Genomic DNA, 60,229 nt, shown 5'->3' with positions numbered 1-60,229 from the left:
ACTGTCCAATAATATACAATGAAACTACCATAATTATGTTAACACAAATGGGCCATCCTATTTTTTCCATACAAAGCAATGATTTTCTTCTTCTCTTGCCCTCTCATGAGATTTAAGTTTTAAGATGCCATTAACGAATGCTTCAAATTGATATATGGAGCCTTCATTCCAATTAACAACAATCAAATCAGCAAACCATGAAAGAATAAGATTATTTAGAAAAAGAAAGGATAAAAGATTCCATGCATTGAAAAATGTGAGGGACAACATAGTAGTCACACAATTCAGTTATGCTACATATGCCACTATTATTTATACATTTACGTTAATTTACTTTAACTTAACTAGCATACTTATTGAATGCTTAATCTTGGGATTGTACCTTATATTCTTCAAAGTCATGGCCTTCAACAATAACAACATTAGAGGCAAAATTAAGAGCAGGGCGGAGTAGAACTTGAGCCTCCTCCCATGTTAATTTCAGCTCTATTGATTCCGCACTTTCAATCCTCAAGCGCTTACTCTTTGAAATAAGAAAGCTCCCCTTCCTTCTACAAAGAGCAATGTCAAACTTGGGGGCGCAAACATCCTTCAGTATAAATTCAGACTTGTCATTCTTTGACCAGCTTGCTTTGTCTGCTGCATTTGTTTGGTTTCTTGACTCTTTGTTTCCTTTGTGAGGTAGAAGAGGAGGGATTGCAATGTAATCCACAGTATTGGGTTTAACATCTGAAGGTGTTGAACCACCATTTCCATCTTTAGCTGATTGAATGTCCTGTCAACAGAAGGAAAAACATGTCAATTTTGCACTGGACAAATGATGAATTCATCAATTCAACACGCATTTTCCTTCTCATAAATAGATAAGACAAACTTCAGCCATGCATAAAAATCCATTGAAATGCACTCAACAATAGATAAAAGAAATAAACAAAAAAATCATGTATCCTTTTCTTGACCTAATTCCTCAACAAACTATTGATGCAAATAATGGAATCATTCATTCAAAAAAGCCAAAAGAGAATTATATATAAAGAAATTTTTTTCTGTAAATAGAAGACTTCTTCAATGAAATACTAAATTAATTCTACCAAGAATTATTAACTTTGAGGTTCCACTCAACTGGCCAAATAATTCAGTAGAACTCGGCTACTGAATAATTTTGCATGTGCCTCCTTACATTGAAACCTTAATAAAGTAGAATCCAATAGTGTACTAAGAAAACAAGCCTAAAACTTATATAAACAAGATGTGCTATCATTTATAGTCATTATACATAGAGGGAATAGATGTCTTAAACTTATTTATACATATTCTTGCTGCTTGATTATCACAAACCTGCTCATTATTAGATACGTTTGCAGCCTTTCTGAAGCCCATGACCAATTTTCCTTCTGGATCAATCCGGCTAAATGTTACTGCAGAAACACATCCATCATAAGTTTCTAGATAACTGAAGAGAAAATCTACTATCTTTTAAAAAATGCATCTCATCTAACTTTATTTATTGAAGATTAATACAATCTTCAGGTAATGTTGTTTTGGAAGTGATCGCACAACATAGATCCTAACATGATAAAGAAAAAGACACCCGGGCAGCTTCACAAGGTAGGGAAAAACTTGATGGCAAAGTCGGGCTAACATTAAGACGGTTAGGCTTGGACAATGGGACCATAACATTTGCAGGATACCTGCCCAAACATTCGTTAATAATCTAATTATATATCCTTCGCAATAAGAACAATTCATGTACGGCCCTTATACAAAAGCACCTGAGAAATAGCGAACTTGAAACCAGGCCTAGCAATTCAGCATAATTCAAACTGCATCCATATTTTGAAAAATCCCATCTATTGTCAAAACCTTCCACATATGATGAATTCAATCAAATGCATGGCAAATAGAAAAGACTAGGAAAAGAAAGGCCAACAAAATATTATCCTTATAATATCTTGATTATTGAGAAGGGGATAATCAAGCATGCAGGACGAACATAGGAAGTTAAGAGAAAGAATAGAATGAGAAGATGAGATGAATGAATTCTGTAAGAGGAAAAAGGTAAGGGTAGAGACAAGAGGGAAGAAGAAACCCATACTTAAAACAGGAGTGAAAACAATTCCGAAAGGGGCCCCAAAATAAAGTCCTAGCTTTATTCCAAGATCAATCATCCTAATAACGATCCTCAGCTTACTATATATTATAGAAGATATAATCTTATGACAATCAAATTTATTAGCAATTGAGAGAAATTGAAGAGCAAAAGCAAGCATGAAAAAAAAAATATATATATTGCAAAAAATTTAACAAATAAGATAATAAATTACGAGGTTCAATGAAATTGTCTCACCTACATCCATGACAACAAAAGGAAATATTTCCATTATATTTGCAACAGAGAGTAAATAATAATTTTCACTTACAATCCTATAAATTTTGAGCCTAAGTAAATAGAAGCCCTATTTGCAATATAAGATACTTGGAGCTAAAATAATAAAAACTTAATTTATACTTTTGTGCATAGGATATTTTTGGCAATTACTGAGGTTATTTGATTATATGAAGTGAATGGGCTTACTTATGATACTATCGAGATTGCCTAAGACACCAACATGCTTGTACCATCACCGAACTTGCACCATGGTCATCTCTGATGTCATCATAGTTACAAAAGTTATTGTTCTTAATATATCATCAAAAATTTATCTTGATCGGGCACAAATCTCGAAGAAAAATCAGGTTGGAAATTTCAAAAATTAAATTGGAGACCATCTAAACTCCGATTTCAGCAAACTTATAGTCGAACTGAACGTTACAGAAATACGAACTCAACGACACCAAATTCGACTCAGTCCGAGCCCAAATCGGTCCAAATCAAGGGTCTAAAGCGCTATTGGAGGGTTTGAACCACAATTTGGATTACCAAACGGTTTCTAAACATGACATGTTTATAGTCGAATCGAGCGTCTCGACAAGACGAATCGAACGAGCCCAAGATCACTAAATTCGAACATCACTAAGACATTCAAATGTCCATCAAATGGTCCATGATCAAGGGATTCAACATCGGCCGTCCATCCAAGCCACTCCCCATATGTCCTTGATCTCCCACCTATTTACAGGCCATGTTATTCTAGGAATCTATAAATAAACCCCTCCTCCCTATTGAAGGGTTTAAAGTCCTAGCTTTATTCCAAGATCAATCATCCTAATAACGATCCTCAGCCTACTATATATTATAGAAGATATAATCTTATGACAATCAAATTTATTAGCCATTGAGAGAAATTGAAGAGCAAAAGCAAGCATGAAAAAAAAAATATTGCAAAAAATTCAACAAATAAGATAATAAATTACGAGGTTCAATGAAATTGTCTCACCTACATCTATGATAACAAAAGGAAATATTTCCATTATATTTGCAACAGAGAGTAAATAACAATTTTCACTTACAATCCTATAAATTTTGAGCCTAAGTAAAAAAGAAGCCCTATTTGCAATATAAGATACTTGGAGCTAAAAAAATAAAAACTTAATTTATACTTTTGTGCATAGGATATTTTTCGCAATTACTGAGGTTATTTGATTATATGAAGTGAATGGGCTTACTTATGATACTATCAAGATTGCCTAAGACACCAACATGCTTGTACCATCATCGAACTTGCACCATGCTCATCTCTGATGTCATCATAGTTACAAAAGTTATTGTTCTTAATATATCATCAAAAATTTATCTTGATCGGGCACAAATCTCGAAGAAAAATCAGGTTGGAAATTTCAAAAATTAAATTGGAGGCCATCTAAACTCCGATTCCAGCAAACTTATAGTCGAACTGAACGTTACAGAAATACGAACTCAAGGACACCAAATTCGACTCAGTCCGAGCCCAAATCGGTCTAAATCAAGGGTCTAAAGCGCTATTGGAGGGTTTGAACCACAATTTGGATTACCAAACGATTTCTAAACATGACGTGTTTATAGTCGAATCGAGCGTCTCGACGAGACGAATCGAACGAGCCCAAGATCACTGAATTCGAACATCACTAAGACATTCAAATGTCCATCAAATGGTCCATGATCAAGGGATTCAACATCGGCCGTCCATCCAAGCCACTCCCCATATGTCCTTGATCTCTCACCTATTTACAGGCCATGTCATTCTAGGAATCTATAAATAAACCCCTCCTCCCTCTTGAAAGGGAGGCTCCAAGCAAGAGAGCAAGAGAGAGATCAGATATCACTCTTGCCTCCTCGCTCCTCGACCACCACCTGAAGTTCCGTCGGACCACCACTGGAGGCCCTGAGTTTCGTCGGACAACCATCTGATGTCCTAAGCTTCTCCGGACCACAGCTTGAAGCCCGGAGTTCGGCTGGATCACCTCCTAAGGTCCGGACTTCTGCCGGACCACCACCTGATGTACGGAGTTCTGCCAGACCACCACCTGAGGCCCGGACTTTTGCTAAGCCACCACCTGACGCCTACAGTTCTATCGGAGTACCGCCCTACAACTACGATCTTTTGGACCCCTGTCTCTTGCCGACTTGGGTCCTTTTCGACCTCCGTCGCCTGCCATGGTCCTGCCGACCTCCATCACCAGGGAACGGTCTTTCTAACCCCGGTCTCTTGCCAACTACAGTCTTTCGGACCCCTGTCTCCTACCGACTACGGTCCTTCCGACCTCCGTCGCCTACTATAGTCATTCCTACCTCGATCACTAGACAACGGTCTTTCTGACCCCGGTCTTCTGCCAACTACGGTCTTTCGGACCCCTGTCTCCTACCGATTATAGTCCTTCCGACCTTTGTCGGGTACTACGGTCCATCTGACCTACATCGCAAGACAACGATCTTTCTGACCCCTATCTCCTGCCTACTACGATCTTTTCGACCTCTATCTTATAAATTATGATCCTGCCGACAAAACAAACATGTTTATGTTGATTATTGTAACTCCCACCATATAATGCGCTCTATACAATGTACGTTTGTGACATCAAGCCAAGGCCTTCTCCCAAGGAAGGGCCTTATTTGTAATTGACAGCAAATACTAGTGGATTCATTCAAACTGGGCCAGGCCCTATTGTTTTTCCCCCTTTTTAGGGGTTTCCACATAAAAACTCTAGTGTCTCTTATGAACGCTACACCCTCTCTTTTATCTGCTTGTGTGTTGAATCTTCGTACAAAGCTAAGACGTTAAATTTTATATTTTTCTACCATCATGAATACTCCAAGACCCAACACTTTGACGCCGTCTGTGGGAAACTGGTTCCCGACTAGGGGACAATTTTTACTCTAACCTCAAAAGGTCATTCATGTCAAATTCCTAATAACTGCTATTGATGCATCAATTTCATGGGAATCAGATCCGAATCGGGGGGCAACCTTGACTCCAATTATGGTCAAGAAGATCCCTCAAATACTTTCAAAACCAAGACAATATATCATGAAACTTCCGACAAATGTAAGAATGCTTCCGATAAATTTCAAGCCACATATAGTCCCTTGATGGACTTCTACTCCTTGAGCAAGGTCTTGATCTCGACCTTAAAAAGGCAATAAAAGTTTAAAGATAAATTATTTTTTCACCTTTGATTTGGGATATACGCGGCGTTCACCCCCTCCCAATTAAGGCAAAATCAATCACAGGGGATTCGATTCGACCTCTTCCACACAGGTTAGCATCATTTAGCAGGGCTCTGATATACAATCTCGAATAGGTCAAATATCTTAGGAGGATGTCAATAAAATCTCAAATCCTTGATTCGAGAAATACATAATATTTATTGTGTCTCAATCACTGGATGATCGATCCCAAGGGATTCGATCCATCCTCTTCCATGCAGGTTAACATCATCGAGCAGTACTCTATCATACAACCTCGGATAGGTCATACATCCTTTATGAATTCTCTTGACCACTTCCACACAGGTTAACGTCATCAAGCAGGGAGGATTTGTTGAAAGATAATAGTAGCCATTTGGGGTACAATCTTGAGGGGGAGAGGTTATTGCATCAGGGGAGGTTTGTGAAGCCACGAACTTCCGTACACATTCCTTACTTATTATAGGAGTTCCACGGCAGTGTAGTTGGGGATCATTCAAGAGTATAGAGAACATATAGGAGGCTGGCATTAGAGCTTTACTGGAAAGGGATGTATAAAGATGTTGATGAGATGGAGGCAAAGTGTGAGGTGTGCCAGAGAAATAAATATATGGCAATGGCTCCAATAGGATTACTATAACCCTTAGCACTTCCAAACAGAGTATGGGAGGAAGTGTCCATTGATTTCATCGACGGCTTACCACGCTCAGAGGGGCTCACAATCATTTTGGTCATGGTGGATTGACTTAGTAAATATGCACATTTTATCCTCCTACGACATCCCTACATCGCAGTATTAGTGGCAGCAACATTTATATAGGAAGTGGTTAGATAACATGGGATTTCTGAATCGATTGTGTCTGATCGAGACAAAGTGTTCCTCAACCAATTTTGGAGGGAGCTTTTCAGGTTGCAGGGCACTATTCTCAAGAGAAGCACTGTCAACCATCCATAGACAAACGGGCAAACAGAGGTGGTGAACCGGAGTTTGGAAACATATTTGAAGTGTTTTGCTTCTGAAACACCACGGATGTGGGCAAAATGGTTACCATGGGCTGAGTATTGGTACAACACTTCGTACCATTCTGCATCCCAAATGACTCCTTTAAAGTGCTCTATGACCCCCCACACTTAGTACATTTTGGGAGAGGAAATACACCAATCTCTTCAGTTGAACAGCACTTAGAGGAGAGGGATCAGGTGTTTGAGGAGTTAAAGAAACATCTGTGGATGACACAACAAATTATGAAGAAGCGGATAGATACACATAAGAGAGACATGCAGAATGAAGTAGGGGAGAAAATGTTCTTGAAAACAGAAATCAGTAGCTAAGAGGAGGAATGAGAAATTGGCTCCTAGGTACTTTGGTCCTTACGAGGTGATGGACAAGATTGGAGCAGTGACATATCGATTGAAATTACCCCCAATGACCACCATACACCCAGTTTTCCATGTATCGTAGCTGAGGAGAGCTCTAGAGCAGCATGTAGTTAGTGCGGAGTTACCAGATACACTGACAGAGGAGCTGGAACTGATCTTAGAACCACTGGAGTTAGAATGGGTCAGAGTGGATAAAAAGAGGAACAAGGAAGTGCTTATCAGATGGAAAGACATTCCCGAGTTCGAAGCCACTTGGGAACCATACGACAGAGTGAGACTTCAGTTTCCTTCTTTTCACCTTGAGGACAATGTGAGTTTTTGGGAGGGGAGTTGTCACACCCCAGTTTGGCTCACCCTCTACCACAAACTGAAGTATAACAGAGAAGGATTTCAACATATCAAACTCCACTCTTAACAACAGGAAGCATGTAATATTACTTACTGAACATCAACATAATTAAAGTTTATGAATATTTACCCTTTTATGCTTACGAAATCATTAATATCGCTGAAGATTACCCTTTACATAACAATTTCATATATATACAATCATATTCATACAAAATAACCAAAATAAACTAGAATACATGTGATCATAAACATAATCAAGAAGAAGTGCAATAAGAAAACATTTACTAATTCTTATAATCTGTAGGTATCTCACCTCGTTCTCTAGGGAAGTCGGGTCAATTCGTTCTCCTAAAGTACCCTTGCCTCCTTTCCTTTTATATACAATCTAAATCATAATTGTTGATCATTCAAATTTACATTAAAATAACATATAATAATTTATATGAAAATCTTACAAGTTTACCTCAAAGAAGTTTTTCTTCATTCACCCCAATGTGACCTCTCTTCTCCTAAGTCTCCTTTCTTCACTTTCCCTCCCAGTTACACCAACTTAGCCTGCATCAGTTTCCACCACTCTTCTGCACAATCAGCTTCAGCATTTTATTGAATTCCAACAACTAGATTCCAGAAATTTATTATCTAAAATCCTCCTTCAAAGCATCTCACAGCAGCAGCCTCAACAAGTGGCTCCCGCTACTCAGCTTGAAGCTGGCTTCCGATGTCCAAGGAGGGACAGGTGGGGAAAAGAAGCTAATGTCTCCACATAATAAATCACATTATAATAACCCTTCTAATTCCACTAAACCTTCTCAGTCATTCTCAGCCCTAGGATTTCCATCAGCTTCATGCATGTCAGTTTAAGTGGAATTGCTACAGTAATTGAGTGGAATTGCTACAGTAATTGAAGTACATGCTATTAAATAATTCCCTAATACTTAGCCTTTAATCTAGCTGTCATTTAAACCATAAACTATAACTAAAGACAATCAATTAAACAATTAATTTCATAATTTAAAAAAAATGCTTGGAATTCAAGTAAACTGTATATAAAATTAAGCTTGCATTTAGAGGAAGTTGATGCTTACATTATTTTAAATATATTTGAGAGCCTTATAGGAGTAATGTTAAGCGGCCGACCCAGGAGGAGCCGGCTAAACCGGTCCAACATGGACCAGTTTAGGTTTACAGCCGGCGGCCCAAGGCTTTGGGCGGAACCTAGGGGGTGGAATCCCTAGTGGGGCCCACTTGCTTAATTAAAAAGTGTTTAAGAGGGAAAATTTGAATTAGGGGCTGTTTAGGGATTTTGTAAGTTTCCTTTGGCTTTAATTAGTCTTTTGGAGGCTAGGGTTTGAGGTTTCTTGAGATTTGCTGAATTTTGAGATCTAGGGTTTGTTTTGTTTGGGCTCTAGACTTTGCTAGAGATTTGGAGAATATTTCTTCCTCTCGAATTGAAGAAATTTGTATCTTGCCTTTTTTTTTTTTTTGTTCATTGATTGAATCAAAGTATTTCTCTTGTGTTTCTTCTCGAATCTACTAAATTTCCCGCATTATTCTTGTTGATTTCTCCTTGAAATCAGCACTATTTCACATTGTTTTTGTCAATTCTTACTAGGTTTGCTTGCAAACTCAAGTATTACCCTTAGGGTTACTTGCGAACTCAAAGTACTTCCTATCACAATCTTATGCAGAAATAAAGACTATTCAAACACATTGTATTAAATGTTTCAGTTTATTGATAGTTGGTTAGTTTTTCTAAAGAAAAAGGCTTAAGCCTTAAAAGTGTCTAAATGTTTTTTTTATTTATAATGAACAGTTAAAAATTTGTAGCAAAAGCAATTTCAATAGCTTCAAATTCATTGTTCCATAATTCACGCTAAAACATGAAAATGTAGCTTTATGGAAATACCCTATAAAATACCATTTAGGCTTTCTTTTCTAAGGTTTTTGGTGTGATTCAGGAAATTCATCCACAACCTAAAATATGAATTTGGGAGACCACAAATTTCGAGATCACAAAACTCCCAGAAAATTAAAACAAGTAATGCACCTGTGTCACCGGCTTGCAATTGCATGGATTGAATGCAAGGCGTAACCCCTTCTAGGACATACATCCTGCTGTTGTTATTAGGCCAGAAACGAAATTGAAATACCCATTCCTTGCCACTTGCATCTTGCATTTTTAGAGGAAGGCCTTCTGGCTGAGAAATCAGCGGAAAGTATGCCTGTTTGTAACAATTTCCATGTTAAATTTAAGTAGCTTTCGCAAAAATCTGATGCATTATACATTTCTTGGAAATAAATTATGATTCTCCTACATAAATATGAAATTTTATATAAATAATGTGTTGTAATAAAATAGGAAAAAGAAAAACACATATTTTATATTTGAAAATATAGACATGGCATTATTCCAGTTGAGAAAACATAAATACAAAATAAAATAAATATGAGTTTAGAGGTGTCCTTAGAAGGAGGCATATCTCTGAACACTTCCCTCTGGAAAGGTAGACAAATATGCACCAAGTTCACTTGCTCTCTTGTTATCCTCAAGATGCAACATATCCTCCACCAATGTTTGATCTGGTTGTGCACACCACAAATCAAGGCACTTCGAGCTAATATTGCAGCGAACCTAACAGAAGTAAAACAAAACATGGAACCTCAAGACCCGCCGATGTAAAAGCCCGCATGCATCTGACCCTCTTCTTAAAATGTGCAATACTCATCTTAGCATCATCACCCCACGATCTTCGCAAGGGAAACCCACTCCTATTGCTGACTCTTCTTGCTATTTAAGTGGACCAGCAACAACGGCACCATACACACTCATTCCTTCTTTCGTAACTGCCAAACCTCTCCCTCATCTTCCTCCTTTCTATTGAGAAAGGAGCCACAAGCCCTCTCCTTCCCCTACTTAATCCCAAACAACTACTCCTCTCTCTCTTTCTAAAATCCCCGTCTTTCTCCTTCACAAAGACCCTTCGCATCAGCGAATCTCTCCCTTTATCATCACCACAAGAGAAAATGCAGCTTTTTATTGCCTTCTCCATTTTATTTAAAATTTTAACCAAAGTGGCAACACATTTCCAGTAAAAGTTGTCAACCTTTTCACTTCTTCAAAATCTTTCTTTTCCTTGCAATCTCATTATAATCAATTTATTGCCCTTAGTCACTGTGTCCCTCCTTGGTTATTTGCTACCCAAGTCATTGCTCCTCGATATTTTGGGTAGGTATGTTAGGCATTTTGTATTTTAAGCACAATCTTATAGCAATATAATGATATCTGTATGATAAGAGAAATGACCTAAAATTGTCAAAGTACAAAAGAAATACAAAAAAAACTGCACCTTCTCAACAATGACCATTCCACTATGCTTCGCAAAGATTATGAGATCACAGCCGCAAAATCATGTTAGCATCCACTCATGGAGACCTTTAAGCAAAACATTTGCTCGACCATAAAAGGCTTTCCATCTTCTCTTCAGAAGTATTGTGCAATTTGTATGTAATCCTCGATAAATAATTAATGTTGCTCCCTCGCTACAATGGACATAGGGACTAATAGTAGAATGAATATAAATCTCGTATTTATTGTATATCATGATCTTTTCTTCTCGCCTACATCGACATAAGCATTACTCACAATTAGTTATGAAATAAATCGATTCTAGAGTAATTTTTTTCATTTCTTCTCAAACTTAAATGGCCGCTTCTATTCCTCTCATGCTTCCCTCCTCATCAAGAGGAGCAAAAAATGTCACTTCTAGATAGTATAACAAGACAATAGAATGTGCAAGAACACTCTAGATCTTATAGATTTTCATTACAAACGCATGACATTCGAAGCTACAAAGCTCTAGTAAACAAATTCATTAGTCTTTAAGTGCAAGACTCACAAAAAATCATTTAAGATTAATCAAGAAACTAGTAACACTAACCTCAGCACATTTTTTAGGCAGCACAAGACGTCCAATACGGCCGGCATCACTAGCACTCAGCATTTTTTCAAACAGAGGAGTTATGGCAGAGTTTGAACTTCCAAAAATGTTAAGTAAATATTGAATTGAATAAAAAAGAAGAATGCATATTGTAAAGAATAATAACTAGTTCACCTATGAAAACATTACATGCAATGTTTAAATCAAGTTGAATGATTGCAATGGCAAAAATGTAATGGATACTCTCCAGATATTTGTTGGAGTTCTTGATCTGTTATCCTAGGCCAATATCGAGGAAGTAAATGAGACCGTGCTCCAGGATCGAATCGACCTTTTCCATTGCGCATATGAGCTGGTGATTCACTAGTGGAGTCAATACTGCTGAGAGAATTGGGATAACATTGTTTGGACAAAGTGGAAGAAGCAACTTGTCGTTGTGGTTGTGTTGTTGAAACCTGGGATGGATCATTTGTTCCATTAATAGGCGAGAAAGGAGCAGACAATCCCATCAATAACGACCTTGAGTCCCCCTTTGAATTCACTGATGAACTTCCATGTGAAATTTGATGCGCCTCAAATTTAATACCTGAGAAGCAAGAAGTACTAGGATCTGAAGCCATCACTTTTCTCATAGTAATCAAATTGTTTTCCCCTAAAATTTGTTGAGAACAATAAAATCAATCGGTACTTCTCATTTGATAAAAGCAAAAAATTAGTCAGTAAATGCATGTTTTCTCACCATTCATATCTTGAGCAACATGATTTGGACCACTAGATGCAATCTTTTCATGAATGTCTTCAGATTTCTTTTCCTGTGAAGAAAAAGAAGAACGTGCTCCGGCCATCAATCTCTCAGCATTAGGTCTATCAAACTCATATGATAGTCGTTGGTGCAAGTCAGATTGGATACTTGATGAATTCCATATGTTAGTCGGATGTCGCCATTGTCCTGGAAATGAACCAGACACTTGGTTCCAGCTTTTAACAGGGAATGCTTTTGATCTCTCAGGCAGTTTAGTAGAAAGAGCCACTGGAGGTGAGCTAATCTGATTTGATACCTGAAAATATTGCATTCTTTACTTCAACATTATCAGATGGGTAAGAAAACAACCACTATGAGCAACTACCTAGCAATGCAACGGAAATACCCTCATCAGTAAGGAAGGTGGTGGAGACAAACATAAAGATAGACATGAGAATTCTTTCCGCAAAAAAAAAAAAGTAAAATAAAACATGAAACAAAACTAAGAACATAAAAGTACTTAAGGCATCCCAACAAATTTCCTATATATATTAAGGAACATGGTTCAAGGCTAATATTCCATGATCAACTATGCCCAAAATACATTTCATGCATATTAACTAATTCAATTAAACATGATATTGCAACTCAGAATAAAGCTAATAAAATGTCATACATGACAAAGTTACAGATTCCATTACTAAACAAGAAAGGTGATGCAGAGCATCTTAACTAAATGGTTCCTTAGGCGTACTTTATCTATTTTGTGTTATTTCCTTCTAGAATGCTCTTTTGGTCTTATAAGTATGAGTTTTTGTAGAAGAAAAAGGCATTGAATGAAATTATCCCCTTTTTAAAAGCTTTGAAAGCTTCTTCTTCTTCCCTGGATTGGGAAAACCCAAATTCTTCTTGCAGGTCGCATCTTCCGACGATCCACTACATCAAAAGGGTAGGGCGAACGGAAGGTGGTAGTGGTGACAGTGTTGACTTACCTACTGGCGGGCAAATAGAACAGTAAAAAGGAAAAGATTGCAGCCGAATAAAAAATACTGTCACAAAATAGCAGGTAATGGCGAATGGTGAGGAGCACACTCAGTTGCAGATATCGGATTATATACCACAAAATATGACAGAGAGCAAAAACTGTTACAATACATACTTGATGCCCAAGTGAAGTGATCATATGACATTGAATGATTAAATTCTGATACCTGACTAAAACAATTGATAATAGATAACCTGTTATTCCTTTTTCCAGTACAATCAAAGTCATATATTTATACATGAAGTGATGTAAATATTTGAAAAGCAAATCTATATTACATGAAACTTGGCATCAACTTCTCTCCCATATTATTTTATATCCTTTAAAAAAATAAAGAAAAAATTTATCAAATCTCAGCAAAACTAGTGTGCATCCAAAATAGAATTTGGGAGAAAAAAATGAAAAGAGCAATAACCAAAACTACAATTGCCTGCTAGCTAGTGCAAGAAAAACTCCCAGTTGGAAAAAAGACCATGATAACAATGAAAAGTTACAGAGCTATATCTACTTAAATATTTCAACAGAGGAAGATGAAGAAAATGCGTATTTTTCCCATGTGGTATCTTTCAAAAGTATAGCAAGGGTTCAAATAGCCCAAAAACAGGAGTATTAAAGAAAAAAACTAAAAATCAATAATCAAATGTGCAACCTCCAACCAAAAACGGCACAGAGCTACCAAGGAAAAAAAATGGGGCTTACTGCCGAAAAAGAATTCCTTACGCAGGCCATGCACTCAACTCCTCCCACATCTAGAAGCATATAGACAGGAATTGAAACTATGCAGCCACAATGAATCCTCTGCAGAGAGACCAAAATAAATATGAAGGGCAATGCAGCAGTAAGAATAACCAATCCAAGCAAACATTTTTCTTATCGTAAATATGGGTAGCAATTCTATTTAACAATGAAATCCAACAGATAAGTTTGAAGCCCACTCCAAAATTCACCTTACCTTGCCACATGACTCGCATTTCCTCCACCCAGCAGCATTCGAGTGGAATGTCTCACAGAAGTTCCCATGGTCAAAACTAGAGCTGTTCAACGGCACAACAACAAAATTAATTAAATAAATATCCAAAAATAGTAATGTTAATAGCCTAATGCTCACTTTACAATGCACAAGAATCCAATAAATGTAATGCTAAAAAAACTATAACCAATTTCAAATTCACAATTTCGCTGAAGCAATCCAATCTCGCAAATGCACTATTACTTCAGCAACGGATGAGGAAGAAATAACGTTCAATCAAACGGCATGGGTTCAAAGTTACCCATTTGAACAACAACGGACACGAGAAACGATTTAGAAGGCAAAAATGCCAACAGGATTCACTCAACTACTAAACCACCTTATGTTCAAACCCCAAATAGATACCTCTCTCCCTAAAAATAAAATTAATGCATAAATTTGTCGCCTAATTAAACATTCCACGACAACTTGTCTGCCAAAACAATATTTCAAAGACCACAAAGAAAAGGTGGGAAGGACGTTGAAGAAGAGAGGAAGAGGTGGGCTTGCGTACAAGCAACGCTCACAGAGTTCGGAATAATCGCCGGACCGCAGCTTCCATCCTTTCCGTCGAGTTTGCTCCGTTATCACCTTCTTGCACTGAGTGTTGAAGCAGATCTTACGCCCCGATGTCGCCATCGCAGATGACGACGACATGACTGCAGCAGGAGGCGATCCGACCCGCGATGTAGGGGCGAAACGCTTCAGATAATCCCGACTTGGTTCTTCCAAATCATGAGGAGAGCGAAATAGGAGCAAGGTGTTTCAGGTTTCTGGTTTAGGATAAGAAAACAAGGAGAGAGAAAGACGAAACGAGGAGGGAGAAAGCCTTACAGGCTTTTAAAGGGGGAGATGAGACCTTTTTTGCACTTATTCCCCTCCGAAACTATTTTACAGAATACCACCTGGAAAAGAAAAAATTTCACTCCTTAGCTGAAAGCATGAAGAATTGACGCATTATTTTTTGGGTGCTTCATAATTCAAATAAATGCATATTAAAATATATTTTTTGTTAAAAATAATATCAATATAAATTTAATTTTTTTTATTCATATAAATTTAGAGCATTGAATTAAAAATTATAATAAATATGAAATTATGTATTGTGCCTATATTTTATCTAAAATAATAATATAGATATTGTTACATATTAATCTATATAATATTTATATAAAATAATAATCTATTTATTGTTACCTACTTACCTGATAATTTTAGTAACGCACAACTAGAAAGCACACAGCATTATCCACGCACAATAAATTTTCTTGGTAAAGATGTCAATTCAAGCCTTTTCTGGTAAGAATGGTATTGCAAAATAAGATTTGTATAGGTACATATTTGCAAAATTCCCATCAAAGCTGCGTCCACCGTGCCTTTTCTCGTCTCTGCGAATCGTGAATTCGGGATGTGGTCACCGCTTTTTACGGTCACTCGATAGAGGCCGTACTTGCAACGAGGCCAACAAATCTTTGGCGTGCATATTTCGGGCACCCACAGGCACCCATTCGTCCACACAGATGGGTGCACGAATGTGTGTGATCAAGTCTTGGTTGTAATTTAATTTGCACGTCGTAAGGATTTTGGAGCTGCATGAAAAAGACGTGGAAACGGCAGAACGTAGCTGCACGACGCAGGCAAAACGCAATTGACGTTGAAATCTTATTTATATAAATATTTTGAGAATTTTGCAAATATTGATAAAACAAAGAGAAAAAATCAAAAAAGTTTCTCGACTTTTAAAATAATTCTTAATTAGATTAAATGATCATTTTATCTCTCAACTTTTTAAATATATTAGACTATTTTGATTTCTCTTTAAAGAATTAAGAGAATAAAATAATTATTTAATGCATTTGATAATCATTAAAAATTGATATTTCTTTATTAGATTTAAATGGAAATTGACACTTAACAGGGAACAATTATTAGGTCCGGTGATCGGATGTAGCTCTACGTTCGGTCACCACTGAGATCGCGCCACGTGCTCTTATTCTTTACCGCACGGCCCAACGACTTGACACGGACTAGAATCCGAGAATGCTATGTTCGCGTATTGCTATGTATTACTCGGTATTATCTCGGTATTGCTTGGCAATAACAAGCAATACCGAGTTTTTCTAGAAAAACTCGGTATTGCTCGGTATTTGTCTTTACATAATGGAATTTATTGTTATTGCCGAGCAAAATCGACAAATACCTAGCAATACCGAGCAATATCTAGCAATACCGGGTAATCATGGATTTAAAAAACGCATGTGCGACATACCCGACCACTAATCGTCGGGTTCGCGGTTTTCTGCCTGCTACGTGGCTCATTCTCAGCGCTCGCCGAACATAGCTCTACGTCTGGTCACCTGACCAAATAAAATTTTCTTAACATGACACAATGGAGAAAAAAGATTCATATGGCCGACCTCACATGTAATTGGATGAAGGCTTGATGTTGTTGTATAAAAAATCGAGAAACTATTTTGATCTTTTTCTCCTAAAATAAATATTATTTTTATGTGATAATAATGAGTGGTGTATTTAAATAATATTTTTAAAATTTTAAATCATAGATAAAATTAGAAAGAGTCATCTTAAATAATTTGATCATATAAAATGTCGGCCTTCTAATGACTTTTTAGGAGAGTAGATATATTAGATTCAATCTATGTTAAGAAAAGAAATATATATAATTTGGTTGGAAAAACATTAGAAATTATATTTTATATTAAAATTAAATAAGAATTTAATTCTTAATAGGACATAAATGAGAAAAAGTATTTGCGTAGCTGACTCCGCATAATGAGAGAAAATCTTATTGTTATTACTGTTGTTGTTAGGTCATAGATAGCTTCACAAAGTATTATTAATTCAATTAAAAAATTATTTAATATTAGTGTAGCAACTACTAATTTAAGTTGACTTATAGAATAAATATTTTGAATTTAGTGAAATAAATATTAAAATTTGTGCAAATATTTTAAGAAGTTAATTAATTATTAAATAATAAATAAATCAACTTTTGTTATCAATTTTAATGCAATTATTTTGAAATGTTAAAATTATAAAAACAAATTCGAGAAGGTAAGATTAATACAAAGTTTCTATAATATAAATAGTTATATAAATAGTGAAACAACCGCCGGAAAATTGCCGGTGAAAAAAAATCGCCGGAAAGATACCGCCGGTAATGATTTTCGGCGTCGTTTTTCCCAACGGTTTTTTAACAGCCGAAAAGCCGCCGGTGGTCTACATAACCGCCGGAAAACAATTGTAAACGGCCGGCAAAAACCGCCGGTAATGAGCGATTTTCCATTAGTGTATTGAAAATTTTAGGGATTTGAATTTTTATTTTTATGTATAGTTATATATAAAATTTCTCTTAAATCTATTCAATTACTATTTATGCATAATTTGAAAATCACATGTTTTTTATAGATCAACTTATCATTTTTAATAAATGCATGCTAATAGCACTTTTTTAACTATTACTAACATTTTAAAAAAATTCGTATATTTTAATTATTAAAATAATTATCAGATCTTATTTGAGTATTATTAATTAAAAAAAATTGATGAAAATTTGTTATTATATTTTAATAACTAAAAAGAGTGAAACAAAAGCGAATTTTGACTTTATAGAACTCAGCATAGTCGTAATTGAATTAACATTCATGTTATTTAAAATATCAATTTGAAATAAAAGAAAAAAAAAAACATTCATGTTATATGTTTTCTTGGAGATTTATGTCCAAAAGTTCATATCAAACTAAAATACCTCCCATTTTATATGTGGAGTAATTACTAAAGTTCATCATGAAAATTTTGATTTAAATTGATATGTTTTCTCGCCTTTGTTTGAGCATGTTTTGTTCTTGTTTGAACATGAATCAGTCTCAATTCTCATTCAAATGAAGGTCCTAATAATATTTAGCAAAATCCTCTAACCATGTTTGAACTAATTTTGATAACATTCAAGCATAATTTAAAGAGTTCACACACCTGGCCTGTCCGAACTTGATTCGAATAAATATATGCACCTAATTATGCTTCTTGTGAGTAAAACTTTAAACATTAACTATAATAACTAACACCACAATCCCGAGCTCTAACTAAAGCATATTTGTACAAGCAACTCATAATATTAAACTTTCTACAAGCTCTTGTCATCATGCAAATAAATGTCACTATAATGATCCCATCTAAGACATCTAATTCAAATTGGCTAATCTGATTTCTAATTAATGTATAAACCTTATGCAAGAGCTTTATCAATGCTTCTTCAATTTTGTATTCAATGCAATAGTGTATTTATCAAAGGTCTATTTCTATATTTTGAGTATAAAAAACTCTAATAAAGTGGTAATTGGATAGGAATGTGCACTCTTGGTAAAATCAATAAAGTCCTATGAAATATTAATTCTCATCAAGTTGTATTAATTCCCTTAGAAAAAAACATGAGCCTACTCTTCAAAGCTAACTTTATTTTTGAGGTAGGCAACTATGACTTTTTGTTCTTCATTTGTAGTTTATGATCGAATTATCGATAGAACTCAACTCTTCGATGTATAAATTTCAAAAGTCAAGTACTTTTTTATGATAAATATCAATTTTAAACTTCATTGTGATACACATTATAATATCCTAAGTGCGAACTCCATGATGTGCCTTTGGACATAATATAGATAAAACATTGTGATTCTATTTTAACTGTTAGAGATAAAAACTTAGTTTTTTTCTTACGAAACAAGTTGACTCTCTGTTTAATCATGAAATACATCCAGAACTCATTATTTTTTGGTCAATAATCGCAAATATTATTAGATAAATATATGTATTAGATGCTTGGACATTTTGTATCCAAAAATGTCTCATTCATACTTAAAACTAGATTATATGCACATTTGAATTCCTATATGCAAACATCTAATGAGAAATATAAAAAAAATATGAAGCGTTAAGCTGGAGATTAAAAATTGTTCCTCTATTTGTCATATTTAGCATGATTAGATATAATAATAATTTATGAATGGATGATAGCTTGCCCAAAATATCTCTAAGCCTTTTCACTAGCTAGATAAACCAATTCTATAATCCCTCTTACATAAGTTATTCATATCTTCTCTATATCATAAATTGTATTGTTTAGCCCTAAAGTGAATAATATATTAAAAGACCTCACTCATTTTACTAATTTCATAGAATCTCTCAAGGTCAATGCCCCCTTTGGCTAGACCTTGAGCATCCTCCACTTGGTCGGCCATAGTGAATTGCACAATACATGTCGCTTGCCTCTACTCCAAGTATCTTTTCAATCTCTAGATCAACTAGTGATGGTGGCTCGCTACTATTATAGACATTCTAAGTTAACCTATGAATATTTTTCCATAGTTTTTGAAACCTCAATTTTAATAATATAAAAAGATTTATAAGAATTTTATGGCAAAAAATAAATAATTGACATAATTATCATTGCATCCTTTAACTATTTTATTATAAAAAAATCTTCTCCACTTATCAAAAACCATTCCATCTATTATGTTTTCCTCATTCCTCAAGCTACAGAAGTTATAATAAATTTTGAGAAGAAAAAGAGAGGGGAGAGATAAACTAGATATTGGAGTTCAAAGAGCCGTTTTTATCAGTCAGTCCATCTATGAAATTTGCTCGGGTCAAATAGGTTATGTTCTACCTATTTCAGTTTTCAAATATTTAGTATTTTGGGTTTTTTCATCAAAATCATAGTTCTTCTAAAAAAATTCTAGTCAAATTTATCGAATTATGATAACTTTTATCCATGTAACTTTCCATACGTTATCGATACGACTATTCTGATCATTTTTTAGAATTTATTTGAGATTTTTTGCTGGGTGATTTTAACAATTAGTAATTTTTATCAATTTAAAAATTCACTTACATCTATAAGTATTACTTTAGTTTAGTTAAACCTTCAAAACTTTTTTACATGCAATCTCTACAAATATGATGAAATTCTGAAAACTTAATTTTTGCAAATAATAGAACACCGAGTGGAGAATTATTTGACAGCTATTAGACCCTTTTTGTAGACTCATAATAATGTGATTGTTTCAATAGTATAAATGCATTTTTTTTAGTATATATGATTGAAATATTTGAATTAACGATGAAAAGAGATTATATTATACTATTTATTGGAAGTTCATGAGTTTGAGGGCTACATTTATTACGAAGGGTTTCAGTTGAGGGAAAGAATGGATTATGTTAATTATATATATAAAAATATTGGATTTGAGGGCCATTCTAATTCGTGATGGTTATAACCGCCACAAATATTCCGAATTTAAAAAAAAAAATACAAAATCTAAATCTCCATTGCAATCTCATATACACATAAGCAACATATCAAAATGGTAATGTTATAGGAACTTTGTAGATTAAGACATCTAACCTTACCCATTCAGAACCCAAAAGAACAGAATAATTTTCAAAGGTAAAAAAGAAGAATAAGAAACCTTTTGAAGAATAATCACAAAATGATTACTAGTGAAGGATCCTTATATGATTTATTCAAGATGAAGGATCCCTCTCGTTTAACAGTGAAATACTTCATATCATTAAAAATTACCTTTTGAAGAAATATTTTGTCCTTAATTACAGAAATGCTCTTTACCAATAAATCCCTTATATTAGGATTTAATTATTTTCATGGCAGATGGCACATATAAATGTACAAGGCGATCCTATATTGCTTCTCTTGTAGGATATTGATCTTTTTATTTGATACATCATCAAAAATTTATCTTGATCGGGCACGAATATCGAGGCAAAATCAAGTTGGAAATAGTTAATATTAACTAACTTTATCTCTCTAAATTCTCCTCTCTCTCTCTCTCTAAATAATAGCTTAAGGGGGGTTTTGATTTTAGCCAAAGTAAAAATGAAATGAAAAATAATATTTTTTTTATCAAAATAGAGTTCATGCATTCACATGCATATAGGTCATCTCAAACTCATACGTAATGAAAATATAGAAGTTTCATCACACAAGACATATCAAGATATGATACATCTATCTCACTTCAAATTCTTTCTCCCATATAGATTTTATTTAAGTTTTTCGCTTCTATTACACATTGACTATTAAGATCTATTTATTTCTCAATTTCCTGACTTTATATGACAAATTTTTTTTTTTTTGGATCTTCCCTGCAACTCAAATATTGGTATACCTTAATCTCATCTACGGACACTAAATTTCCAGAGTCTGATATCCATTTCCTCAATTAATGTGCTTTACCTAATTCAATTATTTCAATATTTTATTGCTATTCTAAAATTATCTTTAATTGATTTTTCAAAAATACATGTATAATTTTTTATCCCAATAATTTGCACCGTTCAATGAATATGCATCGTTAAATTTAAAATTGGAAAAAATTATATTTGAATGTAGTGTAGTTAAATCATTTCCAAAAAATTTATACCAATTTTAGAATACTTTAATTCATGCACTATTTTTGCAAACAAGGCTTAAATTGTTAGATTTCTTTTCTTAGACTAGTTTTAATTCTATACTAAATATTTGAATTAAAAATAATTCCTAACATGCTCACTCCTCATTGGCTCACTTCCTCTATATAAAGCCCACCTCCTACCTTATTTCTCACATTCATTCAAATTCTTGTGCAAACGTGATTCTATATATACTAATTTATTGCACGTGCATAAAATATATGTGAATAAAAATTTAAAAGTAAAAAAATTTATATTATTAATATTTTAGTTATATTATCATTATTAAAATAAAAGAAATATTATGTTTATCACTCTAACTTTTTTGCACGTGCATTAAATACAATTTATTAAAAAAAAAAGATTTTATCAAAGAAATTAAGAAAAAAGCCTATTTTTCATTATGAGTCTATAGAAGAAACCCTGAAATAAACCAAATTAAATTTAAGTTTTGTTTATTATTCAATTTATTAGTAATTTTTTCAAACCAAAAACTAATAAAAAGTAAGAAAAAACTTTTCTATTAAAGCTCCCAATCAAATAAGTAGGTGAAACTTAAATTCCATGCGAATCTATTTAATGAAATTAATCTAATAAGCAGGTGAAAACTATTAAAACGTTTTTTTTTTAATTACCTTTTAAAGAAGGCAGTTATAATTGCACTTATATATCCACCTATAAATCTGCCCTCATTCTAATTACTCATCCGTCCGAATTAAAAATAAAATGATTTTTTTTATTTATTAATGCGCTTCAGCCTGCTCCATCCCCCCTCGTCGTCTGCATCCCCGGCAGGATGGAGAGATTATTAAGTGCGGAGTGCGGATGGGGAGAACCGTCCGCACGCAAGTATAGGGTACCCAGCTAGGTACCATTCGGTATCGCTGGGTACCGTTTGGTACCGGTTGGTACCCTGTGCTTGTCAGACGGTGTGCGGACGATCCACACTCCGCACCTAATAATTTTTCCAGCAATAGGAACATCTAGCTAGTTTAAATATAATTTGTATGTTGGCCACTTACCAATAGATCTTGTGTAAAAGATATCAATCAACCAAATCTTTTGTCGTATCTGTATTAATAAAGTTTTTATTTTTATTATCCACCTATAAATCTGCCCTCATTCTAATTACTCATCCGTCGGAATTAATAATAAAATGATTTTTTTTTTATTAATGCGCTTCAGCCTGCACCATCCCCGGCCCCCTCGTCGGCTGCATCCCCGACAGGATGGAGAGATTATTAGGTGCGAAGTGCGGATGGTGAGAACCGTCCGCACACAAGTATATGGTACCCAGTTAGGTACCATTCGGTATCGCTGGGTACCGCTTGGTACCCTGTGCTTGTGCGGACGGTGTGCGGATGATCCACACTCCGCATCTAATAATTTTTCGGCAGGATGACCCCACAGCCTACTCCCACATCTGGATGCACCCCAGCCCGGCCCAACGGGCAAGCATCTCGAGCCGAGGGGAGCCTGCTATACCGCCCATCCGCGACAGTGCCCAGGCCCGCCCGCTCTATCGTACACGCCAACGGGCCTGAAATAGCACTTGTGGTCAGATTAATAAATAAGATATTGATAAGCATTTCTTTATAAATAACATATGAATTATGATGTCAATGTTATTTAATTGAAGGGGTTTTTACATGTATAACACTTAAAATTGTTATATTTACCTATTAAACACCTAAAGTTATCTATTTACTAATATACCACCTCAAAACCTTTAACCTAATAAAAAAAAACACTCTGTTCCATCCCGTTCCATTCCGTCAAAGCAAAGCCGAAAAAGAGCGGAAATCTCCTCTCTTCTTCGTTGAGACCGCCGTTGCACCATTTCTATCACGTTCATCTTCCCAGGTCTCACACCGAAATAGACGGAATCTCCTCGCAACATTGCCTAGGTATGAAGATACTAGGAATGAAAATCGTTGCAGAAGAAGATCTTTCAGTTTCGATTTTTATTCGAGCTCTATCGCGAACCAAAACAGATCATCTTGGTGTAGAATATTTTTTTATTTAGCTCAGTACTGAGACATGTAGTCTAGCTTTATCGCTACAGTAGTATTCTAGATTTTTTTTTATACAGAAAATGAAGTCTGTTTCATTAACTTGGATTTGGCTTTATTGTATAAAATGTTTTGTTTTATTTTTTATTTCAGTTTTAATTTTCTTCACCTCTAATAAAAATGCAGATATGGACTGCAACAATTTGTGTTCTATTATCTTCAAATATGGAGGATATTGGACAACGGTGAAGGGGCAAACCAGGATGAAATATGTTGGAGGAAGTCAGAAAACATTGAATTTTGAGAGAGACCAAATTAATTTGTTACTATTAAAAGAACAAGCAATCTGCCGATGGCATAGGGGTCATGTATATGATTTACACTATCATTGTAATGACACATCGCCTAAAGTTTATTTGCCAATTAGGAGTGATGCAGATGTTATGGACATGCTGGCCGCTAGTTATGATGGCAATATAATGGAGGTGGTGGTTGCAGTGAAAGAAGCTGAAGAAGATATGGGTCATGCAGATGGCTTGTGTGATGTAACTGTAAACACTAGATTTAACAATGACATAATTGTAGATGGTTTGTGTGATGGTTCCGTAGCGGCCCAAGTTGAAGAATTACATATTGTATGTGTTGGTTCGCGATATGAGGATTCATTAAGTTTTAAACAAGCTATTCGTTCCAAAGCAATTTTAGAGAACTTTGCAATAAGGATTAAAGCTAGTGACAAATCAAGAGTGATAGCTACATGCGCATACCGTGGATGTCCATGGAGAGTACGTGCTTCGTTATGTTCAGATGGTCATTCATTTGAAGTTAGAAAGTTATATTCAACACATTTATGCCCAGGGGTGAATAGAGCTGGAAATAAGCAAGCTACAGCTACTTGGATTGCTCATGAAATTAAAGAAATTGTGAAAATGAATCATGATATTACACCGAAGGACATAGGGAATAACTTGGAGACCACTTTTGGATTATCATTACCATATATGAAAATATGGCGCTCAAGGGAATTAGCAAGAGAATGGTTCAATAGATGACATGCAACTATAAGTGGGTCTCCACATTAAGGACATAGTTAATCAGTAGAAATCCGGGGTCACATATAACATACTTATTGGAGAACCAAAACCAAGCATTTAAGAGGTTCTTTGTCAGCTTCAAGGTTTGTATTGATGGGTTCCTAACTGGTTGTCGATATTTAATAGGCATTGATGCATGTCATCTCAAATCCAAGTATTTAGGTGTTCTTCTATCTACAAATTGTTTGGATGGGAACAATGGTCTCTATACCATTTCTTTCGCTGATGCCGAATCTGAATCAAGGAAAAGTTGGGAGTGGTTTTTGATTAATTTGTCACAAGCATTTAATCTTGATATAGAGCACTTGGCATTCATATCAGATATGAAAAAGGTCTTAGGTGAAGCCATAAAAGTTGTATTTCCAACTGCTGAGCATAAAGTTTGCATGAGACATCTATGGAAAAATATAAAAAAACTTTTTCGTTGTGATGAAAGCCACAAAACAAATGGTTTATGATGAATCTACTTCAACTATAAAATTAATAAAATAATGGAATATAATAACAATTTAATTAATATAAATTATTGTTAATTAATATTACATATTTAGATATAATTTATAAATATAAATTATATAACGAACTCACAATAAAAAAAACGTATATATTTATATATGTTATTAAAACGTTAATTTTTTTTTATCATTATTATCTTTTAAGTCAGCTATAATTTTCTAAATCCCCCACCCTATACTAAATACTCATCCTGCTAGATTAAACTTAATCAAGTATTTATAGTTAAAGAAGCTCCTCAGGTCAAGCTGTCGTAGTCCTACAAAGCGTGTATTATGTCACCATGCAGGTTTTATCTCTAGTTTTAGCATTGATCATTTTTTGGTAGATAGGCTAAAATATAGAATTAATATTGAAAATTAAATAAATAAATAAATTCATGGCCCCTTATATAAAGCTACCCAATCTCTATAGTTCCATTCATCAGGCTAGTTTAGGATGACTTTTGATAATAGAGCTCTGGCAGCTTTTGCAATCATCATTTTAGTTATTATAAAACTCATAATGTTTTACTACATTTTCAAAAATGCAAAGGAGAAGAAGGATGGTGGCGTGCTAGCATTTGTGGAGGAAGGTGAAAAGGTGATTGAGTTAGTGTGAGGATTAGTACTGAATCTCTCTCTCTCTATGTATGTATATAGGATATATATATAATGTAGGATTTAGCAAGACAGAACATCAAGCTTTATGTTAACCTCATTTCTGATCAAACCAATCTAAAACCCAATTTAATTCTCAATTTCATGTCCTGGATCAATTTTCAATCAAATTCAACCATTCATGTGATTGAGATTGATATGAACAATTCAATCCAATCAATCAAGTTCAAAATCCATCCCAAGTCTAAGATTCATGAGTCCAAATTCAAAGCCAAAATTTCTATCACTTGGATTCCAATCAAATGACCATCGATTCATGATATGTCAATTTCATATTGATCTGACATGTCTTTAAAGCCATCCCATCAAATTTGAGCTCAATTTGAGGTCTCTAACTCTAGAAACTGAATTGATTTTCAAATGTTACAAAATCTTTAAATATTTATGGTTTATGCCACTAGACTGGTCATCTAGTGGAATTTAACCTTGGGGCCCTTTTCAAACCTTCCAACCACAACCATGACCTTTGACATGAACTTTAGACCAATAACCTATGCTTTGCTAGATTTAGTTTGACCAAGTGTTGAGTAAAGGTCAAAAATCCCAAAATATCCTTTAAAGGGATTTTTGGACTTTTGATGATGACTCAACACAGTTCAACCCCTTCAATCTCTGGGACCTCTCCCAATTAATCATAAATGTCATTTAGGATCCATCGGACCCAAACCCAGACTCTGGGTCAACTTGGTTGACCAAGTCAACGTAGGTTGCCCCAAAAGCGCCTTAAGGGTCAAAATGGTTAAGTCAACCAAAATGGACAATCCAACCATTGGGATCGCCTCTATTAAGTCTGAACCCTGTCCTTGGGTCAACCTGGTTGACCAAGTCAACCTAGATTGACCAAACCAAATATGAACTCTGTGTTCACTCAATATAATCCCAAGTCAACTCCAACCTAAGTCAAACACCTTTGAATACCTTTCCCAATTATTTGGGCCTAACTGTAAATTTTGGCCCAATTAATAGTTAACTTGGTCAATTGAGTCAAATTTTGGTTAAACTTATCTTGTTTGGGTCAAATCCTCCAATTTATTTAGACTAGATCCATCCAAGCTTAGTCAAACATACAAACTCATCACACTACACACCTTAAAAATACTCTAATTATGAGCTAGCCAAGACCCCTTGACTTTTACCAAGTTAACTCAATACTCTTGGTCAAACTTCATCCTACATAACCCCATACATTCTCCCATTGACCCTTTTGACTCCTACACATGCTCCAAATAGCCGTCTACACTCCCTAGGTATCACATTGGAAACTTTGACTTTGTTGATTAGTCAAACAAGTCAATAAATCACTAAAACATCTCTTGAATGGTCAACCCTCCTTCTAGGCTCCAAATACTTTGTCCAAAATCCATAAATTTCATTCAGCCAGCTTCCTACATTCCTTCCTTTCCACCTCAGCATCCTTAACCAACTTGACTGGTGAAAGGAGTCAATAAGCACTCAAACCTTCCCAAAAGGACAAACTCAAATGCTATACCATTTTTCTTTGATTTTGGCTGATAGGTTTAGTCCTAAATAAGGGATAAAGCTCTGTTGTAGCTCCTAAACAAAGCCCAGCTCTTGAATTAGCCTTAAATGGAAAAAAACCCCCTCTTACCAAAACCACTCAATGGAAATGAGGTCATTCAAGCCTTTCCCTCTGCCACCCAATAGCATGAGACACATGTCAATGATCTAGGGGAGGTCTCTGATGCATTAGAGCCATTCATTTATCCTCAGGTCGTTTGAATATGACAAAGTCCTCAAAATGAGCAAAATTCTAATTCCATTACCCTCTCACCCCCTCCAGTCTCCAAAAGCCTCTTTTTCAATTTGTTTGAACTCCCCTCAGCATCTGCCTCACTTCCCAAGTGAAACCCCGCCGTCAAAGTCCTACTAACGACAAGTTCTCCGACGAATTAAGGAGTTTTGTGTCCAAGGATTTGTCAGCTCGAACCGATGCATTTTAAACCGCAATTTCAGCTAGGGACTTATACGATGATAATCTACAAGCTCAACCGAATCAAAATCCTGAAGATCTAATGGTAAAATCCCTCAAAAACTTTAGCCCTAAGTCACTACACTTAGGTTTAAATAACTTTTCATAGAGTGCGTTTCGAACGAGCTTTTGGCTCCCCATGATTTCTATTCATATCTTCTAGGTATGTTTAAAATTTCAAATCAAACAATCATTTTGATCAAAAGAAACAGGCGAAATAATGTTTCTATGACATTTTCTTAGTCTCTGCTAGGTGTACATTTTTTAGGCTGTTGTTCGCATAATCAACAGCCTAGATCAAGCTTTTTTGCGATTTCAGTTACCCATGTATTCGATCTCGCAATTTTACCTTCGTTATAGCTTGATCTGGCCCGTTGCATCAAATCACGGAGGATCCAATAAAATTCAAGCCCCGTTAATTGCGGTACCACGTGTGTTAATGATTATCGTCATGAAATCATTGGTCATCAATGTTGTAATTCCGATCCGGTGGCTCTCGTAGTACCACGTATAGCCCCCATCTCCGCGAATCGGATCCGACGACTCAAAATGAGCCACGTAGTGCCCCCAACGTTATTTTAATTAAATAATTTATTAAAATTAGTTTTAAATTATCTCAATTAATAGAAAGTTAGAAAAATTATTAAAAATAATTTTAAATAAAAAATATCCAATATATCAAAATTTTCAAAAAAATTATGTACTTTCATTTAAAATTAGTTTTAATTTAAAATATTAAGTATATTTAAAAAAACATGTTATAATTTTAATAATTATTTAGTTATCTAATTATATATAAATTAAATATTTCCAAATAATTCGAATGTATCATTTTAAAATACTTAAAATAATCAGACATATTATTTGACAAATTTTACTTTAGTATTTAATTAAGTTTAAATTATTTTCTTTAAATATTTTAAATTACTTAACTTACTAAATTAATTAGTTAATAATTAAATAAATATTAAATTTAATAGTTTCAAAACCTTAAATATTATAAATCATTAAAATTTTACTTTAATTATTTTAGAGTAATGAGAATATTTATTCCTTAAAATTGCAAAATCAATATTTAATATATTTAAATAATATAATACTTAACATATTTAAGTATCTAATCATCAACTTTAATTAACTATAATTTAACTATTTAAAAATATAAAATTTAAATTAATTATAACAATATTAATACTTTTTTTATAAAAAAAAGTGATCCAAATTATTTTTAATTAATATTTTCTAATTATTAAAAATCTTGACAATTAAGTTTAAAAAAGTTTTAAATTATTAAGGATCTAAATTACTTATTAAGAAAAAAAAACTAGAGAGAGATTTTTACTTATAACTAAAATTAAAAATTTTATTTTGAATACTTAAACTTATTGTTGAATATTTAAATTAATATAATATATTAAATATTGTCTTGATCTCAAAGTTAATATTAAATTTTAATAATTTTCAAAATCCAAAATACTAAATTTTTAATCATCTAAGTACAAACCTTTGTTTAATTTAAATTTTGCATCTTAAATTATTCGATATATTTTAATTTCCAAAAACTGTATTAAAAAGCTTATTTTAATATAATTTTTATTTACATTTATATAATATTTATATATATTTATGATTATATTTTAAGAGCTTATGTCTATAAAATATAAAAAATAAGGCTTTAGTCCTATAAATGGATGAATTGAAAGGATTAAGTGATTGTATGTATATCCAACATTCATGAATAAAGAAATTATTTTTATTAATCCTTAATTTTTGCCATGCATAAGGTGTCACACTTGACTGACTTACGGCTCTCTAGACCAATAGGATTTGATTTGTTGATTGCGCTGATTATTTATGTTTTTAAGGTTAGTTGACTTTGATTTAATCCAATCAACCTAGTGACACACATAAGCACAAAATTAGGAAAAATAGGCTAGGAGTATTATTAGAAAAATTTTAGGAATTAGTGTCACGAGTCCAAGTAAGGGTAGGAAGCAATAAATCAAGACATAGTGACATTATCCCATTTATATTCAGCGAGTTGCTGGTCTTGAAATCAATAGGAACTTAAGAAAGTAATCAGTATTAACCCTTTAATAAGCCTAGCAATATAATAATTCACAACTAATTTAAATAAAATCCAAAAATTCAAATAGATATCAAATATTCATAATTAACCCCACTCCAGAAATAATAAAGCCATTATGATTAGACCTAATTTAACTTTATAATTCTTAATTTTTTAAGAAAAAGACAATTTATAATTAATAATTAAGAATATTTAAAATTTGAAAAATCGTAAAGATATTGAAAAATCCCTCAAAGGTTGGTGAAAACCGGGCGGACAACGCATTTCACCAAGCACGGACAACGTAACCTCGGAACGAGCGAAGGTTTCAATAGTCGGTCGTGATAGACCCGGATGACGTAATAAATAACATATTATTAAAATTAATAAAATAAAAATATTAGATATAAGTAATGAAATTTAATATATTTATAAAATTTTAAAATATATATAAAATTTATATAACATTGTAAATATAAAAATATTTATAGAAAATACTTATATAATATATAAATTTATAATATTATAAAATTAATGATCATTAATAAATATAATAATTATATAGACAATTTAATAATATTTTAAATTTAAATATTATATACAAATTATAATTAAATTCATTTAAAATAGAATAATTATTATAATTAATATTAAATATATTTATAGAAATATTTAATATATAATATATAAATTTATAATATTCACGGTTGAACCGATCGGTCCGGTCCGGTTTTCAAAACAGTGCATCCCCTTAGGCCATTTCTATTATAATTTATTATATCATTAAGTCGTTAAAATATCTCACTCTATCTTTGAAATAACTCTTTAAGGCCAGGCGTCATCTTCATGTTGACAAATTTCATAAGATGGTCTTTCATTCGATTAAAAGACCAAACAGATGTAAATTTTCAGTCACTACTAGAAAATGAGAGAGGAACCATCCTAGTTTGCTCATCAAAAAAATTTCCATCTTTTATATCCAAAAAAATAAATCAACATTTCCTTCTGGGTTTAAAGGAAAGCATATTCTACAATTTTTTTTTTTTTTTTCACTTTATTTATATTTTCAGAGTGAAACTGAACGACTTTTTTTTTTTTTTCAACTAATATTAATGACAAAAATTATTGCTAAAATTTTTTTTAGGATTTTTCAAATAAAAAATTTCAGTGTTTCATTTTTCTTCTATTTATGCGTTGGATATCAGTACAATGCTGATACGAAAAATTCTAACTCTATTGCCGTGTACACAACAAGGATAAAATTGGATTAATTTCTACTAATTTTGTTCTAAAACTGGCCATGCTAAATGAAAATTTTATTTAAAATCATATTAAATAGTATTAAATGACTGCTCTTACTCATAAATTGCAGCCATCGATCTAGTAGATTAGTCAATACAATCTGTAAGCAACATCAGATCTAACTATTCGTGGAGTTTACATCATTACACAGACAACTTCCAGAGATTTGAACCTGATCGATTAAATCCCATAATTCACAGAATTTAACAAATTCAAGAGGTTGATTTGCTACAAGTAGGATTCAATAAATCTTGTATATTCATATTCAGCAAATTTTTACGGAATTAAATCATGACAAACATATTAAAATTTTATGATTCAAAGATGAAGAGGCACAATGAAGAAAAGTGATTTGGATCTCTGCAATCAAATTCCCTCCAAAATTTAATGCAAAACTATGTGGCTTAAAACCTATTTGGCTGAATCTTGATTAGATCTTGACGGAATCTTTCAGATCAAACAGCCCCTCAGAAAGAAATTTCTTCAAACACCAAGAAAACCATAGATAATTATACACTAAATATATCATTTAAACATCAAACAAGATCCATAAAACAAACCCCTAAACACACAAAACATCTTATACAGATCAAACTCCATTCCCAAACCTTATACGAAACACATCATAATCCCCTTAAACATCACGTAACACTATCATCATCATATTTATTTCTATTGATATTGATATTTACAGAGATCTTGGGATTAATATTGAAATATATATATATATATATAGAGAGAGAGAGAGAGAGAGAGATTCTCTCTCTACAGAACTCTCACACGTACAAGCTCAATCACCATATATATATCAAACTCACAAATATCCTATATACATAGAGAGAGAGAGAGAGATTCACTACTAATCCTCACACTAACTCAATCACCTTTTCACCTTCCTCCACAAATGCTAGCACGCCACCATCCTTCTTCTCCTTTGCATTTTTGAAAATGTAGTAAAACATTATGAGTTTTACAATAACTAAAATGATGATTGCAAAAGCTGCCAGAGCTCTATTATCAAAAGTCATCCTATACTAGCCTGGTGAATGGAACTATAGAGATTGGGTAGCTTTATATAAGGGGCCATGAAATTTTTTTTTTTTTTAATTTTCAATATTAATTCTATATTTTAGCCTATCTACCAAAAAATGATCAATGCTAAAACTAGAGATAAAACCTGCATGGTGACATAATACACGCTTTGTAGGACTACGACAGCTTGACCTGAGGAGCTTCTTTAACTATAAATACTTGATTAAGTTTAATCTAGCAGGATGAGTATTTAGTATAGTAGGGGGGGATTTAGAAAACTATAGCTGACTTAAAAGGTAATAATGATAAAAAAATTAACGTTTTAATAACATATATAAATATATACGTTTCTACTAAACATCCAATCAGGTGGTCGGGCAGCTCGGGCAGGCGCGGGCCATCGAAGCAAGCGTCCGAGAAATGCGGCAACCGTCCGGGCAGAATTCCAATATACCAGGCAACGGCAGAATTCCAATATACCGGGCAACTTAATGAGTTTTTAAACTAATTTAAATAATATGAATAATACTTTTTTTTATTTTTTTGTTAATAATATTTAATTTTTATTTATTTTTTTATACTTTTAATTATATATTTATACATTTAATTACATATTTATTTATACAGTTTCCAGTAACTTTATATATACAGTATCCGGTTCGGCCCGATTCAACCGGTCTAACTATTTCCGGTTCGTTGTCCGGTACCGGTCCGATTTTCAGAACCTTACTAGTTAGTATAGCATTAATCAACATCTTGAGAACAAATAAGATCAGTTAGAACGTGAATTAGGCTTATAATTGGAAATTAATGTTAGTGAGGAACAATTATATGGGGAATTCTTCATAGGATTTCTATCCGAATGAGATCAGTTAGACACAGATTAATAAATAACATATTGAGAAGCATTTCTTTATAAAAAATTTTGTAAATTGTTTTTTTTTTTTCCTATTTGAGTGCATAACAAGATAACATAGGAATTATGATGTCAATGTTATTTAATTCAACTCTCCACAATCACGCATATACTTATCAAACAGTAATATATACAACATATTTTAATAGAGATAAGAGAGAATTATTTCAATAGAATGTGAACAAATCAAGCATGCTAATATTTCAAAATTATTCAAACCTGTGCTAGGATTGTAGCCAAGCAACGTTGTAGAGCCTATCTTTTTCTTCTTTTTTTATGAGAAGAAGTTACTAATTCTAATGTTGTAGAGTCTATAATATGGCAATTTTAAGAGAGATTGTATCAGCGATAGAGTGGGTGATATACTGAAATGGATGCCCATCTATGGATGCTAATATTTCTTATAATCTAGAATGATTCATAGATAAAGGCTTATGGCCGTCTGTCGAGCAAATAAATAAAATATTATAAGACTTTGTAGATTTAATTTGCTGGTCTTGTGGAGGTTATTATTCATAAGCTATCTAGGTGGAAAGCAAAAACTTTATCTTTCGCTAGCAGGTTACAATATCTAAGGTTTACTATTCGGAATACTATCGATTATTGGATTTGAGGCACGTATTGGTTCATTGAGCTTTATGGGTTTTTCTACTGTTCACTGATTCTATCGTTGATGATTGTGGATTCAACTGTTTATGTATTGACTACCATTTATATACTGATTACTGTTTATGCATTGATTTCTGCTTTTACATTGACTCAATGATCATGTGCAAGTGACTGCTATGTTTTGACTGATTAACATGCATATTGCTTCCGTACCGTGCTTTGATTTCAGTTGTAGGTATTTGGTGACCTGCTGGGCTTTTTAAGCTCATTATATGTGGTTAATGATTTCAGGTCAGAGCAAAGGAGCAGGAGTGTGAGGTTAATCAAGATTGTTCAGGTTTATATTCTTTTATTAGTTATTATTTTGTACTCATGACTAGATGGATTTGTGATTTCGTTGAAGTTCCTAAGTATTATAAATGAACTTTTGGGGAATGAATAGAATGTTTATATTGATGTTTTAAATTATAAATTCGGTTATATTGTTTATCATTGATTGATGACTATAGATAGCTCTGATAGAAGATTGATTTAAAGGATCGACTGAATAATTCTTCCAAGTTAGATCTTGGGACATGACAGGGACAACAAAGATGAAGAGGCATTTATCAAAAATGATTTTTAAATTGAAAAAAAAAATTGACCTTCATGTGGGAAGCCATAATAGTGTTCATAATAATGTTAGACGAAACTGTGAGGACTTGATGAAACAGAGTCAGCATATTGATTTTGTCTTCCAAAAACAATCAAATCATGATGTAGTTGCCTATCATATGTGACTTAATACTTCTGTAGATTACATGCAATTTCTTTTAAGACGATGATTGGTTTTTATGGCCATAATGAGTCTTCTAAATAAAAAAAGGATAATTTTCTTGGGCTGGTGCAGTTTTTGGCTGAACATAACAAAGGCATACAAGTTGTGATATAGAAGAATGCACTTTAAAATTTAAAATTAATTGCACATGATATTCAGAAAGATATCACAAGAACTACATCCACTACAATTACTAAGTTCTTAACTGAGGAGATTGGTGGCAGTTGTTTCTCAATTTTAGTTAACAAATCGCGTAACACGTCCGCAAAAGAGCAAATGACAACTATAATGCACTTTGTTAACAAAAAAGCCAGATAATTGAGCATTTTTTGGCATTGCTCATGTTCTAGATACAACAACAAGTAGTCTCAAAATTGCAATTGAAAAACACTTTTCAACTTATGGATTGAGCATTTTTAGAATGTGTGGTAAATGTTTTGATAGTGCTAGCAATATGAGAGGAGAGTTTAGTGATTTAAATGCTAGATTTCTGAATAAAAATAAATCAGCACATCACATTCATTGCTTCTCACATTAGCTTCAGCTAGCATTGGTATTAATGGAGAAAAATCATGTTCAAATTACTTTGTTAGTTACTATAATTGCAAATGTAATGAATATTATTAATGTTTCATGTAAGCGTTGTAATCAGCTTCGAGATATGCAATGAGAGAAGACATTAAATGAATTGCAAAGTGAAGAGCTAATAATAGGTCAAGAGTTGAATTAAGAAATAACCCTTATGCGTGCAGGTGATACACGATGGGGTTCATATTATGAATCAATTATAAGGCTGATCACAATGTTCTTTGCAGTAATTGATGTTCTAGAAATTATTTTAAAAGATGATGTGAGCTCAGAACAAAGAGGCGAGGCATATGCATTATTGGAATAAGTATAAACTTTTGAATTTTTTTTTTTGCCTATATTTGATGAAATATGTATTTGTTATCACAAGCTTTGAAAAGAAGAGAACAATTGCAAATTCTAAGTCTTTGATTTATATATTTAAAATAAAACTACAAGATATGAAAGATAATAATGTGCAGACTTCATCAGTAAAGCAACTTTATTTTGTGAGCAACAAAAAAATAAATATTTCACATATGGATGATAAATAGATTGCTCATGGCCAACCTCATCGTAGAGCTCCATATAGGGCTGTCAATATTTGACACGACACGAAAACCTGACCCGGACCAGACCCAAAAATTTCGGGTTCGGGTCAACCCGAACTCGAACCGGGTCGGGTTCGGGTTGACCCGGAAACCCCAAAATGACCCGAATCACGAACCCGCGCCGCTGCCCGGGTCGTGTCGGGTTGACCCGAACCCGAAGCAGGTCGGGTTCGGGTCCAGGATTTCGACCCGTTTGCCTACCCGGGTAGGGTTAGGATCGACCCGATTGAACCCGGGTCAGTTCCGAGTTCGACCCGAACCCGACCCGTGACCCGAAATTGACACCCCTAGCTCCATATATAACAAATTTATATTATTTTTAGGTTTAAATTATTTATAAGGTTATTGATATGCAACTTCAATAATTGAACTATCATTTTATACAAGCAAATGAGCTACTTTTGTCAATTGCATGTTTGAATCCTAATAATGCATTTTATGCATTCGACAAAGACAAGTTGATTAGAATGATGCAATTTTATCCATTTGATTTTACTCCTTTTTATCAGACGATTCTTGAAAATCAATTGAATACTTATATTATGGATATATGATTTGATGATCAATTTTGTTCATTAAATGATACAGGAAGCCTCGCTGAGAAAATGAACCATAGTAGGAATGATATTACATATTCTCTTGTTTTTAAACTATTGGAATTGACATTAGTGTTATATGTTGCAACATCAGTCATCAAAAAAATATTTTTTTTTTCATGAATATTATTAAAAATCAATTGTGAAATAGACTTGGAAGTCAATGGCTAAATGATATGTTAATCGCTTATATTGAAAAAAAATTAAATTATATTGATAATGAAGTCATCATTCAATTCTTTCAAAATATGAAGAGTGAACGTTATACATTATAAATTTTTTATTATCTTGCATTTAATATTTTATCTTTTAGGATAATAATTGAAAAAAATAAAATAAAATTTAAAACGGCCTATATCGATCCCAAGCCCTGATGAAAAAAAAGTTGAGAAAAAATTTTAAAAAAATTAATTTAATCACCAACTCAATAAATTTTTTAGCTCCGCCGCTGAATTGAACAACAAACACTCCCAATATAGCAATGCGAACCCCCTTATTGGATTATAGACAAGGTCAACCAACCCAAAACTATGCTCACTCTACTTTCAGATTGTGGAATTGAAATAAGGATCAATAAAGAGAGAAATAACAAAAAATTGCTCCATTTTTTCTTTTGACTATTTTTCTAGCACAATAAAATAAGGGAAACTGGAAGTTACTATTTAAATTGTTATTTCTTTTCAAATTTTAAAAAAATCATGTTTTGCATGTACTCTATAATACTAATAAAATGGAGGAGGATTAGCGGAAATTTATGTACAAGTGAATGAACAGTTACCGATCATCTTGAAGAGAAGACCGTTGCCAGACCCTTATCGACCGTTAGTAAGATCGGAGGTCCGTAAGACATTGGATCCCTTTCTTGGCCGCACATGTAAACTCCCTCTCCCCTTGCTACAACTTCACCATCAACGTCGACGATACCACCCTTTGCAGAATCCCCCACACGGTTGCCTGGAACCAGCCTAAATGCTTTCACCTGAAACAGTAATATGAATTCCAAATGGCATTGAAAGATCAGAAAAGAATACTTTTCAGAGAAGAAGATGAGCTGCAGTAAAATTGAAGCTGAAACAAAACTTTAACTTACCTTGAGATACATCACATATGGTGATTTTACATGGCTTCCATTTCCTGTCTTCAACAATATTGAAGCAAGAGCAGATTTGGGGCAATCCTTGATCAAGACTAAGTCTAGAAAGCCATCAGAAAACTGCAAAGCAATCACAACAGGAGTAAACAATAATAATTTCAACCTATAATCTATATTACCAGTAAACGCTTAAATGCAAAATCCATAATGCAGATTAAGCCCACCAGTATGTTAGCTACCCTATAGGGTGTGGTTAGGGTAAATGAAATACTTTTGACAATTAAATACCTTCGCTTCAGGAGCTGGCATTGCGTCTTTACCAACCCAGGGCACATTGACCAGCATAATTGATATAAAGGGGCCTTCCAGGAACCTCCAAACTGAATCATCAAAACAACAATTAGGGCCCTGGTAGCCATGCAAGACGTCTACATCTCCATCCCGTCCTTGTTTAGATATCTCAATATTACCAGCAATGGCTTCTCTTTCGTTCTTTGGTTTACCAAAGGATTCATGTCCAGGAGCGGGTATATACTCAATATTACCATGGTATTTACGCAACTTCATTACTCTCAGAATGCACTGGTCAACAGAAATATTAGAAATAAGTCCATTACCTTGGTCTGGTAAAAATTTTAAGCAGTAATTCGCAAATCAAGAAATATTATCAGTACCAAAGTGAGCAAATCAGGAACAATCAGTATAATCATCAGAGGTTATCAATCTCATCTCATTGAAATTTTAGCATTTTTTTAGTTCAAAAACATCAACAGTTAGACTTTCGAATAAGCTTTACTTTTTAGTGAGTACCTGAGAAATTAAAATGGTTTCTATAACACTGATTTTATTACCCGGATAACTAAGAAAAAGACCCATAGATAGCAGTAATTAGAGCATTGCTTTGTGGAGGAATCCCACAAAAACCTCACACATAAGCAACCAATCACTCAAAGAAAACTTTTTTCTTTTACTATCTTGGTGTCAAATTTTCAAACAAGAAGATGTATGGATTCTTAATTATAAACTAAATATGAAAATTTTGAAAAAGTGCACCCCGCACCACTTTCCCCTCCCCTCATTCTTTCCCTTTATCATTCCTTTTCATTCTTTCGTTCCTTTTACTTCACCGTGTTGAGATGGAAAAAAGGTGGAGAGCATGATTCATTGATCTGCAGTTCAAAGTGATAACTGATCACATGATAAGTAAGCAGTTTTTCATAATATCTACTCATCCACTATGCAAAATATTCTGCAACCCTTCTCAGTATATTCAGCAATCTTTTTCAGAGTTAGCCTCATCATTCACTCCTAACAAACTCTATCATCTCAACCGTTCATCACCAACATAGTTCTGCTTGCTACAACTTTTGTCTACAGCTCTTATGTATATATACACCCTCTCTTTACAATGTAATGTTAATGAAATACAAGGACACATTACTGCAGCAGCTACCCTTTTCTATTCTCGTTTTCTGGTTTGTATTTCTCCTCTAGGTCTTGTATACTCTCCTCGTTAATCTAAAGTCAAGCTCCAGGTACAAATCTTCTTCATGGTCCTAGCTTAATCGCACCTCTTCTCATTCCTATCTCTCTGCATTCTTTACATGGTGAGCTCAGCAACATCATCTGCGAACTCACCAACACCTCAATCGAAACTCTATGATCTAGTTGAAACTTCTATCACCTCCTGCTTAAAATTTCTTATATCCAACATCAAAAACATATTCCAAACTCATCTCACCACTAAAAAGTATCCTATTTGGAGATTACAAATACTGGAATTATTTTCAGCAATAGATTTGATGGCTACCTAACTGGTGCCACTCAATGTCCATCCAAGCAACTTATCTCAGTCGTTGGAGATATCCAACCAAACTCTGCATTTAACACTTGGCATCTTCTTAATCAAAATGTTTCAACCGCCTCATACTCCACCATCTCCTCTTCTATCTTACCCTATGCTTTCAATCTATCCATTTGGCATGAAATCTGAACTATCTTAAGAAACGGTTTCAACCAACAAATCGTGCCCGAGTCATTCAACTCAAAAACAAACTCTACAACATTACCATGAAAGACCTCACCATGTCTTAATATCTCTCCACCATTAAATCTCTTGTAGACAATATGGTCGTTACAACATTGATCCTTAAGTGTCACAACCCAACCCGGAGACTCAAATTAAAGAGGCGAGAACAAACAGTCGAACGGTTAAAACATTTCATTCAAATTAAAAAAACAAACAATATGTCAACTACATCACTTATAAATATTGAAGAGTCACTAACACAACTTACACATTTGAATATTTACATTAACCATATTTGACCTGCTCTCATTTGATCACCGTCTTCAGTAGACATATTCCTCTCTTTCAGTCATTTCTACTTATCAGGAGGCTTACCTGAAAATTTTAGTTTAACAGTTTGAGTTTATAAAATAAACTCAGTGGATAATCACACTTGTAGAATAGAGATTTTATATAAAAATAATCATATTCAAATGTCTTTTTTTTACAGTTAATATATATATATATATATATCATTTTCTTTTCATATGACAGAAAAAATATTTTATACATATTTCTCAAATAACATATTCCTTTTCAAATAACATACTCCACCCCTTACACTGGCTCACATTCAATTACTAGAGACAACACTTCTCTTCCAATATCTAATAGTGGTCAAGGCACCTTGCCCACTCCTAACTCTCATCGTAAGATTCTCCTAAATAATCTCCTCTATGTTCTCTCTCTTACATAACTTACAATCTATACACAAATTAACTTGATGTGGTATGATGTTAATCCAGGACTTGTATTTAGAATTTTAACAAAAAGATTATCCAAGTATGTTAAGTGCAAATTAAAGATTGTTCCCAATTTAAGCTCTCGGAAATCTTAGTTGTTAGCTACGACAAGGTAAGCACTTACAACTAAATTAGCAGGGCTTGAAAAAACAACAACTTTCATAAACATCAAGCAAATGGAAGAACAACTAGAATCCCAAGGTTAACAAAGCGATCGTCTCACCTTGAGGCCGCTCTCATTTACCTACTCCTAGGCGTGTTGGGAGAAGAAGAACCACACGGTGGATGAGATCACTCCTAGAGCGAGGGCGCCGTAGATCCGTAGGGAAGAAGAGGTCGGCACGGATCGTGGAGGAGGTGGAAGATGGCGACCTTCAACGATCCAAGTGTACTCTGAAAAATGATCGTCGACGGTCTTGATTAGAGTTGGCACAATCCGGGCTAAATACTCCTCGACGGTGTCGTCGAAGTCGAATCCGACGTCGAAGAAAGGAGATCGGAGGATGTCTACGCGTCCGTGGTCGTCGTATTCAAACCCGAAATTCCATTCGGGAACCTCCATGCATGATTTGAGGAGAGAAAGAATGGTTGTCGCCAAGAGTTCTCCAAAAGGGGAGAGGGGTGGCCGGCGGGATGTTGAGGGAGGGGAAGGCCGGCGGTAGGATGAGGGAAAAAAGGGGTTCAAACTTTAGAAATCTGAAATTGATTTCAGTTTAGGGAATTTAGGAGGGAAAATTTGAGAATTAAATTTTGAAATCCCCAAATTAAGGAGGGGATTAATGCTTTCCCAATGGAGAGACCCCGGGGGGGCCGGCGGCTTAATGAGGGGGGGAAGGATTTGAATAGGAAAACTGAAATAATTTCAGTTTTAATTAAAACCGGAGGGAATCAATTCGAAATTAGGAGTTAAATTTCAAATTAGAAGTAGGAAATAATTATGCAATCAAGAGGGGCCCAATAAGGGGGGGCCAGCGGCATCAATGAGGGGAGAGAAGGCTTAGGGATGAGGTGGCGGGTTCCAAATTTGGAGGATGACTAGGAAATTATTATTTCATGAATCCAATTTCATGAGAGCGAAATTGTTTTCACAAATTAAAACTTTCCTAAAATAGACCGTCTAAATTTGGAAATAATTGAAATTTGAAAATCAAATTTCAATGAGAGGAAGGAGATGGTGGGGTGGCGGTGGTGGAGGGAAAAGGGCGTCGGCACGGTGGTGGGCGGCAGTGGGGGTTTGGCCGGCGGTGGGGAAGGGGTCTAGGGGTCGGCGGCAAGAGCAAGGGGTGGGGAAAATTCGAAGAGTTGGTGGGAGAAGAAATATTATTCCGAGCACTTAAAATAAAGAAAATAATTTGAGAACTCACTAAGAGATCTCAATGGAAGCACTCACCAAGAGAACTCCTTGCACTCACACAGAGAACAAAATGTGGAAATTTTCATTCATCTTCCATCATCCCAAATACAATGATACAAGCCTTATATATAGGCTGACTGAAAAATAAAAGCATAAAGTCTAAAATGCCCTTTGGGCTACAATAGGGGATACATCCCTCATAGGGGTACAAATGGAAAACAAGAAATAAACTAATAGAAAAAAAAACTAAATCATCACAGGTAAAGACTCTGAATCAGGGCCGTCGATCGTCGTCCCCGGCGATGGTACACATGTCGAAATCTGATGCCCTCATCATAACTACTGACAATAACTACTTCATCTCTTTTGATGCCACTAGTTTCATAATTAAGGATGCCTTAACCAATCAAGTTCTTCTCCAAAGTCGTAGCACTAATGGTCTCAACCCACTACAGCATATCACCTCCAATACATCTACTTCAGCCCTCTCAACTCAACCTAGCAACCTCTCTCTCTAGTATGCTCGTCTCGATCATCCACATCACTCTGTCCTCTTCTCATTGGTGAAGAATCTTAAAGTTATCCCTACTTCCTCTACTATTCTTCAATGCACTTCTTGTCTCTACTAAAAACTGTAACACTTCTAGGCCTTCAGAACTTATCCACACTGATGTATGGGGACATTCCCTAGTTTCTTTATTTAATAGATACAAATATTATGTTCTATTTGCGGATGATTTATCCAAATTTTCTTGATTATTTCCAATGCATAGCATTTTATGTGTGGAATCTAATTGTGTTAATCAATTGGGTTATTCTGTTACCTCAGACCTCAAGTTTGTTGTGCTTGTTGGGAGGTGTGGGGGGTTTACCAATGCATAACATATTATGTGTGGAATATGCTTAGGTTCGGGAGCTTTGTGCCTGAATTTTTTTTTTCATACAATGCCCGACACTATGTGCCCGGCACTATGTACCCAATCACCCCAGGGCTGCATAACCGAGCGCCTCGGTGATGTGTTCCCAAGCGTTGCAATGCTAATTGACATAGAGCAGAGCGCCACAACGCTCTGGATTCGACGCAGTATGGCTACAAGTTCGTCGCCGTAGCACTGCAAGTTTGAGCATCGCAATGTCATCAAACAGAGGCTTGAGCGCCGCAGTGCTATAAGACAGACTGAACGGATCTCTTTCTCGTTTTTATGAAGAGTTGCATCCTTTGGAGTTATTTACTCGGCTTTCTTTTGTATTTTGAGTTGTTAAAAATTGAGAACGATGCGTGTGAGAAGAGAAGCAAGAAGAGAGTGAGAGAGAAGAGAGATTTGTACTTATTTCTTCCTATTTTCATAGTAGAATTCTTGGTGTGGTATGGGGCTCTATGATTTTTTTCCTAGTTTTTGTTTTTCCATATTAAATCCTTGTGCCCTTTATTTTCTGCTATTTTTACTTTCTTGCTTGTTTCGTCATTGTGGTGTTTACTCCTACTCATCCCCAACATAACAAAGCTGAAACCTCATACAAAGTCATTTACTTTGTCGCTATGGTTGAAAACTTCTTTCAAATTAAAATCAAAATATTAAGATCAGATGTTGGCAGAGATTACAACAATCATCAGTTACAAAACTTTCTTTCATCTCATGGAATAATAAACCAACTAAATTGTCCTCATAGTTCAGAACAAAAAGGCATAACTGAATGCAAACATCGTCACATTATTAAAACAACTTGAACTCTTCTCCATGTTGTTGTTCTTCCCTCTACTTTATGGCTTGAAGCATAAACATTGTTTTTTACATTATAAACCATCTCCCCTCCAAATCTAATGCTAACAAATCCCCTCTTGAGGTACTCCACAACAGCTTTCCATCTTCTTCTCATCTCAAAACTTTTGGATGCTTGTGTTTTTCATGGACACAGCCACTAGCAGCAAATAAACTTGCTCCTCGCTCTGCCAAATGCATCTTTCTTGTGTATTTCTCCTCCCATAAAAGATATCGCTACTATAACCCAAAAACCGACAAAATAATAACCTCGTGCCATGTTACATTTCAAGAAACTACTTTCCCTTTCAAATCCAATTCATCATCTTTTCTACTAATATTACTGTCCAGCCATTCCCACTAATGCTACTGCCTACTTCCACTACAATACCTACAATGGTAACTTGCTCCAAAGCTAGAAACCTGAAGCCCAAAGCCATTTTCACCTTGGCAACTCACACTTCATCCCTACCCACCCCAACATCCTTCTCTCAAGTTTCCAAATCTCTTGAATGGCGCCATGCAATGTTTGCTGAATTTACAGCACTTCAGTGTCAAGGTACTCGGCCTCTTATTCCTCCACCCTCTCACCAAAATATTCTTGGATGTCGTTGGACATATTGAACTAAATTCAATCCTAATGGCATTATCGATCGCCATAAAGCTCACTTGCTAGCTCAAGGTTTCAAATATAATATGATTTTGATTACTCAGAAACCTTTAATCCATTTGCTAAAAAGCGTACAATTAGACTTCTCTTAACTGTTGCTCCCCACAATAATTGATCAGTCATTCAACTTGATGTCTCCAATGCCTTTCTCCATAGCACTCTTCATGAAGATATTTACATGTCTCAACCACAAGGCTTTGTTGATCAGTTTCATCATAATTATATTTTCAAGCTACATAAAGCTATCTATGGGCTAAAACGGGATCCTCGTCAATGGTTTGAAATATTTTACAACTTTCTTAAATCTCGTGGCTTTCACTTCAGCATCTCTGACCCATCACTTCTTCTCTGCGCTCAAAATAGCATATTTGCATATCTTCTTCTCTATGTTGATATGTGGGCTCCAAAAATTCGGCCCCTGCCTCCGCCAGCTTTGCTTTTTCTTTTTCATGGAGGGGGGGGGAGTTTTAATGAAATAAAGTTCCAGGGTAAATTTTGGAAGGCATATGGATTTGTAGATAAGACACTACCCAGAGATTTCGCCCTCATTTTGCGAGGACTTTATGATCTGAGTTCTGGTTTCCTATAGGCGCAAGCCCCTATAGTTAATCACCCCTCCCGATAACGAGAGAGAACTTTCGATTAAGGCTAGTTGTCAATCAGATACATTATATTTATAGATACGTAGTATCAGGCGTATAGTAGCAGCATGGGCATAGGAATTTGAAAAGTTTAGATGTTAAATTTGGGTTGAAATATTTGAGAAATTTCATAATTAAAATTGAAAATTTTTATCATCTTGCACTTAAAGCGAATGGTGGGGGAATAGATGATAGACACGATCAAGATCCCATGGTTCCATCGTCCCAGGCCATCGTGGTCCCTGGTCTACTTAGTCATAGGAGGTAGCCAAGGGTTGCTTCGTCCAAGGGAGCCCTGTAGACCTAGGGTGAATGCTTGTCTAAGGAAACAAATTTAAATCCACCTTAGCTAACAGAGGGCTTTGTGCCCTATCGATCATATCCTATTGATTCATATCTCAAGGATTTGATGTCACTAAGGAACATATTGGCTCTAGCCAAAACCAGTATTTCGTGATGACATTTGGCGGCAAAACCACTCGGTTCAGAGGGCCCTGGGTCATAACTTTTTATCCTGTGGTGTCATTTGACGGCAAAACTGCCGGTTAGAGGACACGTACGATGTCATTACTAGCAGGAGATTATTTGAGAATGGATCATAGTAATATTTTTGACTAGGCATTAGCTCTTTGTGAGCTGAAATAAATTTTAATTTGTCCACCCTAGTAAACTATTGCAGATGGTGGATGGGTTTTGCTTTAAGTGTTTAACGATTGGATTTTCATTTTTAAATATCTAGAAATTTGGGATTTTGAGGATTTTTGGATTTTTGAATGGGTATTTGGAAATTTGTGAGGCATTTGAAAGTGTTTGTGAAACCCTCCGGTTGAGATCTTCGTTCAACACGGTCATTATTGGGGTGACTTTGAAATCACTTGAAAACATTTGAATTTTGCGAAAGTTTGAGGGCATTTTGAAATATTTGAAATTAACCCCTCCGGTTGAGATATGCATTCAACACGGCTATCATCGGGGTGTTAATAAGCATTTGGGAGTTTAATTAATTGGACTCTGTCGACTCTATCCATTTGCTGACAGAGGATCGAGTTTGTCATAGGCTTTGTGCCTTTATTAATAAATTATCTTGATTATAGGCCTTGAAGGTCTAATGTGAATGTATTAAAATAAATATATCGGTCACCACAATCGTATATTTATCTGATGGTTTGAATCCTTTCGACTCCTATTGATCCGCATAGAAGGATCATGTTCGAACTTGAATTCATTTATTGACTCACGCAATATCCCTAGACGTCACGTGTGTGTCAATAACACGCTCGTCGAGGCCCATGCGGGTGTTTGGAGATATTTTATAATTATTTGTTGAACCTTGTCAACTCCTAACTACTTGCTTACGAGGATTGGGTTCAAATTTATGGACCAACGTAGCATCCCTAAATGTCACGTGTGTGCCAATAACAAACTCGTCGGGGCCCATGCGGGTGTTTAATTGCATACCCTCTTTTGAGTGCCTATGTGTAAACATATTACGGTGCATGTGAAAGGGCATTTAGGACATTTGATGAATCTTCTTTCTGCTACGACAGCTTGTAGAGATTCATATTTTTGTTTGTTGCATATCATCTGCTTCCACTTGCAAATGATTAATGTATTTAACTGCTGTTGGATGGAGTTGACTGCAGGGATGCTATCATGTTCTTTACTACAACAACTTGTAGGTGCTTTACATTTACATTTACTATTGTCACTTGTAGATGAACAATATTTGTGGTAATTCTTTTGCGTCGTGCCTCTTTTATGATGTTCATCGATTACTGCTTGTAGGCACATTGTGCATTGCACAGTGTTGGCCCCAAAATACTACAATGATCACTTCCTTTACATTTGTAGTGGATAGGAATGCATGCTTACCACAATATTGTTGCAGGTGGTATGGATAATCATTGTAGGCTTCTATGCTTATCATGCCCATCGTAGAGACATTATTAGATCTCCAATTCTATTCATGAGCATACCACTGCACTACTCATGGCTAAATCATTGCATGCATCTAGAGTTCTGTCATTTATATGTATGGAGAGATCTTCTACATTGATTTGTAGTGGCTTGCATTTGTTGCGGTCCTTCGGTACTCTGCTCATAGGTGACATTTAGTGTGTACGATGGGTCTCCCACAAGGGCCCATGGATGTTTGTATTTGCTGCATATTGTTCTCCTTTACTTGCAACAGATTGATATATTTGCCTACTATTAAATGGTAGTTGATTGTGGGAGTGTTGTAACACTCACAACCCTGCTGATTGACACTTATAAGCACGTCAATATGCATTTATCATTGTTACATTGCTTTCACATGCTTGTGTTTTGATGTTGACCACAGAATATCGTTATATTCATCGAATTCATCAAATTATCATGCTTGTAGGATGACTTGTGTTTGTTGGTGCTTGTGTTTCTAATCAGCATGATGATTCTCCAACATTCACATAGGACTTTAGCTTATTGGTTGAAAATAAGTCATCGCATTCTACCATTGCTTGTGAATTTCTTTGCCTTGAAAGTCGTGGTGTTTGTTACATAACATATGTTGCATTCATTATATATTTCTATACTTTCTTCACAAGTATGTGATCGCACTCATCACCGCCTCCCTATACACATATCTAAAAGCTAGCGGTCTATACCGTCATTAAGGGGCTTTGTACATTTGCTTGCACGATTGATATAAATGTTACAATCAATCAATTAATGTTCTTCCATGGTTTGCAATGCATGTCATCACTAATCAACATTGAAGTTTCATTCAACATAAGCCCCATTGCTTGTAGGATTCAATGCATTTGATTGGATTAAATCTTGCATGATGAATTGGCTTCTCAATTGAAATGACAAATGCTCATTGAAGATTTTGTGTTGTTAAGCATGAACATACTGTTGCATTTCTCCATTTGATCCTTGCTTGCAGATATGTTACAAGTTATGTTGTGAAGTCCACAAGTCTTTCATAGTCCTTTCGAGTTTTTTCTCAAGTTCAAATTGTTCAAGTCATATTCATTTGAATCAAATGAAGCTCAAGTTTAGGCTCATTTTATTTCTTTTAGGTTCAAGTCTTTATTAATCATTTGAATTCAGAAGCATGTTCTCTGCGGTCCAAGTCAAACTCAAGTTCGGCTCGAGTTCAAATCCATAAGTTCAGTTCATGTCCAAGTCTTTTGTGAGTATTCAAGGATTTTGCTTATATTCACATCCAGTTCATGTTCAAATTCATTTCATTTAGGTTCAAAAATTTTGTTATTCATTTTTGCTTTGTGTTTGGATACAAGTCCAAGTCCAAGTCTCATGTTCACTGAAAAATCCGGCAGCCTTCCAACGTTTCCCCCGTTTAGGAGAAAAACTAAGAGTCATAGCTTGCCCGCTACGTCAAAAAAGACGTGCACGGTCGGTGTTGTGAGACACCGCAGCCGGCGTGTATGGGTCTTTAGGGGTACCTGTTTGAAAAAGCAAATTTCCCCGCGTACGAGTACTTACCCCGCCGTGCTACGAAAAGCACGCATAGGGATTGCCCGCCTCGCCGTAGGCACCGCACTGAGTTCCCTCCCGCCACACTAAGAAAACCATGCACATGGGGTCCCTCAGCGCGTTGCAAACGCCGAAAACTGGACTTTAGAAGGGGATTACCCGCCTCGCCCAAGCACCGCGACGAACTTCCTCCCAACGTGCTAAGAAAAGCACGCATGAGTGGTTGTTCGCCGTGTTGCAAGCATCGGGATGGATTTTCCCAAGTTTAGGATGTTATAACTTGGCAACCAGCGAGGTGGAGGGCACGAAAATCGAGATAACATTTTTTTTTCTTTTTCTTTCTTTCTTTTAATAAATAATAATAGTAACATAATTATTATAATTAAAAATAACTATAATTATTAATAATTATGATAACATAATCATTATAATTAATAGTTAGTTATAATTATCAATAATTATAAACTAATTATCATAATCATCACTAATTATAATAACATGATTATTATAAATAATAATAATTATGATGACTAAAGATAACTAGCAATAATTAGGTGGGTAGGGATTACCTTGGGTTAACTTGGATTTCGAATGGGCTATGTAGGGCTCGGGTTAAAATGATTTGGGCTAAATGGGCTGATCAAGAGTAATAGGGCTTAAGTTAATAAAGGGGGAGCTCGGGCTTAATTAGCTTAGGGAGCTGCTCAGTTTGGCTTGTTCAAATGGGGATGAGGCGTGAGAGCAGAGAGTAGGAGGTTGGTTGGGTGCGATTGGGGCTGGAGTTTGGGTGGCTTGAAATGGGGAGAGGAGGATGAGTCGTTCGATTGAGGAAGAAAGATAGTCGGCTATGGGTAGAAGAGGCGTTCGAAGCTTCTGGCGAGGAAGATCGGGGTTGGATCAGGAGGAAGAAGCAGAGGAAAGTGTCGGCCTTGGCTTGAGAGGCTTCGGTGGGTTTGAATCTCTGTTTAAAATTGCGCAACAAGAGGCGCGCCTTTGCGCAATTTGTCCCAAACACGCCTCGAGGCTTACGCAATTTTCCTCTTGGCAGAGGCGTACGCCTCACCGGGTATGAGGCGCACCTCTAAGGCGCAATTGTAGAGCCTGTTGGATGTGAGACAACCTCTGGAAGCAATGTTTACATCAACAGAATGACTTAACTCTGCGTGGGGGAAAAAAAGTGAGGGGAAGGAAATAAGAAAAATAATTCTAAATGATAAATTTTGGGCTACTGTGACCTATGCCATATTGAGCACGAGACTCTTAGTGCAAGTTTTACGTTTAGTGGAAGCTTAGAATAAACCAGCCATGGGTTTTATTTATAATGCTATGGATGAGGCCAATGAGTTGATTGCACACAATTTGGGAGGAGATGATGCAAGTTATAGAGAGATTTGGGATATCATTGATGCTCGGTGGGAGGTACAATTACACCGTCATCAACATGCAGTGGCATATTATCTCAATCCTCAATTTCAAGATTCAGAGAGAAAATCTTCAAACCCAGAGGTGAAGCTTGGTCTGTATCATTGCATTGAACGACTACTACTGGAGCAGACATATAGGGAGCTTACAACTTTTTCTATTTCGGAATAAAGAGGGTTTTTTTGGTCTGCATGCAGCAAAATCAATGATTGCCAACGATATCCAGGTATAATTATTTTGATTAATGCAAGACACTTTATTAAGTTCTGATTATCATTTTTCTTCTTGAAAATAGTTGAATGGTGGATCCAATTTGGTGAATCCACCCCTGAGTTACAGAGTTTTTCTGTAAGAGTTTTGGGTCTCACTTGTTCTTCTTCTAGGTGTGAGCGAAACTGGAGTACATATAGTCAAGGGTGGATTCAAACAAAGAGAAGAAATCGGCTATCAACACTCAGAATGAACTCCCTTGTATATATTATGCACAACAAGAGGTTAAGAGATAGGAGGTTGAAGAATAAGGGTTGAAGGATGATGAGGACCCGTTGGTGTGTGATAATGTGTCATCTGATAATAAGTGGTTCATAGATGATGAGACAGATTTGCCATTATCAGACTTACAGTTAGAGGATCTAAGTGTGGATGACTTGAGGGACGAAGCAGATCAAATGGGCACATCCACTAGTACCACACCACACACATCCTCTGCAGCACAACAATCAAATAAAGGTATTCCACAACTTCTTATATGCTATTGCATTATATTTATATCAAACGAGCAATTAATATGATAATGATCATTCTTAATGAACAGGGAAGAAAAAAGTGAGTTATATTGAAGATGATGATGATATGACATTCATAGATAGAAATTGAAGAAGAAGATTCCCTTGAAGACCCATTTAGTGATGGGATATGATTGAATTTTATATGTCACTTCTTAATTGTACTTTGAGAGCTTTGATAGACTATAATTTTGTGGTTTTGTACTTTGGAACATGCTTTTATTGCATCTATTTTCTTAATTTCCACTAATTCCACTTATCATTTAGATATTTTTATTATATGATAGAATCTTGCTATTATTTACATGCTAAAACTCTTAAATTCTCATTTACGCAATTCTGCGTCTTCGAGGCTTAAGCCTCGCCTCACGGACAAAAACCGCCTCGAGGCTTAATTAAACAATTTTAAACCTTGGTTTGAATGACTAGGTAGGTCTCTCTCTCTCTCTGAGTGGAAGTGGTCGGTTGCTTGGGTGAAGAGATAGGGATGGGTGCGTCGGGTTCAGCTCTTGGCTGTAGGTTATGAGGTCGGCACAGGGTGGATCGAGGTTTGATCGCAAGAGCTGAAGCTTGCAGAGGAGGATGAGGCTAGGTACGGAGGATAGGCGGGTTTGGAGATGAAGGAGGCGACTGCAGCTTGCGATCTTGGCTTTTGTCTCGAAAGGATAGAGAAGGGGTCAGGATTTCGGTATGGAGGACGCGAAGAAGAAGACCAAAAGGTCTCGTTCATTTGGCTTTTAACGAAAAAAATGAGCGGCAATGGAAAACGCGCGAGACAGGACTACTCGACGCCGTTCGCAGAGGGAATGATTACTGTAGCTGCGGCTTGAGCGAGATTTTTCTGCAGAAAATTGGGATGAGTACCTGGATTTGCAGCAGAGGTAAAATTTAGGCATTTTTTATCTTCTTTTTGTTTGTTTCATTAAAGCAGGGGTCAACATGATAATATTCTTATCATTGGAAGCAACCCTCCATTTCTTCACAAAACTATTTGAGCTCTTCAACATCAATTCTCACTCAAACCCGTGGGTCCGACTTATTTCTTTCTTGGCATTCAAATAGTTTCAACTGCTACAGGTTATTTCCTACATCAAAAACAATATGCTCAGAAACTTCTAAAGCATATTTGGTCAAGCAAAATGCAAGCCAGTTGTTACTCACATGTCTCTTAAACCCTTAACCACAACGAATGTTGATAAACCCTTTCATAACCCCATTGTTTTTTGCCAAATTGCAGGCTCTCTCCAATATCTCATCATAACCCGTCTAGATATTGTTTTTGCTACAAATCAATTGTGTTAGTTTATGCATCAACCCCTCAACAAATACTATCAACAACTCAAACGTCTACTTCACTACATTAAGAGCACCATTCATTTGGCACTTCCAAAATCATTACAAGCACTCTTACCCTTCATTCTTATGCAAATTCAGGTTGGGCCTCCAAACCTATCGATAGGAAATCTACAACTAGTTGTTGCACATACTTGGGTGGCACTCTTATCTCTTAGAGTGCCAAAAAGCAACCAACCATAACCAAATCATCCATTGAAGTTAAATATCATGCTTCTAACATTGTTTGGCTTTTCCGCTTGTTACAAGACTTATATATCCCACTCTCCTCTCCTACACCATTTCATTATGACAACAATCAATGCTAGTATTGGCAAACAATTCGGCCTTTTATGCACACACAAAGCACATAGAGATTGATTATCATTCTATTAGAGATCACATATGCTAAAATGAAATTATTATGCATCACATTGATTCTAAGGATCAAGTAGCAAATCTTCTCACCAAACCACTCTCCATCCAGATTAACACTACCCAGAGACAACACTCCAAACTTCGAATCATTAATTTATAGGGCGGTGATAACCGATCACATGATATATTGCCTTTTCATTATATCCACTTCATCCACAATGCAGAATATTCAGCAACCCTTTCTAGTATATTCAACAATCTTTTTCAGAGTTAACCCTCATTATTCATTCCTAACAAACTCTGTTATCTCAATCGTTCATCTCCAACATAATTATGCTTGCTACAGCTTTTGTCTATAGCTCTTATGTGTTGAGGAAGTAAATCACACAGCAACATAAAACAAGATAGAGAAAATAGAGCAAAAAGAAAAAAAAAAACATCAGAATTTAACATGGAAAAATGCAAAACCAAGAAAAAATCACAGATGCACACCACACCAAGAAATTCAATATGAAAATTTAGGCGAACTAATACAGAACTCACTTCTCTCTCACTCTCTCCTTGTATCTCTTCACCCTCTTACAAGAACAAAGAGATGCACAATAAAACCACCAAAAGACGTAACCTTTCATGAAAAACAGAAAGAAAAATTGTCAGACAGTATCTAAGCGTTGTGGAGCTCTACTCTCTGTCTCTAGTTTTTCTGACAGAACCGTAATGCCATGATCTGGAGTGTCGCAGGGATTCACTCTTTGTCACCTGCCTGAGTCGTAACGCTGCAGCGCTAAGGTAAGCGTCGCGGAATTCCACTCTGTCTACCTCCAACCAAACATTACAGCGTCGTAGTGCTTGGGTACACAACGTCGTAGTGCTACACGGTTATACAAAAAAAGTTCCAAGTATTGAGCTGGGAGAGGACCCTAGCGAGCTCGAACAATTGAATTGAGGTCCAAGGCAGCAACACAACCTGATTGATCAACACAATCAGATTCCACACAAAACTAACATTACATATAAATACACCCTCTCTTTACAATGTAATGTTAATGAAATACAAAAAGAAAATATGTTAGACCGACACAAGGGCCGGCTGAACAGGTCCTCCTGGACCGGTTCACGTGTACAGGAGGAGGGAAAAATCCCGCCTAGAACATGGGGCCAGACACCTGGATGGGGTGGAAACAGGACTGGGGCTCACACAGTAATTGTGGCAATGGATTAGGAGAAAAAAATTCAAAATTAAAGGCTGTTTAGGGATTAATGAATAGTATTTTTGCTTAAACTAATTTCTTCTTTCTAGGGTTAGGTTTTTATCTTGAACATAATCTGAAATTTGGGATCTCTGTTTTGGATTTGGGCTCTAGTCATCAGCTAGAGATTGGAGAGCTGAATCTTCCTCTTGAATTGAAGATTCATTATATCAAGTTGTTTTTTCTCATCTCTTACTTAATCCAAAGTGCTTGCCCTTGCTATCTCTCTACAGAATCCTTAAAAACTGCTTGGCACTTTGCTGATTTTTCTGAAATTCAGCACCGTTTCCTCTGTTTTGGTTATTGTTTCCTATCAAAATATTATTGCAACAGCTACCATTTTCTATTCTTCGTTTTCTGGTTTGTATTTCTCCCGCTAGGTCTTGTATAGCCTGCTTGTTAATGTAAAGGCAAGGTCCAGGTACAAATCTTCTTCACAAAGCTCAATGAGTTCCACTTGAAGCAACGCAAAGGCAGATATTCATCAATATTACATAACGCATGCTACTTGACACGCTTTCCTTCATGAGCTTGAATGCAAATTTAGACGAGGGCCAATTCACTAGCAAGTCACCTAGAAAAATTCAATTCAAGAGCTCTTACAGCCTGAAAATATTTAAAAGAAGTTTCATGCCACATACAGAAGAAAAAACTATGGTGGCAAGGGGCGTAATATCTCAATCTTGAGATCCACTGAGCTCCAAGATCTTGGGCAGATGCAACACTGCATTTGTATAGGAGTATTTGTATAGAGAAGAAAAACATTAAAATTCAAGAGATGTTAAACAATTGTCCTACAGAGAAACTTGTGCAGGAAAAATAGGCAAGAGAACCTGAACATATGGTGAAGCTAGCATGAAAGTTGACCATAGGAACTATAGTTAAGTGCTCTTTGACAATGCTATGCTTGTCTGTAAAATTAAGGTTTCGTTTGGGACGGCTTTTTTACTGCTTTTTAGTACAAAATTTTACATGGATTATCCTAATGTAACTTATAGCCACTTTTAATGCAACATCTTCACGCTTTTTCAATGTCAATGTTAAAATCATTCTTGCTCTTTATTATTGTCATTGCTACTGTGCCACAAAATTAAGGTTTGAAAGGTTATCAAACTGGTAAAAAAAAAATATAATTCCGAAAGGACAACATAGGACAATATTTACGTACGTAGAAATCCAGACGAGTGTCTCCCATCCATCTATACTTCTCAGACTCGATATCAATATCAGCTATTAATCCTGCACGTACCATTTTCATAAATTTAGAGAATACGTTAAAGCTCAACAACTCCATAACTAAACCTGGCAATATTTCCTTGGAAAGATTATTGCCTTCAATGCACAGCCATGAAAATGACTGAGTGCTTAAGCATTAAAAAAAAATTGTTATTACGTATTTCTCCTCTGTGCGTTTTTGCATACCCCATGAAAGCATTAAGATGCTAAAAAACTTTGTATTTCCTTGCAAAACTGTCGTAACATCTAGAGCTCTTTTGTGTCCTGCAAGATTGAAAAATGAAGAACATGACGAAAGATTTAGAAGCAACAGCCTTCGAGGGACCAGGTCTGAGTAGAATGATACAAGACCTCTTATAACAGCAAAAGTAGCATTCTGTATTGAATAATTTTCCCCAGCTGCATCCAAAATTGATTTTGCCAGTCCATTTCCAGTCCCTGCATTTATTATGATGGTCAAGGACAAGCACGAATCATTTCTCATCCATTCTACCATAAACTACTATATCCAAACCAGTAAACTATATTACATGATGAAAGAAAGCAATAGCGAAAGAATATGAAGAGTCACAGAGAAATAGATAAAATGAACTACTAATGATATATTGACGGAGAACAAAAGGATAAACTAAGTTGAGCAAACGAAAGAACATTAAGATTTTTAATCTTTATAAAAGGAGTAGATTTTCTCGGAATATGAGGCAGCATTGCAGGTTAGCAACTCATGAACATACCTGCGGGAATGATCCCAAGAGGTACCTTGATTGCAGTATCCCAGTCTTCTCTTTGAAGCAAACCATTTACCACCTAACCAATAAGAAAATATTAAACAATCAAATGGCTTTGAAAAGAAAATGGGAAAAAAGGACTTTAGTGCTAGCTAAAACATGTCCAGCAGAAGTTTAGCATAAATAAATAGAAATAAAAAAAAGAAAATTACACTAAGGGGTCATTTGGTTTCCTAATAAAAGAATGCACAGTAAACTAGAATTTATTGTAAAAGGAATGCAATATATTTGAAATGTTCGGAATTGTTTAGATGAATGTAAAATAAATACAGGTTATAATTTTTTTTCATTTGGTTTAAAATAAAATGAATATGGTTTAAAGTAAAATGAATGTAGTGTAAAACTAAACAAGGGCGATGGCTGGCGGGAGACGTGTGGCGGTCGAAAGTGGTGACGGCTGACAACAAAAGTGCCAGTCAGTGGAGTGAGACAAGTTGTGGCGGCAGCAACCAACATCCAGTGACAATGATGTTTGGCAACACAAACGACGGCCTACGTCTGGCGGCGGCCTACATCCAGCAGCGGCCTACGTCCAACGTTAGCTGTCGGCCGCAAGCAGAGAGAGCAGGCTTAGCTTGCGGTGTATTTTGAAATTTGGCAAAAAACAAGCAAGTTTTGAATTCATAAACAATGAACTGCATAGTGAATTTGAAATTTGTCAAAATTTTACTTGCATTTCTTTTCACAAAACAAACACCAAAATTTCTAAAACCGATGCATTTCAAATACTTTAGACTCAATTTTCATCAAACCAAATGACCTCTAATACTATACGCCAAATATAACACCTAATGCTAGAGACAAGTTGATCATAAGGGATCCCTAAATACCAAGCTCATTTGAAATTGTTCAAATTAAAAAATTCATTACTAACCTCCACAAGAACACCATCTCCACTGACACAAACAATTCCGTCGTAGTTCAGGAAATCCAATTTATAAGCTAGTTCTTGGGCATGAAGCTGATACTCAGTCTCTGAGAGAAGGCAAAAATTAATCACACGTGTCATTTAGTTGAGAGAGCATATTTAGTAGAGTCAAGAAAAATAAAAAAACAAAACTACAAAAGTACCAAATATTGAAAAACTTGCTAACCTTGCAAAGTGTAAATGATATTAGCGGCTAAAAGTAGGGGCCTGATCTCGGTGTGGAAGATCTTTCGTGCAGATTTCTTTCCACCATATGGGTTCAGAAAAATAAAAATCCTCTTAGGTCGACCTGCTAGTGCCCATAAAAAGAAATGAATTTACATTAGTTAGCTTGACCTAGATTTTCAGGAAAGATTAAATTTTGCATTTAATAAAGAGATTAGAAAGTGCAAAAGCTCTCTAAAAAAAGTGGTACTTTGCCCGCACAAGAATAGGGTGTGTTGGAATTGAAGGGTAATATAATTGTGCCCACCGGATCCAACTCAAACAAACAATATAGGGTTGCACAAGGAAAATTTATTAGGAGCTAATAATTATGCGTGGATTAGGTGCAGACAGTCAAAAAGATGAAGAACACAACTATGTACTTCATCCCATTGGATGTTCACAAGTCCATGGCCCACACCTAATAATTTCTCTTATCTAAGTGTAGGGGGTCCTAGGTGAGCCCATAACCACAAATAAATTCCTACAATATGCAAGCATGTGGATAACATTCTACAAAAAAATATTTTTAAGATAAAATGTAATTTTCTACATCTATTGACCTCCAAAACTTCAAGTATTTAAAGTAAGTGATGTGGTTACAGAATCATTAAGGCCAAAAGTATTTTTTACATCATTTTCTGGATAAAAAAATGCTCAAATTCAAATTCAAAAACTTAAAAAATTATTTCAAATATTGTTAGAACTCCAATTTTAATAATTTTATAATTGAAATAGTGTAATTTTATACCTCTGTTGACCTCCTAAATAACTTCTAGTATTCAAAGTAAGTGATCTCATACTGATATGGATCACAAAATCGATTTGATCAAAAATAAATTTTTATGCATTTTCTGGATAAAAAATGCTCAAATTCAAATTCAAAATCTTCATAAATTATATCAAAGATTGTTCTAACTCCAATTTTAATAATTTTATAGTTGAAATACTGTGGTTCAACAAGAAAAACCTAATGGGAGCAAAATAGTGTGAATGTGAGTGTGTTTGGACCATAAATGACATGAAGACTAAAACAAACCGGTTTAGACCGGTCCAGCGAACTGATTGACCCTATTTACCTAGTCATGTTGCTAGCTTACCGTCCAACTACAGCTATCCCTAGATTCCTCTTCTTAGGACGAGTACAGACCAAACTTGGGATCTCGACAAGGTGCTTAAGATTGAGGGTAGTTCATTAGAAACATTCAAAAAATAAAAACTTATCGAAGCCATAATAATCTATACATGCCACAAAATCGTGATTTATTTATGGCATTGGAAAGATCTTGAGAAGAAGAATATTTAACCTAAAAAAGTTGGAGTTCTGACATTATTTTCTAGCAGCTCATAACTCAGATAAAAAACATACTAAAGTATTGCACTCTTACAAGCCTTCAATTTGTGAATTGCTATTGATGCTAGATTACTCTCATCAAGGCAAACAAATCTATACCAAGCTTCTGTCTAATCATCATTGTCTTATGGTGATGATAAAATATGGGCTACACTAAGTTTTGTTTCAGATATTCTGAAAGTTTGATCTACGATCCATCAACTCTACTGCGCTTGTGACATCAAGAGTTTCAAAGATGTACACCATACGTTCACTAATAAAAAACTTTGTCATCTGTGACTGTCACCCAAAAACTGTTTGGCTACCCAGGCTAGCCCTTGCTTAGGCGTCCCGATCACTTTCTAAAATATGAAATCAAGTAGTATGAGGGAAAGGGCATTAGGGGCATTCGTAAGCATGTATTTTGTAAGTATAATATTTCTTATGACACCCTCTCATATTTTAAACTTAAAAAATTATATGTAGTACATATATTTTATGTATAGAACTCTTATATTCATAAAAAATGCTCCTTTTAATATCTTATTTTGAACTCAAAACATGATGTATTTATCAAATGAAACCCACATTTTAAATTCTCATTAAATAACCCATGTTTTTTCATTCAAAATTTAACAGTAAAATCCAAACATATTAACATACATTCAATATAGGCCCTGCATTTTACTAGGCTAAGTACATATAAATCTTGCCTGCAAAAATCATGCCTACTAAATTCTCAACTTTGTGGTAAACATTATGACAGCACAAATAAAAGATTGTAAAACTAACAAGTATAAGCCACATCCACAGCAGAAAAGGAAAGAAACATAGATGTCGCACCAGAAACAAGCAAAAAGGGAGAATAATGTAAATAACTAATTAAATGAACTGAATAAACTTTAGGATCCTAATTCTAAGGGTCTGTTTGGCAACTTTGGTTGCAATATTTAGCCTTTTTTTTTTTGCGGGATGTAAGCTAAATTTAGCCAAATAATTCTTTTATGTGTTATAAATCTCGTATTCATCTTGTTTTAGGCTAAATCGCCGATTTAGTAAATCCTGAGGAGAATAGGATTTAAGATATTTACAGGTCTTTTTCTTGATGTGCTACTCTTCTTCTTCTTCTTCAATTAAATTCTAAATTTTAAATATATTTGCCAAACAATTTACCAAATTTCAACCAGATTTACAAAAACTTAACATATAAGATGCCAAATAATTTTTAGAATTTAATATCTCTAGGATTTACTGAATCAATTTGAAGTAAATCTTACTCGTAGCCAATCAACCCTCAAGTCTTCTTTATTATGAAAAGAGAAAATATGCAGATAGGAAAAATTGCAGGATTTAATAAAATTATGTTATAAAAAACAGCTTCCCGTTGAAAATTTATTTTGAAAAAAATAAACCAGCTATCTTAATTGCTCAAAAGTTCAACATGAAAGACGGTAGAAAATGACATCCAGCCTATAAAAGAATTTTATAAAAAAAATCAAGAAAAAGAAAGAAAGAAACGAAGAGGAGCAGATTCAAGGCAGAGTTAGCTTCCAAACAAGGTTTTCCAACCCGGAACAAACACTCAATGAAACCAAAAAACATGATAAAAATCATCAACTAATTTCCTCGACCTTGCCCAAATCCATAAAAAACCAAAATCAAAATTCACATACTCAACAAACCCACTTGCCTAGCGAATCGATATACTTTCTGAGCCGCTCGCTCCACATCTTAGCCACCACCTCCGTTGGCATCTCCAGAACGAAGTTCTTCATCACCCTATTCCCAAGGTTCCCAACTCCGCAAAACGGACCCTTGAGCTGGCTCACGAATGCCCTAACCGTAATCTCCCTTCCCTCCGCCGTGAATCCCAGCACTGACGACTCCACTGCCAAACTCTGCTCCCCTCGACCGGCGCCTCCATCAACTCGCCACCGCAGGTCCCCTCCGGCGGTGAAGCTTGCCTCTGCTGGCAACCCATTAACCTGTATCCTCTCCGTCATCGTTCCCTCCATCTACCGAGAGGAGACAAGATTTGAGCTAAGAGAGGCGAAGTGTGGAGTAGAGCAGCAAATAAGCGAAAAAATGAGGGGTGGCCGGTATTGTGGATCTGAAGATTGGTTGGGGTCAGAAATGTCAAATGAGAAGTGAAAAGAATAATGGGCGTGATGGTGATGTGATAATAATTATTATTCTTTTTTATTAAGAGAGCGCTATTTTTTTTTTTCAATTAAGACAAATTCGTACATAAAAATTTAAATATAAGATTTCTTAATTGGAAGATTAAGCTCTCAACCAACAGATCAAGATGAGCTTATGTGCGGAGCTCTATTCGAATAAGACGGAGCAAAAAGAATTTAAAAATATTAAAAAATAATTTTTTAAAAATTATTTTAAAGATTTTTTTTTTGGAAATGGGGAATCTA

At 35.2% G+C, this 60,229-nt stretch overlaps 2 protein-coding genes across 9 annotated transcripts in view; both read right to left on the bottom strand.

Annotated features, from left to right (window-relative positions):
- LOC110099774 (B3 domain-containing protein Os07g0563300) overlaps positions 1–14,898 on the bottom strand; it is a 33,197-nt gene extending 18,299 nt beyond the window's left edge. For 2 of the 5 annotated variants that reach the window (XM_020827030.2, XM_020827036.2), the window contains exons 1-9: positions 14,582–14,898; positions 14,011–14,092; positions 13,758–13,856; positions 12,011–12,329; positions 11,515–11,923; positions 11,272–11,368; positions 9,381–9,555; positions 1,339–1,418; positions 383–775 (exon numbers count right to left, since the gene is read on the bottom strand). In XM_020827030.2, coding sequence (XP_020682689.1) covers positions 383–775; positions 1,339–1,418; positions 9,381–9,555; positions 11,272–11,368; positions 11,515–11,923; positions 12,011–12,329; positions 13,758–13,856; positions 14,011–14,092; positions 14,582–14,724 — 1,797 coding nt within the window. In that variant the 5' untranslated portion in view covers positions 14,725–14,898. The remainder of the gene's footprint in view (positions 1–382; positions 776–1,338; positions 1,419–9,380; positions 9,556–11,271; positions 11,369–11,514; positions 11,924–12,010; positions 12,330–13,757; positions 13,857–14,010; positions 14,093–14,581) is intronic. The other 3 variants (XM_020827033.2, XM_020827032.2, XM_020827035.2) reach the window with 3 other exon arrangements.
- An 8,217-nt stretch (positions 14,899–23,115) lies between these two features.
- On the bottom strand, positions 23,116–59,917 carry LOC110099778 (sphingosine kinase 1-like). 4 transcript variants are annotated; one of them, XM_028693045.1, is made up of 11 exons: positions 59,494–59,917; positions 56,433–56,555; positions 56,213–56,313; positions 55,285–55,357; positions 54,902–54,988; positions 54,737–54,814; positions 54,483–54,553; positions 37,720–38,013; positions 37,429–37,551; positions 37,117–37,317; positions 23,116–23,455 (listed from the first exon to the last, which is right to left on the bottom strand). In XM_028693045.1, the coding sequence occupies exons 1-10, from the start codon at positions 59,816–59,818 to the stop codon at positions 37,120–37,122; spliced, it is 1,473 nt and encodes a 490-aa protein (XP_028548878.1). In that variant the 5' UTR covers positions 59,819–59,917; the 3' UTR covers positions 23,116–23,455; positions 37,117–37,119. The 4 variants fall into 4 exon arrangements, with proteins under 4 accessions (XP_028548878.1, XP_028548877.1, XP_028548879.1 ...); XM_028693044.1 differs by lacking the exon at positions 23,116–23,455 and adding an exon at positions 31,706–32,122; XM_028693046.1 differs by lacking the exon at positions 23,116–23,455 and having other exon boundaries at positions 36,925–37,317; positions 37,720–37,811; positions 37,902–38,013.
- Positions 59,918–60,229: the final 312 nt, after the last annotated feature.

The sequence above is a fragment of the Dendrobium catenatum genome, unplaced genomic scaffold (assembly GCF_001605985.2).
Source record: "Dendrobium catenatum unplaced genomic scaffold, ASM160598v2 fragScaff_scaffold_220, whole genome shotgun sequence".
NCBI lineage: Eukaryota > Viridiplantae > Streptophyta > Magnoliopsida > Asparagales > Orchidaceae > Dendrobium > Dendrobium catenatum.
Note: the sequence above shows the minus strand (reverse complement) of the source record. Positions and strands in the feature narration are given on the sequence as shown.

Coding starts and splice junctions, on each gene's coding strand:
- LOC110099778 (XM_028693045.1), bottom strand. CDS start 59,818: ATGGAGGGAACGATGACGGAGAGGATACAGGTTAATGGGTTGCCAGCA. Junction 56,556..59,493: donor AAAGTATATCGATTCGCTAG/GCAAGTGGGTTT, acceptor GGGCACTAGCAG/GTCGACCTAAGAGGATTTTT. Junction 38,014..54,482: donor ACACTCGTCTGGATTTCTAC/GTACGTAAATAT, acceptor TCTGTTGACCAG/TGCATTCTGAGAGTAATGAA.